The sequence below is a fragment of the Macaca fascicularis genome, chromosome 4 (assembly GCF_037993035.2).
Source record: "Macaca fascicularis isolate 582-1 chromosome 4, T2T-MFA8v1.1".
Lineage (NCBI taxonomy): Eukaryota > Metazoa > Chordata > Mammalia > Primates > Cercopithecidae > Macaca > Macaca fascicularis.
The window spans coordinates 41,681,284-41,753,372 of NC_088378.1; the positions used below are offsets into that span (position 1 = coordinate 41,681,284).

General features: G+C 39.3%; 1 long non-coding RNA gene and 1 pseudogene across 1 annotated transcript; one reads left to right on the forward strand and one right to left on the reverse strand.

Annotated features, from left to right (window-relative positions):
* Positions 1-23,628: 23,628 nt before the first annotated feature.
* Positions 23,629-32,843, forward strand: LOC135970402 (uncharacterized). The gene is made up of 4 exons (XR_010586079.1): positions 23,629-23,722; positions 30,012-30,088; positions 32,235-32,414; positions 32,677-32,843. It is a non-coding gene; the product is annotated as an uncharacterized lncRNA (long non-coding RNA).
* A 31,104-nt stretch (positions 32,844-63,947) lies between these two features.
* Positions 63,948-66,116, reverse strand: LOC102145778 (tyrosine-protein phosphatase non-receptor type 11-like; annotated as a pseudogene).
* Positions 66,117-72,089: the final 5,973 nt, after the last annotated feature.

A 72,089-nucleotide genomic window follows, 5' to 3' on the forward strand; every position in this document is an offset into this window, starting at 1 on the left:
CTGCAGATAGGTTCTCAGGCTTGGCTGAATCATTTTAAGTGTCTGTCACTGAAATTACCAAGATCCACTGGACTAATAATATATTCAAAGACTATGGGAGAGGAACAAATGTAGTTTCTTTTTGTATATTTTTTCATGCTATATGTAACCATGGCTACCTCCAACCCTTTATTTCAATTCCCAGACGATTTTCCAGCTAAAATACATTAGCACCACCAAAGTGTGGGCAAAATTTTTATCTTCTCATGTTTTTCCCGACAGCATTTATCTGAGTCCCAAACCAAATAATTCTGCCTATACATCATGTGAATAACACAAGGAGGTTTATTTTTAGGGGAAAAAATGTCTTATCATTCATGATAATCTAATATTTCTGAAATGAATATTGATACAGAATACAATACCAGAAGGTTAGAACGGAACATACATATTTCACTGGAAGAAACTGATTTCCACCTAGTGTCTGTGAAACAGCAGAAGCGAAATGAATGTCTCCTTGCATTGCTGCTGCTGTTCATGGCAATCTTGCCAATCTCGCCATCTCCTAATGAAGGGCTCTCTTGGAACAAAGCTGCCTCTTGTCTGCTTGCTCAACCAGTATCTGTGACACTAATATTCTGATTAGCTATCGCCATTCTCATTATCTTTGTCAGAGAGCTATGTGCTCATGGATGCAGCCACCTAGCCATGAGGTCAGATCTGCACTCACACACAAAAAACGTACACATAGGCATGAACGTAAAATCTAGACATATCTGCTCTGCAATATCCCATCTCCCCTTCATTTACAGAATGCAGTCCCAGTCTTTTAGGGGACTTCTTGGAGGATAAACAGTAAGCCCATGAAAGTGTAGTCCAAATTCATTAGCGTGGCATTCAAGGCTTTCTAGGCGCCACATCCCTCTTCTCACTATTCCTTTTGTCCCTTCCCCCGCTGGAACATCACTCCTTCTCCATTCTGTCCCCACCCCATGCCTTGTCCTCTAGGTATTGGCGATGGACTCTTACTATCATGCCAAACACACCCCACACCTCCACCTCTGTGTTTCCTCTACCTGAAATTCTCCTCATGCTTTTCAAATCTCCATCCCACCTTCTGGCCACCATCTAAATCCTATAAGGTCCATCTCGATCACTCCTCAATTCTCCAACACCCTAAGGCAGAAACAATGTCTTTTTTTTTTTTTTTTTTGCTGGACATTTTACGTATTCCTTTTATTATATAACTTATAAAACTTTGTCTCCACCTTTGGACATTTCATCCCACTGACTCCCCTGCTCCTGTGCCTCCCACAAGCTCTGCCATATTCCCCTGTTGAGCGTAGAGGGTCCTCAGTAAATGCTGGGGACATGAACTAAGTTGAATGGTAGGATTATAGGAATAGAAAATACTCCAGTTAATAATAAGATCATTTTTAATATAATTTTTCTCTACATTCATGAGCATATTTTCTTCTAGTCCTTGTGAGAATGAACAATGGAAATGTATTGTTCATAAGTATGTACTGTATCAGGTATTCATGAACACTGCCATGTTTGCCATTCTCTTTCAACCTGGGGGCTTAAATTTTCCTTTGCACCAGGCCACTGCCATCTAAGGCCTGCGGGATTTGGGAGCCAGATGAGTCCTTGTGTGACATCTGATACTAAGTATTTATTTTATTAACAAACAGAGGCCACAAAGAATGTGACCAGTTGGAAACAGAGTTTGGGTTCTTCACTTCTCTCCTTCACCATAGGGATTTTGTCTCTTTCATTGTAGCACTTAGCATAGAGCCCATATCCAACAAGTGTTTCAATATATTTCCTTCCTACTCTTTCATATTATCTTCATTCAATACTGAGGGTTTATAATTTTTTCTCCCTTCTTTCCTTCCTTCCTTCCTTTGGAGTTTATTGTGTTGATTTTTTTTTTTTTTTTTTTTTTTTTTGCTATTGTTGCGAACATTGGAATATGAGATGACACCCAGGCAGTGCCAGGGCCGAGCAGTGTGTTAAGTATGGCTTCTATTTTGTGAGCTCACACTGCCCTCTCCTGGTCTCTGGGCAGATCTTAAACCTTCACTCGGATTGCAGCGCAGAGCGCATTCCAGCGGGCAGAGAATGAATGATAATAAATGGGACACAAAATCCTTCCAATATTAATAATCTCATCATTTCAAATTTTAAAAACTATTTGGCTCTACTCTCTATGCTTTTGATAATTCCAAGCACTTGAAAATATCTACAAAATTCAAAATTCTTAGCATTGCCTTTCCATTTTATTATTATTATTATTATTTTTCCGATGGAAAGCTTGTTATAATATCTTAAATAAAAGGTGGTCCTGGGCAGGGCACGGTGGCTCATGTCTGAAATCTCAGCACTTTGGGAGGGCGAGGCGGGAGAATCACGAGGTCAGGAGTTCGAGACCAGCCTGGCCAACGTGGTGAAACCCTGTCTCTACTAAAAATACAAAAAATTAGCTGGGCTTGATGGTGGGTGCCTGTAATCTCAGCTACTCGGGAGGCTGAGGCAGGAGAATCTCTTGAATCCAGGAGGTGGAGATTGCAGTGCACCGAGATCGCACCACTGCACTCCAGCAGGGCAACAATGTGAGACTCTTCTCAAAAACAAAACAAAACAAAAAAAGAAGGTGGTCATGATATTTGATAAGACGTTTTGCTTACTTTCTAGTTTTATTTAAAGCTTTTGGTGGTGGTGATTTGTTTTGTTAGTAAGTGATATGAAGTCATCTCCAGGCTCTGCCACTCACTAATTAGGTGATCAGGATCTAGGACAAGTCATTTCAACCCTCAGCCTTAGTTCCTTCATCCAGATGTGGCTGTAGAAATACCTGCCCTATCTTGCTCACTAGAAATGATAGAAAGATCAAATGAAATATTATATGTAAAGGCATTTGGAAAACTCTAAGATGCCATACTCATATGCACTATGATAATTATTTCTAGATTTTACAAAAAGACAACTTAATAAAAGATACTAGATGTTATAAAGCCAGGTGAAGTGCAATTGTATTAAAAAGACTTCACTTTTAAACATTAAAAAATTTTAAAGATATATAAATCTAGAAAATATTCTTTGTTTCCTTCCCAAAAACTTCTTAAAACAATATAGAAAATGACACTTTCCTGAGGAATTTTTTGTATATTATTAGCAAAGGGCAGAATATTGGACTTAAAATCCAGAGAGCCCTATAATTCTATGTTTTAAAGCATAGGAATAATCTACCTAATGACAGTGTATAGTCTTTAAATAGGTCTTATATCTTTAAAATAAAAATAATAAAACCTCCATTAATACAAAAATAACAAAATTATACAAAAATTAACTCAAGATGGATGAAAGACTTAAATGTAAAACCCAAAACTATAGAAATTCTAGACGAAAATCTAGGCAATACCATTCAGGACATAAGCATGGGCAAAGATTTCATGACGAAAATGCCAAAAGCAATTGCAACAAAAGCAAAAATTGACAAATGAGATATAAATAAACTAAAGAGCTTCTGCACAGCAACAGAAGCTATCATCAGAGTGAACAGACAATGTACAGAAGAGGAGAAAATTTTTACAATGAATCCATCTGACAAAGGTCTAATATCCAGAGTCTACGAGGAACTTAAACAAATTTACAGCCTCGTTAAAAAGTGAGCAAAGAACATGAACAGACATTTCTCAAAAGAAGACGTTCATGTGGCCAACAAACATAAAAAAAGTTCAACATCACTAGTCATTAGAGAAATGCAAGTCAAAACTCCCGCAATGAGATACCATCTCACGGTCATCAGAATGGTGATTATTAAAAATATCCAGAAACAATAGATGCTGGTGAGGTTATGGAGAAAAAGGAACATTTTACATTGTTGGTGGGAGTGTAAATTAGTTCAACCATTGTTGAAGACAGTGTGGTGATTTCTCAGACCTGGAACCAGAAATATCATTTGACCCAACAATCCCATTACTGGGTATATACCCAAGGGAATATAAATCATTCTATTATAAAGACACATGCACACGTATGTTCATTGCAGCACTATTCACAATAGTAAAGACATGGAATCAACCCAAATGCCCATCAATGATAGACTGGATAAAGAAAATGTGGTACATATATACCATGGAATACTACGCAGGCATAAAAAGGAATGAGATCATGTCCTTTGCAGGGACATGGATGGAGATGGAAGCCATTATCCTCAGCAAACAACACTGGATGTTCTCACTTATAAGTGGTAGCTGAATGCTGAGAACACATGGACACATGGTGGGGAAAAACACACGCCGGAGCCTGTCAGAGGGCTTCGCAGGGAGGGAGAGCATCAGGAAGAAGAGCTAATGGATGCTGGGCTTAATACTCAGGTGATGGGTTGATCTGTGCCGCAAACCACCATGGCACATGTTTACCTCTGTAACAAACCTGCACATCCTGCACATGTACCCAGGAACTTAAAATAAAAATTGAAGGAAAAAAAAGAGAGATAAAAGATATTATCTTCAAAAATAAAGTAAATGACAGGGAGAAAAAAATAAATCAAAAAAGGAAATGTGTTTAATCAGCATTTTTCTATTTTATGCTCCATGAAAAAAAAAATGTCAAAGGGAAAGTGAAATCTGTAGAGGAGTTAAACAACACTTGACTTTTAAGAAATTATTCTACTTCTCTCTGTTTCAGTGTGCTAATATATTCTTGACCAAGAATTGACATGAAAAAAATTTGTACAAATGCATAGTGTACATGAGAAATTTTGTTACAGGTGTATAATATGTGGTGACTGACTCAAGGTATTCAGACAGTCCATCACCTAAGTACAATACATATCTGTTAAGCATAGTCACCCTAATCTGCTATTGAACATGGAATTTATTCGTTCTACTTTACTGTATGCTTGTTTGTTTAAACCCATTTCTCTTCATCTCCCGCCACTCACCCTTCTGAGTCCCTGTTAGCTATCTTTCCACTCTCTACCTCCAAGCAATCAAAATTTTAGTTCCCACATATAAGTGAGAACTTGTGATATTTGTCTTTTTGTGATTGGCTTAGTTCATTTAAGATAATGACCTCCAGTTCCATCTACATTGGCATGATTTCATTCTTTTTTATGGCCGAATAGTATTTCATTGTGTGTATCCATGTACCACATTTTCTTTGTCCATTTATCCATTGATGAACACTTAGGTTGATTCCATATCTTCGCTATTGTGAATAGTGCTGCAATAAACATGTGAGTACAGGTATACCTTTGATATATTGATTTTTTTTTTCCTTTTGAGTAGATACTCAATAGTGGGATTGCTGGATTAAATGGTAATTCTAGTTTTTCATTTTTTGAGAAATTGCCATACTGTTTTCCACAGTGGGTGTAGTAGTTTACATTCCCACCCATAGTGTACAAGTTTCTTTTTCTCCACATCCTCACCAGCATCTGTTACTTTTTTTTTGAGACAGAGTCTCAATCTGCCGCCCAGTCTGGAGGGCAGTGGTGCCATCTCGGCTCACTGCAAGCTCTGCCTCCTGGATTCACGCCATACTCCTGCCTCAGCCTCCCGAGTAGCTGGGACTACAGGCGCCCGCCACCACTCCCGGCTAATTTTTTGTGTTTTTAGTAGAGATGGGGTTTCACCGTGTTAGCCAGGATGGTCTCGATCTCTCGACATTGTCATAGCCCGCCTCGGCCTCCCAAAGTGTTGGGATTGCAGGCGTGAGCCACCGCGCCCTGCCTCTGTTACTTTTTGTCTTTTTAATAACAGCCATTTTGACCGGAGTAAGATGACATCGCAATGTTGCTGAATAAGAGCAAGTAGAAACCCTTCAAGTTTGACCTTTGAGCCACTGTAGAGAAACTGAGAAGGCTCTGCAGTTTGTATGTGTGCTGTGTATTGTATGTCTGCTGCGACACGGCAGGACATGCCATCCTTCAAAACGCAGTAAGGGCAGGACAGTGGAAGGTGAGAGTGAAGACTCCAACCTACTAACTGTGCAGCCCAGGGCAGCGCCCTTAACCTTTCTGTGATCCAGTCTCATCTTATGTAAGATGGGATAGTAGCATCACTTTTTTTCCATAGGGTTACTGTGGTGGTCGCATGAGTTAATACATGCAGACGGCTTAGAATGTTTCTGACACATAGTAAGTGCTATACCATCGTGTTACCCTTGTTAAAGTTATTGGCATGAGTAAAGGGTGACTGTGAGACCTGAGGTGGGTCACAGAACTATAGAGAGAGAACTGGAATGACTTGAAAGTCAAAGGGTATCTTTCTCCTTCTAAAAGTGTGTCTCTTTCTACACAGGGATATTTGTCTTTCTATCTACAGAAGTGGGCATATATCTATATCCATCTATGTTGATGTATCTGTTTGTCTGTCTGTCTGCTGAGAGATGTTACTTCTTGAGTGATAACGTCGCCACCTAGGGGCAAACAGGAGAGCACCTGCAGGAAGGAGGAAGAAGAGGAGGCGGCAGAGGGGAACAAGAAATTGGGTTTATTTCTCTTGCTGCAGTAAGGGAGAATACACACCAAAGGACCAACGGAACATCTCTGCAAGAGGGAGTTTGGGAATTCTAAGGAGGGATCCTGGAAGAGGAGGTTCTTCAGATGTGGTCCAGAAGGTGATCGTTTTGGCTGTCTCAGTGATCTTAGTTCAGGAGTCAGGAGCGAACTGGAGAATCATTGGTGAGAAAGTGGCCAGCACCTGAAAGATATCAGCCATTGTTTTTGCAGCTGTGGTATGGCCTTTGGAGAAACACTGTGTACTTGGTCTTTCCCATGTCCCATTGAAAGTGCTGCTTATGTTCTGTTAGAAACATCACGGAAGGACTGCCAATGGGGCTATTTCCTTTCTAATTAAGGGAATAGTGTGTGTGTGTGTGTGTGTGTGTGTGTGTGTGTAATTCCATGTAAAAATAGGGGCCACTTATAAAGTTTTTGCACATGCTAAGCTAAACAATTCATATACTTTAACTCTCAGCTGCCAGGCGATTCTCTCAGGAAGATAAGATCGTTTTCATTCCACAGATATAAAGGGCAAAGTCCAAGAACACACAGCTAATAGGCAGTTTTGCCCTGATTCTAAACCAGAAAGGCCACATTCTCCCCTCCTCACTCTAGTTTGGCCTCTGCCACGGTGTCTCCTTGGCCCAGGCTCAGTCACTTTTTTTTTTTTGAGACAGGGTCTCACTCTGTCACCTAGGCTGAAGTGCAGTGGTGCCATCTAGGCTCACTGCAACCTCTGCCTCCCAGGCTCAAACGATCGTCCCACCCCAGCCTCCCAAGTAGCTGAGACTCCCTGCAAGTGCCACTGCGCCTGGCACATTTTTGTATTTTTTGTAGAAATGGGGTTTTGCCAGGTTGCCCAGGCTGGTTTTGAATTCCTAGGCTCAAGAAATCCACCCATCTTGGCCTTCAATCAGTTTCGTAGGGCTCCTTTGTGGTTATTAAACTATTCTAATAACGGCTGTCTCCTTTTCTCTCTCTCTGTTCTCTCACCTTTCACATGTTTTAATAATGTGTACTCACTGGAACTGTACTCTAATATTTTTTAAAACGTGAAAAAAATTGCCATTTAAAAGTTATAAACCATTTCTGCCTAAGTTGAATTTACTTCTAGGGAAGACTCTCCCTCACCCCTTTTTATTTCCCAAGATAGCCCCACAGGATAGGTAAGTAAAATCTCACCCACTGAGTACGAGGATGGGAACCAAAATGATCACTAACTTGAACACAGGTGCCTTTGGGAAGTTACACTTCCTTACTGACGTCTCTGTGATGCCTGCCTGCCAGCCTCGGTGTTAAGCATCTTACATGTACTATATATTACTACCCTCATAGGTAACCTGTGACATTGGAATTATTATTAATCTAAATGTACAGATAAGAAAAGGGAGAAAACAGCAGTTGACTGACTTGCTCAAGGTCACTCAGCAAAAAAGAATGGAAAGGGGATTCAAACTCAGGGCCTCTTGATGCCTATCTATCTACCTATACATACGTACACACACACACACACACACACACACATAACTTAGTATCTATTATAATATATAGATATATATTATGCCTATTATCTATCTCTCTCTACCCTATTATCTATCTCTCTCTACCTATGTGTGTTCACATATGCATATATACATGTATTTATACACATATATAATTTAGTATATATAATATATAGATTATATATCTATGTGTGTATATATGTATATATACATATATAACAGTATATATTTGAATATAATATATAGATGTATATTCTATCTATCATCTATCTACCTATCTAGGTGTGTATACATATGTATATATATGTGTGTGTATATATATGCATATATAACACTATATATAATTTATATATTCAATATTCTATCTATCTATCTATCATCTCTGTCTTCTCTCTTTATCCATCTATCTTTTAGCAGAACTTTGTCTCTGCAAAGATCAGGATCAGCACTAGAGACCCTTAAGCTAACATGAAATATGTGCAAGGCTGATGGCCACTTTACCCTGCAGGATGAGAGAGTGAAAAGGAACTGGCCTTTTCAAAAGGGCAGGAGAATAGCCTGAGCCTGGCTAATTTTGGCAATCAAGCTGGTGGCAGTTTATCTATAAACATGGGGCTGTGAGGCCAACACATGTGGGTTTTTTTATTTTTATTTTTTGTCAGAAAGATGCTTAAGGAAGAAAAAGGAGAAGGAGGAGGAGAAAGAAATGAACAAATAAACAGTATTTACTAAAGCTGAACTTATGCATGGCCTATGACCTAGCAATTCTATTCCTAGGTGTTTACCCAACAGAAATAGAAACATATGATCGCCTAAAGACAGGAGTATTTATTTATAGCAGTGCTATTTGTAATTGACCTAAACTGGAAGCTTACCATCTACATTAACAGTAGAAGGAATGAAGTAATCAGAAATATTCATCAAATGGAATATGATCCAGCAATGAGAATAAACAATTTACTATTGTATGCAACAGTGTGGATAAATCTCACAATCATATTGTTGAAAAAAGAAGCAAGACACGAAAACATGTCAGCTGTCTGCGTCCATTTATACAAAGTTCAAAAACAGATCAAACAAATCTGCGCTGGGAGAAGTCCCGGTAGTGCTGACCTTCGTTGAGGGGGTGGGGAAGGTTTGAAAGACAGCAGGTAGGGAGTTGCTGGATGGTAATTGTCTATTGCTTAATCAGGTAATGAGTCAGTTGGTGAAAATTTGTTGAGTGGTATGCAACAAATATGTGCAACTTTCTGCACTTCAATAAAAAAATTTCATAAATGTAAAAAAGGACACCTCAACTGAAGATGAGAATTCCTTAGCAGGCATTATCCCCTTGTCATTGCCTGAACCCATGGACAGCAGAGCAGATTCTGGAGCCCAAAGTAGGAGGACAGGTACCTGAATGAAGCTTACTCCTTCTCTGGGTGATCACATAATGCCTTAGAAAACAAATGAAAAGGGAGATTGTCTGCATGCCACACGCAAAGTCCTGTAGGGGATAATAGGCCAAGGATGATGTGGCGTGGTGTGGGATAGCAGATAGATGGGGAGAGGAATTCTGTGGGCAAGGCTGGCACTGACCAACAGTGTGTTTTACCAGAAGGGGCCTTGTTCATCATGCTATACAACCCTCTAACCTTATATTTGGAGAGCAGAAGCCACAATCTACTGAAATAATCTGCCTGAGGCTTTATATTTACTATCTCAAGTCCTTGTATTGAGTGAAGGCCTTTCAATTATTTGGCCTGCAAAGTGACTCACCAAGACAACCAAGTATAAAGAGGTCCCCGGAGAAACTCCAACTGGCCTGCGCACTGGGAGGAGTGTGCACCGGGGTGGAGCCTCAGGAAGTTTGCACCATTTGCAGGGGTGGAGGAGCCTGGACGGCCTCACCTGATCCAGTGTGGTAACCTGGGGACTCAATCTGTGAGATGGGGGCCTGTTAACAGGAGCCTCTCTCACTTTGCTGAGTTTTTTTCCTTTTCACCAAATAAAACTCTGCCCTCCTCACCCTTCAGATTGTCTGTGAGCCTAATTTTTTGTGGTCGTGTGACAAGGACCCTGTCTTTAGCCAAACTAAGGAAAACGTCCTACAACAACTTCGGTGCCCAGAACGTAGGGCTTGAGAAGGGGCGAGTGAAATGGGGACTCAAAACCTCTCACTGTCGCTTCTGAGCCTTTTGGTCCTATGGCATTCCTCTTCTTTTTTTCAGGACATTAATGACACCCTTTTGGGTTTTTTTTGTTTTGTTTTGTTTTTTTAACAATACTGGAGGTGGTTCACACGCATCCCAATGGCCACAGGCATGTGTATGGGACAGTTGGGCAGGGCAGCTCTCTGCTCCCCGTTCTCTACTGGCTGGGGTGCATGGCTGTGTCTGCTGCGTGTGTGCATTATCCAACAGCCACACAGAATGGGAATGAGCCACAGCAGCTGCCCAAACCCCAAGGCGTCCCACGTAGCTGGCTGGTATTCCCTGCCACGTGCCCATGGAGTCTTCCACTCCCCCAGCCAGGGAGTCCAACTCCATCAGGCAGCAATTAAGCTTCTTTCCAGGGTGGAGGAACTATGTGCATAAGAATAAGAGGTTCTTCAGCAGTTAACTTTTAAATGAGTTTTTTTTTTTTTTTGGAAGACATTTTACTAGGCTAGGAATGATAAGTATCATTATCATAATTTAGTCCACCTATTTATGTGGATGAATTATGTTTATATTATCTGTAAAGTTTTAATTGTGAAAAAGGATTTGTGAGGCTGGTCTTAGTCTGTAGCTAATATGATGTGCCTTGCATGTCTGTATGGTGCATTACAAACTTTGCTGCAGGCCTCCATCTTGTTTTATGTCCTGGGGTGTGGCCTGTAATCCCATGGCAAGGCTTTGTTTAGCAATCCTGCCTAAGGAATGAGTCCTTTCTGGTCTGATATCTGCACGTTTTCCTAACCCTGTTTCTTGAAGGGCTCCACCCAGCGACCGGGTTTTCTTCTGCCTGTCTGTGTAGCTATATATGTGTTGTGTATATGATGTCTGTAAGAAGAGCTCTAATTAATTTGGCCTAAAGGAAGACAAGCACTTGAATCAAGTATTTTTTAAGGGAAGATAAAAGCTGTGGTACCTTTCAGTTCATGTGACTTTAATCTTTGAAAAATAAGACAGTCTTAAAGGTTATTGGTAAAATGCAGACGTCATCAAAATATAAATACCTAGACTAAATTATGCAGGTTAGATACTAGGGTTGCTAAATGTTTTAACGTTATAAACTGCCTTTTTGGTTTTTGAGAAAGTTTCAATTAGTCAGCTTCACATTTAGTAATGCCTGGGGACATATGGAACTAACCACACCCTTCATTATGCTGGAAGAAGTCAAACCTTGGCTGCATCTAGCACACAATTAAAACAACTTACCAGGTTTTACACTAAAGTTAAAAATTGCTAGGAGAGGAGTTACCATTATAACATGTAATCAGAACTACTGGAAATAGATTTACATGCAAGATGTGTGAGAACAGTAAAACGTGTTTTTAGTAAAAGATTATAAAAAGGCATTATATTTTTAAGGTAAATTTTTGCCTAGGGTTAAAGGATTGTTTTAAACTAGACAAGATAAAGCTAAAAGTTCAAACAAGTGGTGGAAGATTGTGGAAATTAATCTTGCAGAAGAGGTTCTCTGCATGAACATATTGACTAAATTCAAAAAAGGTATTACATGGTTTTTCTGTAAATTGAGCCTTGAAATTAAAGCACAACAAGGTATTGTTAAGGTGCTAATCTGCTCTTCAGTAAAATCTGTAAGCGTTATAAGAGGTTTTTGCTTCCTTAAAATTTCTGAGTCATCATTTTGGCAAAATAAATAATTTATGGTGATATGGATTCTATTTTATAACATCAAGTGTTTTAACCCTCTAACTTATTTAACAAGCTTTCCAAACTTCAGTTTCAAAATTGTCTTTCCCAACACCTGGCTTTTCAGACACTTCAGAGGGCCCCTGGAGTGTCCAGAAAAGGAGGTAAACATGATTATTTGACATGTTTAGATACATGGGATTGCCAAAATGATGTTCAATCTTCTTTAGGTTATATTTTTCTGAGTAATTCTAATATATGTTCCAAAATTATATGGGATTTCTAAAATTCTAATGCCTGAGTATATGCTATCAATCATAGTTAAGGTTGTTATGCTAAGTTATTGTAAATAACGGAGACAACCAAACTTCTTTGTCAATTATGTTTCTAACTGTAACTACCCTGGACATTTTGTTATTCACAGACAATTGTTGTCTTGTTTTAATCCTTTCCAAAAGATGGTTTATTATGAGCTATAGAACTTTGACAGGTCCACTCAAATACAAGTTTCTGATAACTTTGGAGATTGTAACATTGGAATAAAGGAAAAATGTGCAGGATGACTCATGAAGAGCTGAAGTGTTCACAAATATCAAGCAAAACAAGAACTAAATGTACTGAACTCAGAAAACTGAAGCAATCTTTTTAACTTTTGTTGGAATATTGCTGAACCTTGTTTTGTTTTTCAGGGTTAAGGAAACTTATTTTCAAGTAGTTACAGCCTTTAATAACTGAGTAAGCTATACTCCTGTGAACAAAATTTGGAGCATATTTGTCTCTCTCTCTCTCTCTCTCTCTCTCTCTCTCTCTCTCTCTCTCTCTCTGCCTGGTTCCCCTAGAATTTAGGAACTATCTGTGAGTATTCTTAACTTATGGCAATATAGTTGTTTGTGTCAGTGTGATACGAATCCATTTTTCTTTTGCAGCAGGATGCAATTGGAGAAACCAGTTGTTTTACCATGAGTCAAGCTCAACTTGCAGAGCTGATAAAAGCCCCACAGGAAAAACTGTCCTCATATCCTTATCTGCACAGTCCCTGTACAGGATTCCTAGCCTGTGGTCAGTAAAGAATGTCACTTTCTAACAGGCCAAGGAGCTCCAAGTTTACCTTGGGACCTTAAGAGGGGCAGATCACCCAACTCACAGGTGTTTGACAATATAAAACCATGGCTAGGTTCGGCTTTAATAGGTCTCATCTGAGATTCCTTGTGGAACAGAATTTCATCAAAGTCAATCTAAAAGGCCTATGTAGAAACAGTTATTCTTGCTGCACTTTATGCAAATAATCAGGCCAAATATAAAACTAAAGTTTATTTTTGCAAACCACTCTGTCCTACCATGATTTGTTTTTTTAACAAAAATTAGGACTGGAGAAAGAGAAATTATGTTTCAAAACTTATCATAAATTTGTCATTAATTTATAAACTAATTAGTTGTTTTTAAGTTTTTGCCTACATTTTAGACTAACCCTGCTTGTTTCTGTAAACCAATCAGCAATCTCTGACTACAGCTCAGAAAGAACAAAAGGGGATGGATAATGTAAAAGTATGGATCAATATTCTAGTTCTGAGCAATTATCCTGCAAATCCTGCCAGGCAATGGGAATAAATAGTGTGCCCTTCATCCAGAGGTTTCCTTTTTGGGAAAGTAAGACCAAGGGAGCTAACAAAACCAAGCACTATGCACGCAAATCCTAGCAGGCATAACTATAACCACCAGTTATCTGGGTATGTCACAAAATATCCTTTTCTCTCCCTTGTTGGAGGAGGATTCAAATACACAGCTTCACCTTAGCATTTGGCTTATGATAAGGAGTCCCTGCAGTGCTCCCTGAAGCACATTTTTGTCCCAAACTCAATTCCATGCTTCAGGTCAAAGCTCTAGGAAAGAAAACTGGATCTAAGGGATCTAGAGGCAGATGATAACAGAGGTTAAAAGACACAGTTCAGGTGAGCATGGCTAATTCCTGCCGATTAAGCCAAGCCTCCCATTTCACAGATAAGGACCATGCTAGTATCCATGGCATAAAAGGGATCTAGTGAACTCCAAGGTTGCTGACAGTAGGGAGAAAAGAGACATAGGTAAGAGTGGATAATTCCTATTCTCTAGGCCTTCTCTGCTTCACGGGGGGAAGCTGCTTTGGCACCAATGGGTGGCACCTGCCAAGGTTGCTGGGACTCAGGGACGCAAGGATGGAGAAGGGAAAGAGGATGTTCTTCTTTTTCTCCCTCATGTACCCCGGTATTTGCTAGGAAAAGAAGGGAACCAGGGACCCCTGCCCTGTTCTTTCTAAATGGGTAGCCATTCATCTTCAGTCTGTATCCCTTTCAAATGCATCCTGAATCCCTGGGACTCCTTTGAAAAAAATGCCTTTTTTTTTTTCCTTTTTCCTCCTCTGTCCTCTCCTCGCTGATGGGTAATTTTGTCTCTGTACTATGGGACACTCCCCTCAAATGCATTCTCCAAACTGAGGAAAGTTAATTTCCCAAACCTCAAACTGGCTGGCGTAGGACTGGGTTCAGGTGAAGGGAACCAGAAACCCAATATGCTGGCAAAAGGGGAAAGTTGTTTTCACCAGTTGGGCTTTTGGCCTCCCGCTCCCTGTGCAAACAGGTAAAAGGCCTCGGAATTTTTAAGTTATCCTTACCCCACCCCCCGGCCCCTGCCTTGTTTCATTTTGATACATATTTTCTAATAATCCGGTTTTTCTCTTCTCCCCTTCAGTCCATCAAACTCCAAACAGTCATGCAACTGGAGCCTTAGACAATGGCCCCTTCTGCCAGGCTCCCTTAGATAGGCCTCCGAGGGAGCTCTGAGGGTCATTTTCCCCAAAACAGTGTCCCTTGTCAGTAGGAAGCAGTTAAGATTGGTCTTTGACCTTATCCTTATTTTAAAGGCAGTTGGATGTACTTCTTCAGAGGGGGAATGAGACAGCCAGATGGGAGGGGGTCCCAGAAAACCTCTAATTGGTCTGCACACTAGGAGGAGTGCGCACTGGCATGGAGCTTCAGGAAGTCCATGCTGTTTGCAGGAGGGGAGCCTGGCCTCTCCTCATCCGGTGTGGTAACCTGGGGATTCAATCTGAGATGGGGGCCTGTTAATAGGAACCTCTCTTGCTTTGCTGAGTTTTTTTCCTTTTCACCCAATAAAACCCTGCCCTCCTCAAATTGTCTGCCAGCCTAATTTTTTGTGGTCATGGACTGAACTAAGGAAAAATTCCTACAACAGCACCATCCCCAAATTCCTGGGTTTGGCTGGTGATAAGAGGACATCAGAAACATAAGTGATAGTAATATAATTTTCTGGAATAAAACACTTTCCAGTACAATGAGTAGGCTTTCCCGAGTCTTTGTTATACCACAGTGGCCTATAAGGTTTCTTGTTGTTGCCCTTAGCTCCTGGAAGAACAGAATCATTCTTGTCAGCTCTGCCTGTAATTCTTTCTCATTATGTCAGTTAGAAAGACAGGTGCTGTTTTAGTCAGATGCTGGATGTGGCTGGAGACTCCTCCAGCCTGAGAATCAGCTGAGATGGTTGCAAAGAGCCCTCAACTGAAAAATCTATGCAGATGACTCATGACTCTGGTCACTCTCTAGCTTCTGGAAGAATTTGGTGGATGTGTTTCTTTGCACGTAAAACAAAGAAAGATGATACTTGCATACTTGCATACTTTCTGAGAAAGTTCTGAGAAGAGTGACTTCATAGTAAGGTATTTTGAATTTGGTATGGAGGTGGTCCACCTTTTCATAAAAGAAGAAAGACTGTACAGATAACACATTTCATCTTGATGTTGGAATTTATATCTGACTCGTTATTTAGCTTTGTATTCATAGTTTTGGTTCAAATCTTTACTTAGCATACAATTATGAGCTTAAGGTGTCAGGAAGGCTACCGCCCAGAATGAGCTAAGACTTGAAAAGGATACAAAACTCAATATTAGGAAAATATGAAGGGAAATTACAATGGGGGTTTTAAGTTTTATTTGAGCAAGAAGAACAAGGAAGCAATTTGCCTACTGCCTGGAGCAAGGGAGGTAATGTTGACAGATTTCAGAAAGAAAGCAGAACATCCCCAGTTCAGTATTTTCTGTAGAGAAGGCTGTTCAGAGAGAGAAAGGTAAGTCAATGGAAATCCAAGATTTGTTGGGAATTTTTGGAAAATACATCACTAAATGGAGCCTATCAAATGGAGTCAGTTCTCTGTGGCTCAGAAACATTAGAATGAAAACAGAGAGAGGTGGTTTCTTAACTGCTAAAAATGATCTTTTAGTAGCACACAGAGCAAGAAAAATACTCAAAAAAGGAAAAAGGAAGCACATAACATATTGATTTGGACTCTGCAGATCAACAAGACTGATATTGGTATTAGATAAAATTCTAGGGAAATGTATTGAAAGGATAGTCTGTGATGTAATGACATGGTGACCCTGGGGAGACATAGTAATTTCTGGGAGAGAGCATCTGGTTCATTAGAGCACATCCATCTGGACAGTACTCATTGCCTTGTTGATGGGTTTACTGGAGAAGTAAGAGCAGTGAATACAGATTTGGCATGGCGTTGACCTAGAGTCCCATGACATTTGGCAGACTGTGGGGAAAATATGCCCATGTTGATGGGTATGAGTTACTTGCACTGATGTAGCTCTAACATGCAGGTTAAAGGATCCTGGTTGGAGGTCTCTCATGGTCAGACTCAGCACTGAGACTCCCTCCTGTTCCACATTTTCACAACTATCTGAAAGAGATTTATATGGTACAGAGATCACATCTGTGGGTGCTGATGAAAAGCTGACATTTGTGGTAGGAAGGAGGATATACATATAGACAAAAATTTTATACCAGTGTGATAGAATCCTCAAAGGGCTTTGACAGACTAGGGTGATGGACCCAATCTAATTTGTTGTCTAGGTCTCAGTTTTCTCAGCTGTGAAATGGGGGATCATAAGATTATCATTCCCATAGGATTGCTGTGGAGATTCAATAAAATAATGGATTATATGGCAATTCATTTAGCCCCATGCATAGGCCATGGTTAGTGCTCAGCTATTATTTTATTTGATACAACTACTAATATAGTTGTATTAAGTTACATTAAGTTGTATAGTTGTATTAAGGCAATAAGTAAAACCAAACAAAAGGAAAAACCAAAAAACTCTAGACTTAGGGTCAAAAATCAGCTTCGCATATACAGAACCAGGAAGGTGTAACTTAATGGAAATTTACAGGACAAATATCTAAGTGTTTGGATTGACCTTAAGCTCCATATGAGCCAGAGTGTATCTAACTGTCACTAACATCCCATGTGTGACTTGGGTTGCCTGCCAGAATTTGTGTCTAGAACAAGGAAAGTAGTAATTTCATTTGCCCATTTGAAGCTGTCTCCAAGGGACCTCTCACCAGAGGGTCCAAGTTCAGAGTTGGGCCACGTACCTTCAGGGATTCTCAGCCCTGGCTGCAAATTAGAATCACCTGGGGAGCTTAGATGACTGCCAGTGTCTCTGAGTCCCAACCCAAAACAACTAAATCAGAATCCTGGCCACTACTTTAAATAAAATATTGACCATGAGGAGCTTTTCCTTTAGAAATACATCCAGGATAGTGATGGGATTTGAAACTCAGCTATCTAAAAAGTGATTATGCAAAGATCCGGGATTTATTTAAGAAAGGTGGATGTGTGCCATTAAACAAGTGAAGGGCTGAGATGTAGAAGCTAAGATTAATTTTTCCTGTTTTGAGAGGGCAGAACTTGGACACTGCATGAATTAAAGGAAAATAGATATGTATTAATTTAAAAATAATATTCCAAACTACTAAATTTGCTAGAAAGTTAAACAAGTTATTTTGAGAAATAATTACATTCCCATGATTGCTGGTATTCAATGTTTTCCTAACTACTTTCCAGGTATGTTATAGAAGGAAGTTGTATACATAAAAGGAGACTTTATGTTTCAATTAGTTAATACCTTTATGATTTTATTAAAAATTCTTATTCTTTTAGCTGATGAAATTTACCACATTCACTAAGCTGTCAGGAGGCAGGCATTGGTAGTTTTTAAAGGCTTGTCAGGTGCCTTGCCACCTCCCAGCAATGTTCTGGTTCCTAACTCCACCTGATTTCCAGAACCCTAGTGATAACAATGCTGTATGATTAACCAGGGGGTTGTGGAAAACAATCCTCTATGCTCCATTCAGTGTACCTGGGAAAGACTTTAAACAGTTAAGGTAACCAAACCTAGAGATCCAGACAACAGTGTGTAACACAGAATCCTGGAATCCTTGGGAATTTTCTGTCTTTCGACTATTCCAATCTCTAACAGGGCAGATTGAATTATGTTAGAAAAAAAACTTTGTGGTAAAAGTCTTCAACATATCACAAAAGATTTTTGATCCTCAGTCAATTACCCATGTATTTGAAAACAGTCAATACAATTGAATTCCAGTGAAATAAAAGGAGTTGGATAGTCCCTTGGAGGTTGTGACAATAGAGGATTAAATTTTTACTCTGGAACTCAAAGTCCAGAATACCATCTGCTTAGTCCACCTCTTTCTGTTCCTATTTTTAATGCATTGTTCTTTCTGAGTATGAATAACATTTCTGTGCTAATAAGTCTGCATTGCTGTAGGTAAATGATTATTCATCAAAAGGGAGAAAAAGCACCTTGGCAAAGAAGAGAGTTTTATTTCATCCAGGTTATTCATTAGTGATCAGAAAACAAGAGATATCCCATTAATTCTGTGAAATTCCAACTGATCTCTTTGTTTCACCGCCAAAGACTGAGAGGGAGAAGGGCCTTTCCTTTTAACCCTTAATCTCAGTCTCAAGTCAATTTGTTTTTAAATTTTAGGAAAAGCCTTTTCAGTCATTAATTGATCTAGTGAATTGGTAGGGGGTGGGGTGGGGCTCTGTTTCCACTTCATTACTCAACATCTTTGTTTTTCTGTGTGTTTTCCTTCATTCAACGTAACTGTTAAAAGAATTGACTGGTTTTGACCAATGTGGTATGCTGTAAAGAATATTAAGATATACATACCTTCATTATTTGATTTAGGTTAGATCATTTTGAATCAAAATGGGTCCAGAGAAGAGTCCTTAGACCTATAACATTTTGGGTGTTTAACACATATTTGTTGGGTTAGTGAATAATTCCCATAACATTAAACACAATATAAAAAATTACTGGAGGTAGGGTCTCACTTTGTTGCCCAGGCTGGAGTGCACCAGTACGATCATAGCTCACTGAAGACTTGAACTCCTGGGTTCAAGTGATCCTCTCACTTCAGCCTCCCAAGTAGCTAGCACTACAGGCTCACACCACCACACCTGGCTAACTTTTATATACTTTTTTTGTGGAGATAGTGTCTTGATATGTTGCCCAAGCTGTTCTCAAACCCCTGGCCTCCCAAAGGACTGGACAAAAAAATTATTATTATTATTATTTTGAGACAGTATCTCGCTCTGTCTCCAGGCTGAAGTGCAGTGGCACGATCTTGGCTCACTGTAACCTCTGCCTCCCAGGTTCCAGCGATTCTCCTGCCTCAGCCTCCCCAGCAGCTGGGACTACAGGCCTGCACCACAACACCCAGCTAATTTTTGTGTTTTTAAAACAGACGGGGTTTCACCATTTTGACCAGGATGATCTCTATCTCTTGATCTTGTTATCAACCTGCCTTGGCCTCCCAAAGCGCTGGGATTACAGGCATGAGCCACTGTGTCTCGCCAAAAAATTATTTTTATTTATTTTTATATCCACGTTTGTCTATGTGATTCACTTTATCCAAGGTGAGTTCTACAATCTTGTGGTCTATGTTGCTAGTTGCCTTCCCTCGATCCCTCGTCTCATTTCTCAGGTGCTAACAACACCCCAATTTTTTTAGGGCAGGGATGTCCCCAGGAAAACATGCTAGCCACTAGGTGGAGCCAGGAGATACAGGTCTAGCCAATGAGAAGAAAGCTTAACCTGCTGGAAGCTTCAGAGAAAGCTTTCGGATTTCCTATTAAAGGGGAATTGATAAGGCGCCACCTGTCCAATTTTTCCTGTCTTGAACCTGCAACTCAAGCATTCATGTTGTGATGTTGGGGAAAGGGCAAGCAAACTGCAGAGACATTGGCCCTGCCGTGGAAGATCTGCTCTTTAGAAAAAAAAGTCACAACCCATGATACGTGCAGCAGATATGTAGTCTCTGGTAGGCTCAAGGTACTGTTTTGTCTAGAGGCAGGTAACCAAGAAGCTGATGCTTAAATTGTGTTTTCAGACAAATGAAAGAAGAATATCCTGAATTTATACAATGACTGGGAGAAGGCTTAATGTGTTCTTAGAATTGTAACTCCTATTTGGAGAGATTGCAGAAAGGAGCACCAGGGACAGAATCCATGGAAGGGCCACAGTAATAATGAAATGAAAACCGAATGCGTGCTTCCCTTCTATGCAGCTACTGACTCTCTGCCTACAAACGTTAGTTCAAACCTAAAAGAAGTGTGATTAAACTCGAGAAAAAGAAATAATAAAAATTAAACATTTTACTTCTTTATCCTTTTTTCAATTAATAATGTATGAAGTGGCCAACTGCAGTGGCTCACACCTGCAATCCCAGCACTTTGGAAGGCTAAGGTGACCTCAGATTACCTGAGGTCAGGAGCTCAAGACCAGCCTGGCCAACATGGTGAAACCCCATCTCTACTAAAAATACAAAAATTAGCAGGGCTTGGTGCTGTGCACCTGTAACCCCAGCTACTCGGGAGGCTGAGGCAGGAGAATTGCTTGAACCCAGGAGGCGGAGGTGGCAGTGAGCCAAGATCATACACCACTGCACTCCAACCTGGGTGACAAAGTGAGACTCCATCTCAAATACTACTACTACTACTACTAATGATAATAATAACGTACGAAGCAATATTTAACTGGCAGTAAAGATTGTAGCTGGGTTCTCCTTTGGTTGACCCAATGCTTCTTTTTCTCTTGATTTCCTTTTCTATAATATTTTAGTAGGGAGATGAAATAAGTTCTTTGTTGTTGATGATTCCTTTAAAGAATCACATTTAATTTCTCTAAAGCAGCAGTGAGCAAACTTTTTCTGCAAAGGATAAGTATTTTAGGCTTTGTGGGACACAAGCTCTCGTTGCAACTATTCCACAGTATTGTGGAACTGCAGCTTTCTCAGTACCAACGTACTGAGTACTGAGAAAGCAGCTCTAGACAATGTATAAATGACTAGGTGTGGTTGTTTTAATAAAATTTTATTTACCAAAACAGGCAAAAGACTAAATTTGACTCATGGGTCTAGTTTGTTAACCCCTACTCTAACATTAACATGAAGTTCCAACAACTGTGTTGGATTAAGCTGCTTAGTCCACACTTAAGACACGAGAATCAATAGTGACAGATTCTTAAAATTTTCAAGTTGGAGGGAAACTGACTCAGTAAGGATAAGAAACACACCCTCATCGACAGCAGAGCCAGGCATGGAATCTGGGGATTTGAGAATCCCAACTGAGTTGCCTCTTCACAGCCATCATTCATTCTACTATCAAAAAAAAAAAAAAAAAAAAAAAATTGTAATGTATAGAAAAATGAGCACATGATGCCTAATTTCAAAATTCTTTAGTGCTTTTTAAGGAAATATCTTTGTTATATTACATAGTAAATATTTATGCATGATATTAATGTTAGAAGTTTCTACTGTGATTTTTGTTTTTGTGTTCTTGGAGATATAGGTTAAACACACAACGCTGTTTAATTGATGCCATCTTTCATTAGGCAGAGCTTACTACCATTTGCAAATTTAATGCTTCTTTCAGGACTGAACTGAAGCCCAAAGTTGTAAATAGTGATGTGCTCTTCACACCCAGTGCAAGGGCCAGCACAGTTCCCATCCTGTCTCCCAGAGAACCTTACATGCATCCCAAAGCCCGGGAGAGAGCAGTCACATCAAGGGTTCATTGCTCATCAGAGTCCTGGGGCCTTCTGGGCAGCTGTTAACTTGGATCTCAAAGAGAAAACTCCTATTTCCAGCAGAAAAAGAAGGCAGTATAGGTGGGTGGCTAAGCTGATGAGTGAAAGGCAAGAAAAGAATGGTATTGAACCCCTGGGCACTGAACAAAACAATGCGCCTATTTGATTCTAGGCAAAAAGAAAAAGCCAAATGACATTTATGCTCATTTTCTGCTTCCAAACTTACCATGCCTATCCTCAGTTCTCACTCCTTCAGGGCCACATCCCTTCCAAACTAACAGTTTTACGACTGCCCTCTGTTGGATAGAAACTAAATTTCATCATGATATCTTCTTCATGCCAATTTACGTAAACCAGAAAGGTTGGAACTATGCTCTAGTCCCAGTGCGCTCCCAACCACCCGTTCAAAGCCAAAGTTCTTGAGAACAACATTTTTTCCCCACATGGGCAATTGGGAACATTGACAGTTATTGTGATTCTAAAATCAGTGTGTTCTGCTTATATAATAGATGATATAAAAGCAGAGCTACGTCAGTGATTTCCAAACTTTCTTTTTTGGTAGCGAATCATATTCAAACAAAATATTGAACACGCTGTTCAGTTTGAAGTCAGGACCCATTTCAGCCCCAGAGCAGTTCCTGCAGCCTCTCCACAGAAACAAAGCGCCAAACAAAGGCCAGTGTGGAAAAACGTACTCAACGGAATCTCTGTGTTTAGAGAAACCCTAGGGAGGATGCTTTGTGAATTTCTTTTTCTGTTTAAAAACTTTTTTTTAATAAATTGATCTCCAAATCATGAAACACTTTCTGCCTCCAAATTTTCGTGTCAATTTTATTATTTCCACAGACAAAATTTCTTCCAAATTTCTGCAGCTCAGTGAGCCATAATAGTATCAGTATGTAGTGTTATGGTCATCAAAGATGACAGAACATTCTGGAAGGTGTAGAAGTTAGAGGAATATATCCTTGCCCACACAAGGTGGTCTCTGGGGCTGTCTTCTAAAGCCCACCAAGTGCTCATTCATTACTTATTTAAAGATATAGTGCTTTGACACCTGATGGGCTAAAAATTAAATGATTTTCTTGTTTCCCAATAGTGGGTCTATCTCTTGGGGGCAGATCTACTATAAGCAAGAATCAACATTTTTTAAAATTTGAAGGAATTAACTTATAATGAGAAATATAATAACCACACAGAGCATTCTCTACTATGGTAGATCTACAAGATGTCCTAGCCCATCAGGCCCATCAGCCTAGAACCGAAAGGAACAGACCTGAAGTCTGAAAAATTAAGTTTATAGAACCACTTCCAAAGAAGGAAAAAGCTGAGTTATTATAGAATTTGAAGGAAGGGTGGAATTAAAGTGAACATTAAATGAAGCAGTGCTTTGATAGGCTCAAAACAAAACAAGACTGTGAGTAGAGGATCAATATCAAGTCTAGACCATCACATGGACTTCAGGCCCTGTTTCCTTAAAAACTACAAAGTCAAGATTGATGTTGAATATAGTGTCTAGACACCCCTTATCTGAAGCTCTACAACTGACTTGGAAATGGAGGCTGCTTCACTGGGTCAAGGTGACTGAGATCCTCCGGGCAAGAATGGAGTATTTCATCCCTACTAATACTATTTCAAACGTGACATTTTGATAGTCTATGATATTAGATAAACATGTTTCTTCATGAGTAAGAAGGCAGTAATCCTTCAAAGAAGAAGGAAGGTTGGGTGACACTTTATAGCTGTGGTCCTTGGGAGAAACATTGTTTCCCATAAATGTTGCTGGCTTTATCATGTCTGTTATTTTAAACTGATGGATGACTGGAGGAATGTTTACTTTCTCAGGGGATGGCGAATGGCTCTTGCAGTTAGCTGGCTGAGCGTGTGAGCAGTACGTGTGAGCAAGATCATTGGTGTCTCCAGCAGTTAAGAGCACCAGGTGAGGACAGCAGCCACACTCACCTCCCATTGACTTTGACCCTTCCCTCTCTTCTGTGCCTCCCTTATTCCTTACACCCTTTCGTATTTTCCCTGGTGAAGAGATGGGGGACGACGGAGGTGGCAAAAAACTTTCTTTTGATACATCCCTCCTTTACATGTGCTAATATTTTCAGTCAAACTTTTCATCTTTCTGTCTTGGTCCATTTTGAATTAACTTCATAGCTCAATTCTGAGAGGGTAATGGACATCACATCATATTTCTAAATTATTAGGGGACATATCTCATAATTTCCCTTAAAAATTATTTTAAAAAACTGTATATTAGTTCAATGCGAAGAAACATAGACCAAATTATCCTTACTAGAGAATTATAGTTTTGGTTGAAGTCATCATTTGGTTGAATTGCAATTTTAGAAAGCAGTAAGATCTTTTCGTCCAACACATTTGTTTTAGAAATGACATAACGGAAGCCCAGAGAAGCATAATAATGTGTCAAATTTTGAGGGGGCCACAGAGCCTGGCCAGATATAGAACAGATGTGTTGATTTCTTTATTGTTAGTTTGAAGGTAGCTAGCCAAATGTCTAGCTTCCCCTTCAGCTGAGCTCCAATAAAATACTGAAAACAACTTCTAAGTAAAATTGACTATCTTATGTTTACTTGGTTACATGGTAGTTTGTTTATTGGGGGTTAACTCTTTGCCCAACTAAATGAAAGTGAAAATGATATTTTCAGCCCTGCAGCACTTTTTTTAAAAAAGAAAATGCTTCTACGTACACACTTTCCTTTTTAAAAATGTATAGAAAAGTTAATAAATGAGTTCACTTTCAAATCAAAGGTTTCTTGATGTGATTTCTACATAATTTTCTGAATTTTCCAAATGAGGTAGATCTGAAATCCCCAGGGCAATTTCTGTTCATGGATAAGCCGGATAAGCCTGGACTTCCCAAGTGATGTCACAGTGAGACTTGAGCTTCAATAATCAAGAACTTCAAGACCAAACCAGCATTTCAAGAGATTATCAAGAAAATAAATGTGAGAAGAGCTTGGTGAGATGTTCAACTGAAATAATATAGTCCTGTTTTCCTTAAGTACTTATAATTACAAGTTGAAAATGAACTCTAAACATTTCTTGCTATCCAGTGTCTGAATAACCTGAAAAGAACATTGTAAAAACTGTCTAGCAAGATGTTTACAGCATAATATTTTTAAGTGATGAAAACAAGTTGCAAGACAATCTAGAGACTACAATTCAAGTTTGGGTTAAAAAAAGAAAGAAAGAAAAGGAAAGAATAGAAAAAAAAAATTACCTGTGGCTTTTGTGAGTGTGTGGAAAATAATATTTTCAAGGTATCAAAAATATCTGGATAGAAATCCACCGAACTGTTAGATGTAGTCGCTTCTTGGACTATATGATTGAGAGGGCAGGAGATTTTTATTTTTTACTTTATGATCTTTTGTGTTTATATTGGTTGTACTTAGCATTGACATATTTATAATTAAAAAATTCAATTAGGAAAATGTTATTCAAGTCTGAAACCATCATATCTCACTTGATTCATGACTTCTTTAGGTTTGAGTATCATTAACATTTAGCAAGAATGTGAATGTGAATTTCTTTTAATTTCAGTAACAATGGCTTAGTAAAGCTCTTTCTGATGCATTAAGATATAAAGAAATTATACTGAACTCTATAATATTATATAATATAGAATATTATATATGATAATGCTAATATGTGATATGAGTATTAGAAGCTCTGAATTTGTCAGAAATTTAATCTATTTGTGAATTCATTGATTCATTTAATAAATGTTTAAGTACTTTCTATGCAGAAGACTGTCTGAATTAGATATTAGAAACGAACATGAAAAGTTATAGTCCTTACCCCTAAAGAGCTTGTGCTCTGTTGGAATGGACCAGCACACAGAAAATAACTGATACACCATGAGAAGTAGTATAATAGATAAGTCTCAATGGCATGTGGGGATTCATAGCATTTTCTTTGGAAAATGCTCCCAGGCACACTGAGTTGATTCCCTGGTAACTGTGCTTATATTGGGTGACACTGTTCTTACTGGTCACATTAAATTAGAACAGGTATGTCCCTTTACAACAATATTTTAAATATATACGTGTATGAAGCTATAATTTTTATATAATTGAGTGTTGGCCAAATATGAAAGACAATAGAATTGAATTCTTTTTTTTTTTTTTTTTTTTTTTTGAGATGGGTCTTGCTATGTCACCCGGCTGGAGTGCAGTGATATGATCTCAGCTCTCTGCAACCTCTGCCTCCTGGGTTTGAGTGATTCTCTTGTCTCAGCCTCCTGAGTAACTGGGATTACAGGCACATGCCACCACACCCAGGTGATTTTTGTATTTTTAGTAGAGACAGGGTTTCACCATGTTGGCTAGGATGGTCTCTATCTCTTGACTTTGTGATCCACCTGCCTCAGCCTCCCGGGAATTGAATTCTTATTATGCATGTCAAAGTTTCCAGTTGATAGGCCAGCAATATTTGGATGAATAATAAAATAATGACATGTACATTTATAAACTATCATCTATTTGTTTAATGAAATATATTTTTATTTCTTTCTAATAATATTTTAGTTGAATTAATCATTATGTCATTATGATTCAGATTTTCACCAAATTTGTATTCTGTCAATAGTAAGGCCAATTAAGCCATGTTTTTTGAATCATTATACCTCTCAGTTCTTCTTCCTTTCAGTTTGGGTCAACTTTACTCTCCTGAGGCAGCAGTGGAAATTGTCAATAAAATTCTTAAAGCAATACTTAATATTCAGAATGAACAATGAAATTTACATGCAATGTTTAATCATTGTCATGGAGCTATCTATAATAAATTGCCATGATCATAGAATCTATTATAAGCTATTTTAATTGCATATGTCACTATTACTAAACTTTCATGGTCTCTTACAGCAATATCCATACAATACTTCTAAAGTTTTTCTTCTTTCAAAAATTCAGTGCTGTAATATTATAAAAATGAAAATAGCAATAAAATATTACTCAATGTATTGAAATTTCTCTTTATTTAAGACTATATCTGGACCTATAATATGTTCAGAAAATAAACTCTATAGAAATTCCCTTAGAGATTATGGATACATGAATCCTCTCCTTCACAGATATGCAGACATTCTTATTTCCCCTTTCTTTATTGGAATGCCTGTTTGTTATGTCACCTGCTGTTTCTTTCAATTTGGAAAAAAAAAAAAAGCTCATTTTTTCTAACATTTTATTAGACTTTCAATTTTTTAAAAGTTAACCAAAAGTAATTTGAGTTTGTTGTAAGCTTTTGCTAACATAACCAGTAACAGATATCAGTTTAAACGAAATAACCAAATTCAAGATTAATTCATTTTCTGTCAAATAATGAATTTTCTCTTAATTTGGGATTTTCTACTACTTTGCTTTCTTCTAGTATATTTCATATATTTTACTTAAATAAAATTTAATTGCTATAGCAGCATTTAGTTGCCATCCTCATTGTGTTTCTGAGTATAGTGATAAAGTTATATTTGATAAGCATATTCAGAAAACATCTAATATAATAATGAATTGCTCCACAAAATGTCATCACTGTTGAACTATTGACACAGTGGAGGGTTTGTCTCATGTGACAAATCCAAATCATGTACTATATGGTACAAAGAATGCTTTTTAAATTTTAGCCCAAATTCTGTCTTGTACATTCGTTTTTAGAGCAACTATGTTGATGCCATTATCATAGCTCCGCCTAGATAACCTTTCAGTTTAATGTCTACCACTGAAAATTGTGTTTTTAAATATCCTCATTTTAATCAAAACCTAAGCTTTTACCAACATATATAAAAGAAATTAAACACTCTTAAATTTTAATTTTTGGGGGTTGGTTCAAACATTTGAATAATAAAAGTTACTTTCCAATATGAATTTTGTTTCTGGTACAATACAGTTGAACTTAGCATTTTTAGATTTTTATTTTGTGGATGATTTATTTTCTCACTTTATTACACATAAAATTTTCAAATCTTATTTCGGGTTCTTTTTAGATAGTAATCATTGGTTTCTTTCTTTTTAAAATTAAGTCAAATTTAATTTTAAGTTCTGGGCTACATATGCAGGACGTTTGCTACATACGTTTGTGCAGGTTTGTTACATGGGTAAACATGTGCCATGGTGGTTTGCTGCACCTATCAACCCATCACCTTGGTGTTAAGCCCCACATGCATTAGCTGTTTATCCTGATGCTCTCCCTCCCACAGCTCCCCCGACAGACCCCAGTGTGTGTTGTTCCCCTCCCTGTGTCCATATGTTCTCATTGTTCAGCTCCCACTTATAAGTGAGAACATGCAGTGTTTGGTTTTCTGTTCCCTTATTAGTTTGCTGAGGATAATGGCTTCCAGCTCCATCCATATCCCTGCAAAGGACGTGATCTTGTTCCTTTTATGCCCGCATAGTATTCCATGGTGTATATGCACCACATTTTCTGTATCCAGTCTATCACTGATGGGCATTTGGGTTGATTCCGTGTCTTTGCTACTGTGAATAATGCTGCAATGAACATATGCATGCATGCATCTTTATAATAAAATGATTTATATTCCTTTGGGTATATACTCAGTAATGGGATTGCTGAGTCAAATGTAATTTATGGTTCTGTAGGTCTTTGAGGAATCACCACACTGTCTTCTACAATGGTTGAACTAATTTACATTCCCATCAACAGCACAAAAGCATTCCTATTTCTCCACAGCCTCAACAGCACCTGCTGTTCCTTGACTTTTTAATAATCACCATTCTGACTGGCTTGAGATGGTATCTCATTGTGGTGGTTTTGATTTGCATTCTCTAATGATTAGTGATGTTGAGCTGTTTGCATATGTTTGTTGACCACATAAATGTCTTCTTTTGAGCAGTGGCTGTTCATGTCTTTTGCTCAATTTTTAATGGGGCTGCTTGTTTTTTTCTTGTAAATTTGTTTAAGTTCCTTGTAGATTCTGGCTATTAGATTTTCGTCAGATGGACTGATTGCAAAAATTTTCTCCCATTCTGTAGGATGTCTGTTCACTCTGGTGATAGTTTCTGTTGCTGTGCAGAAGCTCCTTAGTTTAATTGGGTCCCATTTGTCAATTTTCACTTTTGTTGCAATTGCTTTTGGTGATTTTGTCATGAAATATTTGACTGTGCCTATGTGCTGAATGGTATTGCCTAGATTTTCTTTTAGGATTTTTATACTTTGAGATTTCACATTTAAGTCTTTAATTCATCTTGAGTTGAGTTTTGTATGAGGTGAAAGGAAGGGGTCCAGTTTCAATTTTCTGCATGTGGCTTGCCAGTTTTCCCAGCACCGTTTATTAAATAGGGAATCCTTTCAATGGAGTAGAATAGAGATCTTAGAAATAAGACCACACATCTACAACTTTCTGATCTTTGACATTTGTTTCTTTATTTTTATTGGGCTTACATGTTCAAACATTATAGTATAACATTTCTCAATAATTTCTATTTAAACTAAAAAATTCCTGTTGTTTTCTGAAAATGTTTGTTGTTTGTGCTATGAAAACTTTGGGATAAATATGAAATACATAACATTTAAAAAATATATCATGCTAATATCCTATGTCTTTCTTTACAGAATGCTATCAATTTTTGCTGTTTAAATTTTTAAAAAAATATTCTAGTAATCGTACATTTTGTTTTGTGTTTGTGTATACATGCACAACTGATATATCTGTGTTCTTTGATTGAGATCCTAAGTGTGGTTAGCAACAAATACCTTCATTTTGAAGATTAGTTGTGAAGCATTTGACAGTAGTAACATAGTATTTTGTTTTTGATGTGAAAACGTAAAAGTCAGTTTTAACACTTTTCTCTCCATTTGAGAGAATTTTGATATAAAATGGAGTATAACATTTTCTGCAATGTTCAGGCAATGAAAAATCAAAATCATTTACTTGCAGCAGAGTGTATTTTGCAAGAAACATTTTCACACTGTCAAAAAGTCCACATGGACTGTTTTCTAGAATCATCATCTAATAAAGAGTAAAGTTCCAGAGATTTTGTCTTTCTCATTCAACTTATAATGCATGAATGTCATTTTTTTTTTTTTTTGCATCTTTTAAAGGGAAATGCCGAGTTGCATTTGATGTTTTTGGGTTGTGATTTTGATATAAATATCGTTTCAAATCTTTTTTGTTTTGATAAGTAATTAAATTTTCAATTGATAAGAAATATTCATATTTTAAAATGTGAATTATTGAGTTTTCTTAGTTGCAGGAATTTCATCAGAGGCATACAAGTTGTGGATTTGATGGGACAATTTTTTGTACATTTCCATTTTTTGAACAGTCAGTAAAGCCTCAGTATATATAGAATTTGTAATATCTTATTCATAACTCTTATGTAGATTATGCTTAACATACATTTGTTCAATTTAATTGTGAGTTTAAAAAAATTAAGAAAACATCCTCTTTGAAGATTCTTTATTTCTTCTTTCTATTTTGGGGTTACTTTTACATTTTCTACTTCTTTTGTGATTTTGACTTGTAGTCATTCCTAAGGATCTAAAAGATTAAAAACTTAAATGTATTTTTACTACATTTTCATTCAAAATTACAACTTAGAATATATATACAATTTTAAAAATTAAATGTAGTTTTCCAAAAGAAGTGTTTTCTTCTAAAATATTTAAAATCATTTCTTTTTCTTTTTTTTTTTTTTTTCTGAGATGGAGTTTCACTCTCGTTACCCAGGCTGGAGTGCAGTGGCATGATCTCAGCTCACTGCAACCTCCACCTCCCAGGTTCAAGCGATTCTTCTGCCTCAGCCTCCCTAGTAGCTGGGATTACAGGCATGCGCCACCATGCTAATTTTGTATTTTTAGTAAATTTTGTAGTTTTAGTAAAGACAGGGTTTCTCCATGTTGGTTAAGCTGGTCTCAAGCTCCAGACCTCAGGTAATCCACCCACCTCGGCCTCCCAAAGTGCTGGGATTATAGGCGTGAGCCAACATGCCTGGCCCTAAAATCATTTCTTAAAATTAAGCAGTAAAACACAAATTGTAATTGGTGGGTTTCATAATTTTATTCAAAATTAGTCAAATCAAGCTGAATTTTAAAATTTTTACAATTTTAATAAAATTTTGTTGTTTCATAAAAACAATACTGTTTGTAATTTTACCATTTAATGTCCAACTAGTTGACAATTAAAAGAATCTATACTATGTTTAAGTGATATTATAGACCTATATATATACAAATTTCAAAGCAATCTGAATTGCTTAACATTCCAAAATGTTTCTCAGCTGCTACATGTTAACTATTATGAATGCCATCCTAAAATCATAAGTGCCTCTGGAGCTGCAAATGGTAATAAGAAGAGAAATAAAAGAATCAATGTTCAGCGCTATTGGGAAACAGACTTTCATTATAAGGGGATCTATTCTATTTATGGTATCTGATAACATGGATTTTACAAGTTAATTTATTTGCCTTTATTCTTCTCTATGTGCAAGAGCTACACAAATCTCCCCTGCACTCTAAAGCACTGTTTGCTTCAAACATCCACAGCAGCACAATCCAGAAAGTCTCATGTAATCCAAATGTGGTTGCCTTGTCTTGTACTCAAGATCCTAAGACAAGATACATAGAGAAATGTTTCCCTGAGGATTTAGAATTACCACTTGTGTTGCACCAAGAACTACATGTAGAATCCCAGTGATAAAGAGACCCATCTGTTTTTTAATACATTTTTTTTTTTTTCATGGTTTTGTCATATCCAGGGCCCTCTGAAGTGTGGAGCCCAGGGCAGGGACCAGCCTTGCCTGAGTCTGAAAGAAAATATTGACTGGGTCATTTGGATTTTTCTTCTTACGATTTTGGAATTTAGAACTAAGGTTGTTGGGAGCTGAGCCATGTTCATAGCAGAGGAATGGAACTTCCCTTTGTGGAAGTTCCTGGATCTTCCAGAGCCTGGGGAGTTTTCCTCTTCCTTGGATTCCAGGAGATATGGTAATATTCTTTTAATAAATGCCCCTTCTGTGTAGAAATGCTTGTTTGGTTTCTGGTAGTTGTAACCTAAAGAATCTTTAGTAAGCCATTGGTCTGCTGTGGGGAGGGACAAGATGAAACTGGAGCCTTGGTTGAACCCAGATCATAAAGTCACTCCAACATCTTCATATCAGGGGTAGGAAACACAGCTTGGGAAACATACTGTCTCTTTAGCCTGTCAAATTACATTGGAATAATTGTATAAAGGTCTCTATTCAGCACTTCCCATTGTTTCACATATGATTATATGATGTCATTGGATGAGAAGGATTTTCCTTTCAATAGGCAGCTTTGGGTGTGGGCTGAGTGTCAGGGAAATAGGAGCTGTAATTGTCTCCTCTTATTGTCCTATCAGGCTCTCTCAGCTTCTAGCAGGTGAGGAAGGACTGGGATTTTAGATACTCATTTATCTCAATCTTGTTCAAATCAAGTCTTTCTTGTTTCAGAGAGGAGGAAGCTGTGCTGTGAAGGATCCTTTTTCATCATGATTATTGCATCTACAGGAGCAGTGATAAATTCTAATAGATAATGCAACTCAGTCTACTTGGATGTTCACCCCTGAGACTGGAGAAGACCTGCTGCCTTCTGCAGAGCCAAACATTCCTCACATGCTCCTTCACAATGCTGCAAGCCATATTTATTCATTTAAAAGCTAGTTCCTCGCTGTTTCTTGTACATTAATTCTTTTAAAACTTTTACAAAACAAACTAAATTTAAAGAGGAAATTATTTACTGTAGAACTAATGGCCTGAAAATAGTTGTCCAACATAGCATTGCACATAGCAACAGGAAGTAGTTTATGTACGAGGAAGTCTCTTTCAAACGTGCTTGGATATTGACAAAATTCTCTGCCTTATAAAGGAAGGAGTTCTTTTTTATATATTTTAGAGCCAATGCAGCAAGAATAGTCTTATATAGACTATAAGCTCCTGGAACACTGTGTCTACATTGCTCACTGCAGTGTCCCAACATCTAAGACCATGGTCTTAGATGTCTGGTATAGGACTGGTGCTCAGTATGCACTGAATGAATAAATGAATGAATATAGCAAAGCATTCCATGATGTTCTCATGAATTCATTTATTCTTTGAAATTTGTTTCTTTGTTTGTTTGTTTTGGTGCAGTGGTTATGTACTACTAGGAGTATGATATGTGTTCTTCAATAAATCTCTTCAAATTATAATAAAGATTTAGTGCTAACCTTCTGCTCACTATCTCCCTCTAAGTACTACAGATGGATATGATTAGCATGCAATTTATCATCTTGATGGAATTCATGTCTTACAGGCATATGGGTTTCAAATTTGAAGTATCTAGATTTATTTTATTTTGTCAACTAGAAAATGGTTTTACTCTGTTGAGATTCCTATACTTAAAAATTTATATAGACCTTAAAAAAATCCTAAAGAAGAGTTTGAAAAGTATGCTTAGGCGTTCTTCTGGCCACATAGACTACAGAGGAGAATAAGCTTAAGGAAATCATCAAGTAAAGTAAAAAACATAGTAAAACTGGTAACGCACCACCTTTCATGTAAGATAAAATCAGATGAGATTTTAAAAAGAAGCGTTTATGCTATGCTTAGGAAGCCAATCGTGTTGAAAAATGTGATATTGCAGCCATATGTGTCTGTGAATAGTTGTAACAAGTTGTAGGTAACATTTCTGAGAGCATGATACAGTGTAGGGGGACTCGATCTGTGGTCTTGGGGTCCTTGGGGAAAGGGGTATGTGAGGAGTTCTTCCAAAGTGGCCACTAAATCCACCTGTAGAGTAAACGGTGTCTGACAACTAAATAAATAACTTCCATGTGTACTTACTGCTGTGTTTTAAATGGATGCAAGGGCTGGAGCGATATCTACCATTTAATTTGTGAAAAGATTTCTAGGTTTTGTAGCATTTGCAGATTTTATGGACTTTCTCTGCAAATAAATATTGATAGTTCAGTGCTATGGTTTGAGTGTGTTTTCCAAAAGTTCATGTGTGAGAACCATGGTTCCTCAGTATAGCAGTGTTGGGAGGTGGGACCTTGTTGACGGTGTTTGGTCATGGGGGCTTTGCCCTCATGAAGAGATTAAAGCAGTTCTCATGGAACTTGGTTCGTTCTCAAAAAGCAGGTTGTAAAACAGGTTGGCACACTTTGTCTCCCCTTCCTGCTTCTCCACAATGCTATGAAGCAGCACAAGGCCCTCACCAGATATAGACCCACAATCTTGGACTTTCCAGACTCCAGAATCATGAGCTAAATCAACTACTTTCCTTTCAAGTTATCCAGTTTCAGGTCTTCTATTACAGCAATAAAATCAAAGACATTCAGCTAGCACAGAAGGGTCAGCCTGCTGAAAGGCATTGGGAGCAAATGCAATGAAACTGAAAGATGGGCAGGGAAGTCCACCTCCCTCTGGCTCCATCAGCCCACAGAATAAGCAAGAATGTTTGATACCACTAGGATAATATTTATTGGGCATGTGTAGCACATACTATTAAAAGGCTCATAATTTTGAACCTTTGAGAAAATTTGGGCAAGATCTGGGCTGAAGCTTATCTTTGCCCTCTTTATTATGTTTTGAAAATTAAACATTTGTTACCATTGAAGTAGATAATTTTGAAGTATTTAAGAAAAATAATGACTACATTACAGCATACAATTAATAACTAATTATAGGTCATTTTATTGAAGCAATATATTCTATTAGGAGGCATTTTGTTTTACTAGATCAAGTTATCATATGCACTAACTAAAAGATATATTGCAAAAATACTTTGTAAACTCTGAAGCACTAAAAATGCTGAGGTTATATACTTACAAGCAATAAAATTAGTTATATTTTAAAATACTTTAATAATTGCAAAAATAAAAAATCAATAACTTTCATATACATGAAAATAACCAGTTAGAAAATATAAAGCAAAAAACCCCATTTATAATAGCAATAAGAAAAATAAAATATTTAGGAATAAGCTTAAAAAGTGTTCAAAACCTAAATGAAGAAAATTGTAAATATTCCTGAAAGACACAAAGGTAGAGGTGACCTAATAGAAAGACTTCTTGAGGTCTTGGTTAGGATGTCTCAATGGTATTTGGATGTCAGTTTTCTCAAAGATAATTTATAAATTTGATAAAATTCCAATGAAACAGCAATCCCTTTTCTTTCTGTAGCTAGCTGAATTACTACCAAAGTTTATATGGAGAAATAAACATGGTAGGGAAATACTGAAAAGGAATAAATATAGTGTGTGGATGGGGGGAGTGAGGTGAAGTAACAGAGACCAGCCATACTCACATTAAAACATACTATAAAGTCTCTGCTTTAAAAACAGTGTGGTACTGGCACATGAACAGATAAAACAGAATAGAAAGTCCAGAAACAGACCCAACAACATATGGAAATCTACACTAGGACAGAGATGGTATTATCTCAAATCTTAGGGAACAAATGGGCTTTTAAATAAAGGTGGTGGGGCAACTGGATAGACAGTTGGGGAAAAGATAAAATTATGTTCACTTCTCACACATATAAGAGTAAATGCCAAATGGATTCAAGGTCTAAATGTAACTATGCAAGTGCCAGAATAAAACAGAAATGAATCTCTCTAAAATTTGATTGTAGGTACATTTCTAACTATACCTCAACAGGCACATGAAAGAGAAGAAATGCTTAATAGATCTGACTACAAAAAAAGCAAGTGGCAAAAACCATAAGCAAAGTTAAAAGATAAATAACAAACTGGAAGAAAATATTTGAAGTATTTATCACAGATACAGAGTTAATATCCCTATTACATAAGAATATGTAAAATTGAGGACACACTGACACTATTATCTTCAAGTGGGCCAAAAACAGGAAAAATTCCCCAAAAGAGACATAAACATGGCCCTTAAACATAGAAAAAGATGTACAATTTCACTCGTGAAATTAAAACTGAAACTACACAGAGAGTCTTCTCCCTCTCCAGATTAGCACCTATTCAAAAGCTTGATAATATATTCCACTGAAGAGATTCTAGGGAAATGTGCACTCTCATACACTGACCATGGAAATGCAAAATGGTATAGCCCCATGAAGGGGGATTTGTCAATATCTAACAAAACCACACAGACATTTACTCTTCAGTTAAGCAATCCTAATTCCAGGAATATATCATGAAGATATATTTTCAAAATACCAAAATACAGGTCAGATGTAGTGGCTCACGCCTGTAACACCAGCAATTTTGTAGATTGAGGCAGGCAGATCACTTGAGGCCATGGGTTACTTACCAGCCTGGCCAACATGGCAAAACCCCATCTCTACCAAAAATACAAAAACTAGCCAGGTGTGCTGGCACTCCCAGCTACTCAGGAGGCTGAGGCACAAGAATTGTTTGAACCTGGGAGGTGGAAGTTACAGTGAGCCAAGATTGCACCACTGCATTCCAGCCTGGAAGACAGAGACAGACTCTGTCAAAATAATAATAATAATAATAATAATAAAGGAAGTACATACATATAAGTTTCTTAACTGCAGCATTATTTGTAATAGCAAAATATTGGGAACTATCTGAATACCTTAGAGTACTTCACACAACAGAGTACTAATCAATTTCACTAAAAGGTATTTATATGAACTTCAGGAGGTAAGTTTTTTTAAAAAGCCAATTGTAGAAGAGTATCTACAATATGCTACCTTTTGTGTAAGCAAGGAGAAATAAGAAAATACACAAGTCTGCTCTTTTTTTGGAAAAAGAAACACAGGAAAAATAAACCAGAAGACAATGAAATGACTTACCTACAAAAGGTGAGGGAAAACCAGACAGAAGTGATAGAGAAGGCAGTGATACTTCTCTGCATAAATCTCTACAAAATGGATAACATTACGCAGGAGTTGCGGGGGCAAAGAACTAATTCAAGTAACTTTAAAGACAACACTTTGATAATATACTTTTACTCTAGGGAAAAAAATAAAGAACTTCAAATGTATCTTAATTTCTTTTTACTTGATTTGATTTGATATGTATGGTGATTAGTGTGTAGCAATTCTGAAATGATTTTATGTGTGTTTTAGGACTGGGAATATGAGTCAGTGTTCTGATGCTGTTGAAAGGCAGAATTCTCATTGTGGAAGAAGCGAGATTCAAAGATGGAGTGGGTGGGGGGAAGGCAACAAAGAACCTCGTGGAGTGGGATTGATATTGAAAGTATCAGTATAACTGCAGAATTTCTATGACATGTATAGACAAGCCTCTGTGTGTGTGTGTGTGTGTGTGTGTGTGTGTGTGTGTGTGTATGCATCTCTGTGTGTGTAACTTTCCTAGCTCTTTCCTCAAAAAGGGCCTGGAAGCAGACACCTCAGTAACAATTAAAACACCTAGTGCTAAGATTTTGGTTTCTAAATACCATTCCCCATGATAAGGAAAGAAGGATCCTTGGAGAAATGGCTGATTCCTGTGCTGGAGCAGGGATGCTACTTGATGGGTCTGAAATATCTTGAACCAGAAAGCAAGAAAGTGTTGGTTTAAAAAAAAATTATGGGAGCATATCCGAAGGGAGCCAGCCTAAAGGGGATCCAACTTGCTAAGCGTTTGACAGTTTGAGCATTAAAAGTATTAATAACAAAGGCCGAGTGTGGCGGCTCATGCCTGTAATCCCAGCACTTTGGGAGGCCGAGGCAGGCAGATCACAAGGTCAGGAGTTCGAGACCAGCCTGACCAATGTGGTGAAAACCTGTCTCTACTGAAAAATACAAAAATTAGCTGGGTATGGTGGAGAATGCCTGTAATCCCAGCTACTCAGGAGGCTGAGGCAGGAGAAATCACTTGAAACCAGAAGGTGGAGGTTGCAGTGAGCTGAGATAGCACCACTGCACTGCAGCCTGGGCGAAAAAGTGAAACTCGGTCTCAAAAAAAAAAGTATTAATAAGAAAAATGAATTATAACCCATGGATAAAATTGGAATCTATATATTCATACTAATAATAGAGGAGAAGGGAGAGAGGAAGAGAGGCAAAGAGGAGAGAAGAGAGAGAAGGGAAAGAAGAAAGAGGAAAGGGAGAGAGAGAGAGGAAGCGAGAGGGAGAGACATTTCTTATAGAACAAAAGAACACCTACCAATAAATGTGGAGAGAGTGGGTAACCATGTAAAATCAACAGTTTACAGCCATTATAGCAAACTCTAATTAGAGCAAGAATCAAGTTTAGGAAGAAACGTGTGATGAGCAGTAAGATATATGCATGGGCTTAAAGTGTCTTTCCACATATTGCTTACTAGTTGCAAGGGAAAAAATAGAAACTCTATAGTGAAGAAAATGAACAACAGTTTGATCAGTACATAGTGAATGAGGAACAGATGGATATTTTATGCCTGGGATACCTGAGGAGGACACAGAATCATTTATGCAGTTCTGTGGCCAGAGAGGAAGCATCAGCAAACCCAAATGGAGAAATGTTCCATAAAACTACTGGCCTTTGCCATAAAACGCAAAGGAAAAGACTAAGGAACTGTTCCAGATTAAAAGAGACTAAAGAAACAGACAACTAAATGTAATCCATGGTCCTGTACTGGCTTCTGGACTGGAAAGGGCAAAAAAGTTATAGAGGACATACTGAGATAATCGGAAAAAATACAAATAAAACTATTGCATCAAAGTGTCCTGAATTTGATAACTGTACTATGATTATGTAAGAGAATGCCCAGCTGGGCGCAGTGGCTCATGCCTGTAATCCCAGCACTTTGGGTGGCCAAAGTGGGTGGATCGTGAGGTCAGGAGTTCGAGACCAGACTGACCAACATGGTGAAACCCCATCTCTACTAAAAGTACAAAAATTAGCTGGGCGTGGTGGCACACACCTGTAATCCCAGCTACTCAGGAGGCTGAGGCAGGAGAATCACTTGAACCTGGGAGGCTGAGGTAGCAGTGAGCCAAGATCATGCCACTGTACACCAGCCTGGGTGACAGAGTGAGATTCTGTCTAAAAAGTAAAGAAATAAATAAAATAAAGAATGCCCTTAGTCTTAGGTAATAACTAGAAAATATTAAGAGGTAAAAGAAAGTGTAAAAGACTAACCCCTCAAATGATTCAAAAAATGTAAACAGTACAGACATGGGCAAACAGAGAAAAACAGTGATTTTTAAATTGTGGTTACAATGTTAAAAATTTTAGAAATCTGGGTAAAGGATATATGAACATTTTATGTATTGTTTAAAAAGATTTTGTAAGTTTGAAATCATTGTAAGAAGAAGTTTTTCTAAGCATATGATTAAAAAATTTTAAAAATTAAGCTGTTCTTCACTCAATTATATTGAATTAGTAAGAAATGACTCTAATTTGTAATACCCTGGGAGCCTGTGAAAATTTCTATAATGATACCCAGCTAGTCTCTAAGTGTAAATCACATGCCAGAAACATCTGCCCTGTGATTCTATGGAGATTTCTGACTTCTATAAATTTGAGGGAGTATATTTAAGAAGAAAAGCAGAAGTTTCCTGCTACTTAAGTCTAGAATGAAACAGATTCACAGTCTTTATATTTCAGAGCTAATCAAGTGGCAATGTCAATGGGGGAAATCCAGGTCAACTTTAATTCCCATCATGACTAAGTGGCAGAAAGACTCAGAATACAATGACCTAGAAATGACCTCAGGGAGAAATCACAGTCAAATCAGGATGGCTAATTTCCAGGATTCTTGGTAAGGTTGACTCAGCAATTCATAAATCTCAACATTTACAATAAACATAAACCTATGTCACATGTCTTTTACACTCAAATAGGTAGTACAGTACCAAGCTGTTCCTCAGGACTACACACAGCGTTTATATATTCTTTAAAAGGATAAGTTGAGATACAGAAATAGTCTACCAACTATAAAGGAAATTTATACAACCATCTTAAATGTATCAGACATTAAAAATCTAGTATGCTCATTACACACCTTGAATTTCTTAGCTCTGGAAGACAGCATATTCTTCAAAAGCTATCAGTTTCATTACCTAAGAAATAGAGACAATACTGATTTTCTTCAAATTTGTTCAATCCTTTTGTTCAAAAAGTAGTCATGTTTTCATTTGAAAGATAGAGAAATCCTAAAAATTGTGTGGTCTGATTGCTTATCCGTTGGTGTATTCTCATAGCATCTCTGGCTTCCCTGTTGATTTATAATACAGCATCATTCAAGGTAAAAAATAAATTGCTACTTTGTGAGTCAATTCATTGCAAATAACGAATACAAGTTTCAGCTCTGATGTTGATTGTATGATTTTGAGGAAATAATTTATCTCTTTTGGCCTCAGGTTTGTTTGGTTGGCTGGTTGCTTTTGTTTGTTAGTTCTTTGAGACAGGGTCTCACCCTGTCACCCAGTTTGGAGTGCAGTGGCACAATCATGGCTCACTGCAGCCTTGACCTCCTGGCCCAAGTGATTCTGCCACCTAAGCCTTCCAAGTAGCTGGGACTACAGATGCATGCCAAAATGCTTGGCTAATTTTTTTTTTTATAGAGACAGTGTTTTGCCATGTTGCCCAGGCTGATCTCAAACTGCTGGGGTCAAGTGATCCACTCACCTTGGACTCCCAAAGTCCTAGGATTACAGGTGTGAGCCATAATGCTCAGCCCAGGCCTCAGTTTTTTTAATAAAGTAAAGCTTCACAAGAAGGGCAAGCAAAACAGTGAGGGATCTAGAAACTATATGACTTAGAGGATGGTTACCAGAACTGGAGAGATGTCAAGTCTAGACTTGAGGGTTGGATTTGGCTTATGACAGCTGCCTTTCCATGGTGATGAAGGAGAAGAGACTTGGTATATGGCTCAATGGGAAGGATGAAGCTATGAGGTAGAAGTGCCAGCGAAGTGGATGGTAGAGAAAAGTTTAAAATGCTAGAGAATTTCCTAACAATTGAGCTGTGCTATACAGAGGGAACTGTTTCAGGGGTCACTAGTGGAGCCAAAGGAGACCTTAGATAATCTGGAATAGCAAAAGTTCAGCATCATGCAAGATATGGAGCTTCTAGATAACCAAAACACCCAATTCTTTATTTTTATTTATTTATTTATTTATTTATTTATTTATTTATTTATTTTACTTTAAGTTCTAGGGTACATGTGCACAATGTGCAGGTTTTTTACATATATATACATGTGCCATGTTGATTTGCTACACCCATTAACTTGTCATTTACATTACGTATTTCTCCTAAAGCTATCCCTCCCCCCTTCCCCCACCCCACACAAGCCCTGGTGTGTGATGTTCTCCGCCCTGTGTCCAAGTGTTCTCATTGTTCAATTCCCACCTATGAATGAGAACATGTGGTGTTTAGTTTACTGTCCTTGCTCTAGTTTGCTCAGAATGATGGTTTCCAGCTTCATCCATGTCCCTTCAAAGGACATGAATTCATCCTTTTTTATGGCTGCATAGTATTCCATGATGTATATGTGCCACATTTTCTTAATCCAGTCTATCATTGATGAACATTTGGGTTGGTTCCAAATTTTTGCTATTGTGAATAGTGCCACAATAAACATATGTGTGCATGTGTCTATATAGTAGCATGATTTATAATATAATCCTTTGGGTATATACCCAGTAATGGGATGGCTGGGTCAAATGGTATTTCTAGTTCTAGATCCTTGAGAAATTGCCACACTGTCTTCCACGATGGTTGAACTTGTTTACAGTCCCACCAACAGTATAAAAGTGTTCCTATTTCTCCACATCCTCTCCAGCACCTGTTGTTTCCTGACTTTTTAATGATCACCATTCTAACTGGTGTGAGACTGTATCTCATTGTGGTTTTGATTTGCATTTCTCTGATGAGCAGTGATGATGAGCATTTTTTCATGTGTCTGTTGGTTGCATAAATGTCTTCTTTTGAAAAGTGTCTGTTCATATCCTTTGCCCACTTTTTCATGAGGTTGTTAGTTTTTTTCTTGTAAATTTGTATGAGTTCTTTGTAGGTTCTGGATATTAGCCCTTTGTTAGATGCATAGATTGCAAAAATTTTCTCCCATTCTGTAGGTTGCCGGTTCACTCTGATGGTAGTTTCTTTTGCTGTGCAGAAGCTCTTTAGTTTCATTAGATCCCCTTTGTCAATTTTGACTTTTGTTGCCATTGCTTTTGGTGTTTTAGACATGAAGTCCTTACCCGTGCCTATGTCCTGAATGGTATTGCCTAGGTTTTCTTTTGGGGTTTTTGTAGTTTTAGGTTTGACATTTAAGTCTTTAATCCATCTTGAATTAATTTTTGTATAAGGTGTAAGGAAGGATTCAGTTTCAGCTTTCTACATATGGCTAGCCAGTTTCCCAGCACCATTTATTAAATAGGGAATCCTTTTGCCTTTTCTTGTTTTTGTCATGTTTGTCAAAGATCAGATGGTTGTAGATGTGTGGTATTATTTCTGAGGTCTCTGTTCTGTTCCATTGGTCTATATCTCTGTTTTGGTACCAGTACCAGGCTGCCAAAACACTCAATTCTAAGTTAAGATGATTCTTTGTCTAATTTGGCCTAAGATTGAATTAGTCTGTTTAAGAAATTAAAGCAAGCTCTTGACTCATATTCAGCTTGGGATCAGTTAAAACCCCTAGATATTTTTCACAAGAATGCCTGCCTAGTCAGACTTCCCCAAACCTGTACTTGAACAGCAAGTTCTTTATTTTTATGGGTGATGTAAATGTGGAAAGTCTCAGCATAGATAATTGTCAGCACATGAAATTTCGGCAACTGAATAGACAAATTAGATACTATGCACCAGTGAGTCAACAACTAACTGTATTTGTTAAGTTGGTAAAACATTGCGACTTCTTGAGGTGTCTAATCTAGGCTTGCATACTCTTTTAGGGGATCTTTTCAAACTGTTTCTATGCTGGTATATAATCTCAAATTCCTCCTACTATTATTTCATTAAGTATCTCATTTTATTTTTCTTTCTACATGGTTCAGCCTAGTTGTTTTTATTAAAGCCAAGATAACTTCAGTTGCTCAACAACAAGGTAAACTTGAACTGCTGAGCATGATCAGTCTCATCAAATTGGCAAATGCTTATTGAGGGTCTATCTATCACATGCTCTGCTTGATGAAGCAGGAAATACGAAATTATGGAATCGTGGCTTTAAACAATGTGTAATCTACTTGAGGGCTCTGTGAGTATAACTCACAATGCAATCAGTCTGTGATGACTTAAGTGAGTGGAGGGGATAATAAGCACTTACAGGAATCAAAAAGATACCATTTCTTGGAGTGATGTGATCAGGGAAGTTTTTGTAGAAATAGTAAAAGTTTGAAGGATGTTCAGGAAATGACAAGGCCTTACTTTGTTGTTGTTGTTTTACTTTCTCTTTCCATTATCAATCAGGGGAGATTAATTCAAGAGATAGAGGTGTGCCTTAAGAATTCCAAGAGAAGAAAGACAGCCAGACCTCAGGAAGCAATCATAATAAGGCTCAGAAAACCCCAAGCCTTTTCTTTCAATATCTCTTCTGCCTCCCTTGAGCCACCTGCTTTAGTCTGTCTCTCTCTGTACACAGATTTTTTTTCCTACTTCTTTGGTTCATGGGGATAGAATTTACATGTCATAATTTCAGCTACCTGCAGAGAGTGAACTTCGTTTAAAATTTGTTTGTGAGGACAGGTGAAACTGTTAGTTCAGGCTTATCTAAAAGATGCAATTTAGAAACGACTGTCAAAAGAAAAATAACTTAAGATTTTCAGTTCATCACTCAATGTTCACCCTGAAGATTTCTTAAAGACTGCTACCTATCTCCCTGTTTTACTTTGACTTTTTTTTTTTTTTGTAGCAAGGTTTTGAGACATTGCTATGGCAGTGTAACATAGTAGGTGAAGTATCCATTGATTAATTATATTTTATCTGCTTCCATCTGTTAGAAGATAGTTTCTCCACTAAAAGGATATGGTTCTGTAGAGCAATGACATATGCAGACAGTGATCTGTTATTCCACTATTTTCCTAAGCTATCAATGAGACCGATTAGCCAAATTTATGCTTCTAGTCTGTATTTGTGGTTATAACCATGTAACATTTGCTTTAGATTGTTTGTAGGGAAAGTTAAAGTAGGATGGTTTGTTGGTGGTAAAACGGCCTAAGAAATAAATAAAAGCATTTCAATTATGATGTACAAGAAAATTCAGAGTTGGTTTGTACAAACCCATATCCAATCAAGGTCCAAGAATTGTAGTTGATGATTAAGCCTTTTAAGTCTCTTTGATTACAGAGCAGCCCACCACTCCCCTTCCTCCCATCCCACCCTTATTACACCATGGGTTTATTAAAGATCCTAAGTCACTAAAGGTCTTATGGATGGTAGTGACTTGATAAAATATGCATTTAAGAAGGAATATTGTGGCCAAAGTGATGAGTCCATTGGAAGAAACATAAAACTAAAGATGGGGAGAGTACATGTAGGAAATAATTGCTGTATTCTGGGCAAGCAATGATGGTAATCTGAATTAGGTAATTAGAGCAGGAAATGGAGGGAGGAACTCATCTTAGGTTCAATCCAAGAGACAGTTCCAAACTCCAAAGAGCATTACAGAAGCGTTATCTAAGATCCATAGTTATCTAACAGGTGAGAGTAATATTAAATAAACTTTACTCAAATGTTTGACCAATATAATTAGATAGTGATTTCTCCAACCCAAGAAGTGTTCAAGAAAAAAACTGGATGACCAGCCACAGGCAGTTATGTAACCTTAAGGCAAGAATCTCTTATTTCCTCCTCTTCTTCAACAAGTGATTGTCCAACATGTAATTGAAGAGTAAGAGGAAACACAGCTTTGCGAGGCAGTCCAGTTTTTGACTGAGCATCTATAATTATGAAAACTGTAAGTAGCTCAAAACCTATCTAGTTGGCCCTGGTCTTCTTTCTAAGACTATATAGAAACAGCTCCATTTCTTATCATTTTCTCTTCTCCACGCCAAATGCTTTAAGTTCCTGTAACTGTTTCTAATTTCCCATCCTCGTTCCTTTTTCTCTGGCCCTGTTTCCAACTGTCACTGTCCTTTTTGGAGTGTGCAACCAGAACTGAACCCCCTTTGTGAGGTACAGTCTAACCTGAGTGCAATAGAGAGACTGTTCACTCTGCTGCTCCAGACATTTCATTAATGCAACCAAAAGTTACAATTAAGGTTTAGCAGTTCCTTCAAGCTCTTGACTCATTTTGAGTAAAAAAAGAAAATTCCCAAAGTTATTCTCTTTATATGCTACTGTTTTGACACATATACATGTGAAGCTCACCTTGAAATCTAACCGGAAAACTTCATGTTAACCATAATACATGTTGCTTTGTTGGATTCAGGTTATTGTTCAAGTTCCTTTTGAACCCTACATCAGACATCCAGGATTGCAGTCACTGTTCTCAGTCTTACATTTTCTGGAGCATTGATTAAAAAGCCAGCTCAGTCTATATTCATTAAAACAGAAAGTTTAAATTGGGTCAGACTATGATGGGAAACTCCTGCCGATCTCTTGGCTGGATGACATGGCTTCACGAGCAGCACTTCCTTAGATATGGTCCCTTACCAGTTACAAATGAACTCAGTCGATTTATTACATGCTATTCCCAAATATTCTTCTCATGTCCAAGGATATAAAAGACCTAATCTTGTCTGCGTGCAGCCTTCCACTGGTCTACCTAAAGAAGACCTCTACAGACAAAGGAGATGAGCCCAGCATGGCTTGTTTGCAGTGAATCTAAGCAGATTCCTCATCTGTTCTGGAATATGTGCGTCGAGCTTGCCAGACTGTGGTTTGTAGACTGTATCTTCCTCCCCTTTTGAAAATCAAGGTAGCATATGCCAAATTCTACTTTTTTGGAGCCTGTACCATTCTTCACTGTCACAGATTAATGCAGCCTTGTAACCTTTCTGGCAAATTCTCAGGAAGCTCATTAGTTTAGGCCAAGAGATTTAAACTCAAGGGAGTTGAGTTTTAGAGTTGGATCAAACATGGCAGGAGTTGATGAAGGCAATGGAAGCAAACTAGGAAGAGAAAAGTATAGTTTTCTCCCTGTCTCCCATTGATGTTACATGTTACACCACCAGCCCTTGGAGGATGTCTTTGCCTTCTTCGTTCTTTCTTTTTTATAATGGAGTGTTAAATCGCTCAGACAATTTATTTACTGCTGTACTGAAAGTGAAAAACAGAGTGGTTGTATGGGTACTTCAAGTATGGTTTCTATTGAATGCATATTGCTTTTGCACCATAGCAAAGTAAAAGAAAAATCACATCAAACCATAGTCAGGGACCATCTGTATAACCTTAGTTACTCATGGTTTTTTTGGGTATATACTTTTTAAACTTTTATTTTAGGTTTAGGGGTAAAAGCACAGGTTTGTTACATAGGTAAACTTATGTCATGGGGGTTTGTTGTACAGATTATTTCATCACTCAGGTGTTAAGTGTAGTACCCTTTAGTTCTACTTCCTGCTTTGAACATACTCCAAATCCCCTCACTTTTCACTTCAGCACTTTTCACAAGCCTTTGTTCCTACAGCTTTAGCATTCCAGGTCCTGGATGTAACCTCACATGCACATTACTCCTTAATTATGAGCTTTTCTACCTTTCCTGTGTGCCTTTCTAAAATCTGAGCTGAATTCCTTGAGAGCCATATGAGCATCTTTGCTGACCACTTCAGCTTTACTTAGGCTGGGTTATTTGCAGAGATCATTATTTACCCAAACATTTCAAATGCTCTCTATTTTATAGTTGAAATCATGGACTTACATCTAACTTTAACTGAACTCTTTCTGAAATGTCTCCCCAGGCCTAGTTTAAATGTCTGACACTCTTCACAAGACAGTCTTTTTGATTCAAGGTTCTCAAGGAAGCAATGTGGTAATGGAAGAGGCCTGGACTCTGAGTCAGGGCTTTGCTCTAAACCTGCACCTGCTAAAACTAGCTGAGTGACCTAAGACCAGTTACTTAATGTCTCTGAGGCTAGGTGGAGATACTGATGCATTCCCTCACAGAGTCATTGAGATGAATAAATACAATGGTATGTTTTAACTGCTGTGGGTAACATCTGATATGTGGTAGGGGCTCAGGAAGTGTCTGCACCCTTCCTCTTTGACTTTCCCTCTTTTCCCTTCAGTTCACCAACTTGCTTTCACTTGTTTTTCATAATTTATCCAGGATAAAATCTCCTCTCATGAGTTTTTGTTTCTTTTGGGAGTGTCAGCATCTAGCCAGGTAAGTTAAAAATTTATCAGACTTTCAGTGTGAATGAATTAAACTCTGTCAGCATATTAGAAATCCCCCACCATTGCCACATCATGCCTCTCTGCTGCTTTTGCGATCTAGGTCAAGACTTCAGTCATATCCTCCATCTGGTCAGATGTTGATCACTATTAACTCTAAAAATTATTTAGAAAATACTTAGGACATTTTCAGCCTTTTTTACACTTAGCTGTTCTTATGTTTAGCTTCTTATTCCAAAACATAGTAATCTTTTACATCCCAAGATGATTTTACTTGAAACTTTTCCATGAAACTTTTCTATTCAGATTCCCTACAGTTGTATGTACTTCTGCAGCGATGTTACCATTCCAAGAAAGTACAATGCAGACTCCAATTTGATGATGGATTCAGAAATAAGTTTTCAAACTTTCAAATCTAAATACGATGGATGTATACATTCTCTGATTCCAAAATAACAGTATTTAGTCTATTTTCACAATTTGATTTATATTCTTGTTGGAATGCCTGTCTCACAAGCCAGAGTGCCTTCTCCATCTTGATTCTCTCTTCATTCTCTCCTCTTTGAGTCAATTTGCAGTTTTATTCCAGAATGAACCTCCTGAGTTGTCTGGGAGTATCAACAATGGCATATTATAACACAATACACTCCCTTGCAAAATTTGGAAGGTACAGGGAGGCAAGTTGCATCAGTGGGAGATCAAAGGTCAATGCTGGATGGGATGTTTTGTTCCCAGCCTACACCAGTTGAACTTAGGTGGAAACAGATCAAAGCCTCGTGGGAAATGGGCATGGAACTCCCCACCGTCCGATGCCAAGTGGTGACCAGAACAGATGGGAGCAGAATGATAAGCACAGCATCCCACATCAATGGATACTTATTTGGAAGTAACTGAAGTGGAAAGGTCAGGATAAAATGTCAGCATCTCTGTGTGGGTGAAAATATGTCTGAGAAACTAACTTTGCTCCCAGAACTATGAAGGCAAAAGGGAATGCCTTGGAATCAAAGAGAAGACACTTTCAGTGCTTTTTTCCCAGCTGAATGTACTCTTAGACTCCTAAACATGATTAAAGTTTTCTCTTACCCTTAGTATGCAATCCTTGTTTTACCCATGTTGCTATTTGGTCAAAAAGTTGGAGAAGTTGCTGCTAGTGAAATGCTTATGGAAGAAAATGTTCTGGTAATGAAAATAACAGGAAACAATTTTCCCCTCTTGATATTTTGGTATACTTAGAAAAACTTCAGGAAAGTCATTTTGAGCTGATCACTTGATGTTCATTATTTCCTCCTCATTTAGTTTGATGTTACTCGTGAATTCACTAACATTTATCGAGTATTTGCATTGAGTCAGGTTCAAGAGAGGTTTATGATCAGTCATACACACCCTAGGGGCACTAAACTGGCAAGTTTAGTGATTTATTGAAGCAATGACTCAGGAAAGCAAAGTCTAAGAGACATTGATAGTATTAACACATATATTAGTATCAACACAGGAGTGCCCTAAAGAGCAGAAGGGAGTGGGAGGTTTGAGGAAGACTAGAAAGCTGCACAGCTTCACAGCTCTAGGCCTTATTCTCAGTTGTATAGGAACCCTTCTAGTTTGCTATGCTGTGCCCTTTGAAGGAAAACTGCAACCTTTCCTAAACATGATACGATGCACCCAGGTTTTCCAACATTAGCAATGGAGTAAGAATCTTGATGTCCAGAGGGGCAGATGGATCTTGCACCTCTGACTTGCTCCACTTTTTTAGGAATTTTATTGTTTTTTTTTCTCACTGTTGCCACCATGATGCCTCAGGCAGCACTGCTTCTTTACATCTGTGTCTACATGGAAAACAGCACCTAGTGCCTTAATGCCTTCCTAGAACAGTGCTTACAGAAGTAATGAAAGCTAGAAATGGCATAAATATAAATAATGTGATTTACAAGACGCACTTACCTTCTAGGACTCCAGGCCTCTTCCCATCTCATCTCGTATTTTTTTTTCCCCATGAGCCTGACATTATCTCACCTCCCAGATCCCATGTTTCCTACACTTATACCCAAGGGATCACACCCCAGGAAGAAATACATGTTCAACTTTTCTGTACAAGGTCATCAAGGGCGTGGTTAATTTTATGTGTCAGATTGACTGGGGATGTCCAGATAGCTGGTAAACATTATTTTGGGGTGTGTCTGTGAGGGTGTCTTCAGAAGAGATCAGCATTTTAATCAGTAGGCTAAATAAAGAAGATCTATCCTCACCAGTGTAGGCATGCATTATCCAATCTGTTAAGAGCCCAAGTAAAACAAAAAAAGTGGAGAAAGGGAGAATTTGTTCTCTGTTTCCCCTGAGCCATCATCTTCTCCTGCTCTTGGACATTGAAGCTCCTGGTTCTCAGGCCTTCAGACTTGAACTAAATAATACCACTGGCTTTCCTAATTCTCTAGTTTGCAGACAGCAGACTGTGGGACTTCTCAGCTTCTGTAATGTTGTGATCCAATTCTCATAATAAATCCTGATGGTTCTGTTTCTCTACAGAACCCTAAACCGCTCAGTCGATTCCCAGACTTGAGCCAGTTTAAAGATTCAGAACGCTCAAGTGAAGGGGAGGTTGGGTCCCCTCAAGGAAGAATCTCAGTACACTACCAAAAATGTATAGTATTAGTCTTCCTCCCAGTCTTCCCCAAAGAGACCTATGTTTTTGTTGTTGCTGTTGTTGTTTGTTTTGTCTTTATTTTTTGAGATGGAGTCTCACTCTGTCGCCAGGCTGGAGTGCAGTGGTGTGATCTCGGCTCATGGCAACCTCCACCTCCCGGGTTCAAGCTATTCTCCTGCCTCACCCTCCCGAGTAGCTGGGACTACAGGTGTGCGCCACCAGGCCCAGCTAATTGTTGTATTTTTAGTAGAGACAAGGAAGACCTATGGATTTTTACCAGTATAAATATGCATTGGAGAAAAGAAAATAATCAGATATTTTGGGGACTACAGAACACTGGGAGCAAGGTCCTGCCATCATCCACAGATAACTACTCTCCTTTTAAGAGACAGCTTTTGGCCTGCTCCTGGGCCTTGTGCAAACAGAATGCAGAACTACAGCCTCTCTCTATGGTATCCCTAAAAGACAGTGGTGAAGGGAAATCCTCCCAGTGGGCAGAACTTCAGGCAATCCACCTGGTTGTGACTTTGCAGGAGAATAAGAAAGGGCCATATGTGGATTACATACTAATTCATGGGCTGTAACAGATGGTTTGGTTGAAGGATCATGGATTTGGAAGAAACATGATTGGAAAATTGGTGACAAATGAAATTTGGAGATGTATATACACAGATTTCTTTGAATGTGCAAAAAATATAAAAATATTTGTATCCCATATAAACGCTCACCAAAGGGTGACCTCAGCAGGGGAGGATTTTAATTACTAAATAGCTAGGATGACTGTTCTGTGGGTATCAGTCGGCCGTATTGCCAGCCACCTCATGCTTGCCCAGTGGGCATATGAACAAAGTGGCCCTGATTGCAGGGATGGAGATTATGCATGGGTTCAGCAACATCAGCTTATACTCACCAAGACAAACCAGGCTACGGCCACTGCTGAGAGCCCAATGTACCAGCAACAGAGATTGACACTGATCCCCTGCTATGGCACCATTCCCTGGGGCGATCAGCCAGCTACCTGGTGGCAGATTGACTAGATTAGACAGCTCCTATCATGGAAGGGGCAACGTTTTGATCTTACTTATTCTGGATATGAATTTGCCTTCCTTACATGCAATGCTTCTGCCAAAACTACCATCCATGGACTCACAGAATGCCTTATCCTCTATCATAGTATTCCACACAGCATTGCTTCTCACCAAAAACTCACTTCACAGCTAAAGAAGTGCAGCAATGGGCCCATGCTCATGGAATTCACTAATACTACCATATCCTTCACCATCCTGAAACAGCAGCCTTGACAGAAAGATAAAACGGCTTTTTAAATTCTCAGTTACAGCACCAGCTAGGTGGCAATACATTGCAGGCTAGGGCACAGTTCTCTAGAAGGCTATATACGCTCTTAATCAGCATCCAATATATGGTACTGTTTCTTCCGTAGCCAGGATTCACAGGTCCAGGATTAAAGGGGTGGAAATGGGAGTGGCACTACTTACCATTACCCCCAGTGACATACTAGTAAAATTTTTGCTTCCTGTTCCCATGACTTCATGCTCTGCTGGCCAAGAGGTCTTAGTTCCAGTGGGAGAAATGCTACCACCACCAGTAGACATAACAATGACTCCATTGAAATGGAAGTTAAGACTGCCACTAGGCCACTTTGGCTCCTTATGTCTGAGTCAACAGGTCAAGAAGGGAGTTATAGTGTTGGCTGCATGACTGATCTGACTACTAAGGGGAAATTGGACTCCTACTCAACAATGGAGGTAAGAAATAGTCTGTTTGAAACACGAGAGATCCCTTAGAGTGTCTCTTAATATTACCACATCCTATGATTAAAGTCAATGGAAAAATACAACGACTTAATCCAGGCAGAACTACTATTAGCTCAGATACTTAAGGTGTGAAGGTTTGGGTCACTCTGCCAGGTAAAAAACCATAACCAGTTGAGATGCTTGCTGAAGGCAAAGGGCATACAGAATAGGTAGTAGAAGAAAGTAGTTATCAATACCAGCTACAATTATGTGACCAGTTATCGAAACAACAACTGTAATTTTTATGAGTTTTTTATCCTTATATTGTTACAAATGCATTTGTGTATCTAAGAACATACACTAAGGAAATATCTAGGTTTTCCTCTCTCTCTCTCTTACTTCCTTATGATGTAACATAAAGTGTATTGACTTTATACCAGGAATTAAGTATTATTAATATTACATCAGTATTTAAGTTATAGGAAATCAGGAGAGTAAACTTTACTCAAGAGCTTTACCTCTTCTTCTAGGGAAGGGATTTTTGGTTGTATACAGCATAGTTGTATCATGTTAAGTGGAATTATGACTCTGTGTCTTTATTTATAGATTAAGTATGACTTAAAAAGATCTGTGTGGGTGCCAGATTAGTAAGGGGTGGACTTGTGATAGTGAATTTTTCAATTTGACTGGGCTAAGGGATGCTTACATAGCTGATAAAACATTACTTCTCAATTTGTCTGGAGGGTGTTTTCAGATAAGATTAGCGTTTTACATAGTAAACCACATGACGAATATCTGCCCTCACCAATGTGGGCAGGCAACATTCTATTGAGGGCCTGAATAGAACAGAAACACGGAGGAAGAGAGAATCCATTCTTTCTGTATGAGCTGAGACATCCATCCTTTCCTGCCACTAGACACTGGAGTTTCTGATTCTCTGACCTTGGGACTTGAACTGAATTATAGCACTGGCTTTCCTGGTTCTTCAGCTTATAGACAGCGGTTCTTGGTAACGCCTTGTTCTGCATAATCACATGAGCCAATTCCCACAATTAATCTCCTGTTACATACATATATATCTTATTGGTTCTCTTTCTCTTGAGATACCTAATACAAAGGGTTAGTGGTTAAATTGGGCTTTGAAATTCAATAGGCTGGATGTGAACTCTCACTGGCTCCATCACTCACTAGCTGAGTCCCATAGTTTTTTGGACTATAAAATGGGGCTAAAAATTGGCTGGTTGTGAGGATTAGATGAGCTAACACAAGGAGAGCCTTTGGAGTAGGCCTGGCACATTTAAATGCTCCATACATCTTAGCTTCAAACTACACAAGAATAATCATGTCAATGAATCCAATAAACCCCTTGAGTTGCCCATGAGGCAGCATCTAGGTCATTTTCTCACAGTTTGTTTTGTAGGAAATGTCATGACCTGTAAAACCTTTTGTAGCAAGGTTCTGCTTAAGTCAGAACCTTCCATAAGCATTGAATGGGCATTTATTCTCTGTTAAAATAAACATGCTATGAACCTAAAACTGCTGTAGAAAATAAAGTTTATTTTAAAAAGAAAAATAACACTGATGAATGATGAAAGCAGAAATCTCCTTTCTTTTTCCTAAATTAGATAATTGTCTCAATCTTTGTACCACATCGATGATTGGGTCCCGGCTAATCAATATATCAAGTTTAAAATGAGAAAGTAATATGATGGAATGAAAAATAATTAATCTGGGAGTGAGCCTGGCCTTCTCCCTTTCTCCTGACTCCAAGGAGAAGCACTGATTGCTAGAACCACTTTCCCTCCTGGAGAAGATGGGGCATCTCTGCCTGGGAGAGTGGGTGGATGGAGATGCATGGGAGACTGTGGAATAGGCAGGTTGGGGGGCTGGGAGAGAAGAACCACCTGAGGGTGGAGAGATTTGGTGCACTGAGAAGAGAGGCATGTAGAGCATGTGAGAGGGGCATTTCAGAGGAAAGGGAATTGCTGTAAGAGTAGCTGTGGGTTTGTATTTTGATCCCTTTCACAATTTTATTGTTTTGTTTTATAAAAAACCCACTCAAATAAAGGATTAATGTAACTTTCAAAAATTTATTTTAGTCATTGGCCTGTAATTCTGCAAATCTGTCAGCATCTCAGAAAAGTACAAGGCCAACTCCAATTTGGCAAAGGATTCAGAAATACCCTTTTGAACTTGAAAATCCAAATGTGAGTCTACAGATCCCCCAGTCCCAAAATATCAGAGTCTATTGTGTTTTAAAATGTGTGTTTCATTCCTTTTGGAATGCCTCCCTCACAGGCCAGAGCGCCCGCCCCATTTCCAGTCCCTTTCCAGCATCTCCCCACAGTTCAGCTTCTGCCCTAGCATGAGCTCCTTTACTAAGACACAAATCTAGTTGCATTATTCACCTACCTTTGCTCCCCAGTGGCTTCCTCTCTCTAGCAGCATCCAGTTCATGCTTCTTAAATGATCCTGGCCCTCTACAGCCCCTCCTCCTAAACAAAACTCTCTACCCCACTGGAGCTGAGAACACTACAGCAGACCCCCAAACAAGCTCACTGCTGTGCACACCCAAGCCTTCACCCAGGCTGCTGCTTCTGCCTGTAACTTGCAGCCCACCCTTCCTGCCTACAGAATTTCTATGAGGACCCCCTTGAAAACCTCCTGGCTGCCTACCTGGCTGTCCCACCTCTGTCCAAAGAGAAGAAAGCTTTTCCTTTATGGCTCTCTCTGCCATGTGTAAATCCTGAATTTTGCTGTAAGCATTAACGTTTCTCCAGCAGGTCTGCAGTTCAAAGAACGTGATCTTGTCCTTCGTTCATGCTAGACACTCAGTGGTGGAGGGTAGGTTAAATGCATGAATGTGCTCATCAGCTCTGGGTTGTTTCATTGTTTTTGTTGGCTTGCTTTTTAAGGAAACCTGCAGCATCTAATGACCATATTCCCATTGTTTTTAACCTAAAGAAGTTCAAAAGTAGCCCAGAGGAACTTATTTTATTTTTCCTGTGGTTTTTTTTTTTCCATTTTTAAAATCTATGTCTCTCATTAGCTGTTAAGTCTTTAGAGACACATGAACACTTTCAGTCTCACAGTTGAAGACCATTTAATGCCATGAAGCCATATACCCACTGGGAGACCCTCTGGATTCATCTGAGCTATTCTGGAAGCCACAAAAAATATTTTTCTATTTTCATGGGAACCTATGGGTGCCTTGTACATGGTAGACATTGATTCATATTGAACTGAACCAACATCTTGAAGACAATATAATGTGGCAGAGAAAGGAAAGCACCTACCCGGGAAGAAACCCCAAACCTAGCGGAATGTAATGATCTACCCTATCCACTGCTGTTCTTGGGCTGCTGAGCACAGCTGGAGGAAAACCTCCTAGTGAATTGGTTGTTCCTCCTATAATCTCTTGGGCTCAGGCATCATCAGGCCCTTCCCACTCCCGAATTTCTCTAAAGAGCTGTTTTTCGATTTTCCACTTTCTTCAAATCACCCATCCTTTACTTTCCTAAGAGAAAACAAAAGCCATTTGATGATAATTCTAGTAAATCTGCCACTAAAACTTTGAATATTTTTAAAGAATGCTTTCCATTACAAATATTAGAAAACCTAACTCAGCTAACTGAATTAGTAAGCTGATTTTATCAGCTTACATCTCAACAAGTGTTGTAGCAGGGCCCATGAGTTTGGTTTTTCAGCAGCTCAATGATATTGTCAAGGGCCCAGGGTTTTTTTCCATCTCTCTTCTGTACCATGTCAGTTTGTTGAGAGGCTAGTTCCAGGCACTGCATCCACATGCAGCAACCTTTAGTGGAAGAAAAATTGTTCCCAGAAACATTTGCAAGCCCCATAGCAAATTTCCCTTCATATCTACTTGACCAGAACTAGATCATATGCCCACCCTTAAATCAATCCCTGGCAAGAGGAATATTTCCATGTTTAGCTTTTTCTAGATTAAACCAGGCATCACATTCTCTTTCTTAAGGGGCTGAAAACTGAAAATTGGAGAATGGACTTACCCCCAAATCCATCCCTTCTTTTCACTCACTGCTCTTTCCCTGCACATAGTACAGAGCTTGATTAATAGGTATTGAGTTGATAAGTAAAGCTTGGCTCCTTGTCTTGGCCCTGCCACAGCCATGTTAAAATACTGAATGAACTTCTTGGACCTCTGTTTCCTCTTCTGCAAAAGGAGGGATTTAATATAGCTTAAGGCCAACTATCACTGGCTCCGTCTCCATGACTTCCTAGTGAATGCAAAAGGTTCCCATACCTCATGAGTACCTAGCCTGCCCAGAGAGTGGCTGTGACTCCTTGTGGAAATTGTCAGCAATGACAGCTACTGATGACAAAAGGTGTAGTAGCCACCTTTGTCAAAGCCCAGCCATGGTTCAGCAGGCAGAAGTCCGCATGCCTTCAAACCAGCTCTAGTTTCAGCTCAAGGCAGCAAACAAGGCAGTTTCTTCCTAGGAATGCTTCCTGGCCCTGTCCATCCTGCCCAGGGAAACTTTGCAGGCCTCGCCTCTTCTCAGGGTGAGGCAGTTGAGAGTTTATCACCATAAGCCATTGTTTTCACAGCGCTGAGAGCTCTGGACTTTCCCAGGAATTCCACTGGAATGTAAACAGTCTTCAGATCCCAGGCAGAAACCAGCGGATATCCTGAGCTGTCCAAAGTCCCATGTTGGATCCCAAAGATTTGATTTCTTTTCTTTTTTTTAATCTTAAAATGTATTTTTGCTCATTAGTTAGATTTCTTTTTCTAGCTCTAAATATTTAACACACCTGATATCAGTTAATATTAATCATCTGAAATGAAAGAATAAATCAACGGAATAATAATTCTGTAATGAAGGTGTCATGCAAACAACTCTCCATGTTTCTGAACTCTATAAACTGTTAGAAACACAAGCTCAACAAATGTCCACCTTTTCGTTGTCTCAGCTGGGCATGCAATCCCACCCAGTACTTTGGGAGGCTGAGGCAGGTGGATCACCTGAGGTCGGGAGTTTGAGACCAGCCTGACCAACATGGAGAAACCTGGTCTCTACTAAAAATACAAAATTAGCTGGGCATGGTGGCACATGCCTGTAATCTCAGCTACTCGGGAGGCTGAGGCAGGAGAATCACTTGAACCTGGGAGGCAGAGGTTGCGGTGAGCTGAGATCGCGCCATTGTACTCCAGCCTGGGCAACAAGAGCGAAACTCTGTCCAAAAAAAAAAAAAAAGAATTAAAATTCTGAACTGTTGTTGTTGTTGTTGTTTAATGAAATACAAATCCCTCTCCTTCCTATACCAAAGTGCTCTGCCACCCTGCCATCCAGCACGGCCCTCAAGCAGAGGACTTGGTAGTCCACAGGAATCCTGGGACTAAAAACTTGATGTTATTCAACTTGTGTGTTGATGATGACTGTAGGGCTAATGTTTTTCTGCCTCTGTCTCTTAGATTCTCTGGACCATTTCATGGCTCAGGAACCACACCCCCCTTCCCCACTTCCTGAACGTATGGGATGGCCACGTATACTGAAGCTCAGTCTTATGGAAAGAGCACTTCAGAGGCAGGAGGATCTGGATTTGAATCCTGGCTTGATCCTGGGCTGAACAGGACCAGTTCTGCTTTCTGCCCTGGGGCAAGTTACCCAACATAGCTGAGCATCTGTTTCCTTCGCTATAAAATGAAGACAATGATACCATGTGGGACTGTTAAGAAGATAAAAGGAGAAAGCACTTGAAAAGCTTCTGAACATGACCTCTCACAAAGCAGTTCAATAACTGTTAGCTCCCTTCTCTCCTCTTTGCAGCTGCTGTTTCCTGGGATTGCAAACGTTTCTAGTTGAGCTCATGTGAGACCATCTGAAACATTCCAAGAAGTAGTCCAGATGTAAAGACAGCTTTATCCTTGACCAGGTGCAGCCTTACTAGAATGGTCCATCTTGGTAGAGAATCATCTAGACCCTTAGACAACTATGACACCAGGAACTGGATGAAACAAAAGTTCAGCTACAGGATGAGGATATATAGATAAATGTTGATGACATATTTGTTTCCTTTTTTGGTTTCCTTTTCCCTTGAAAATGCTTTCGGATCTCTGAGACACCCCATTGTCATCTTCCTCTTTTAAAACCCTTCATGTGCGCTTTTCTATGAAGGGCTGGTTGGCAGCTGCTGAGGCCCCAGGCTGGAAGGAACTCACCGGCTCATGGCTCACCAACCCCTAACTACAGCTAGGCGGGCAAAGAGGGAGGCTGCAATTTCATTCATTTCTGTATACTGATGTTTTGAAATCTTCAGAAGCCCCTGTTAAAACGGAAATGTGGAATCTGAGTAGTGTGGTCAAACTGGTATACCAGGACATTTTGGTGGCGACTCAAGTCTGACGAAGCTTTTCTAGTAATTTATGCCTTCCATTTCCTAGGAACAAGAGTGAGTGAGGGCTAAGGACACAAAACAGCAGCAGTTTCAGCCCCACTCCTATAATATTCTAAAAGCCTGTCCTTAGATCTTGGTATTCTTCTCTCAGGCAGAGGGCTTAATAATATTAGAGAAGTAATATCCTGATATTTTTGCATTTTAAGGTAAGCCACAGCCAGAAAGAACAATAGGAGGCCCAGAAGCCCACCTCCAACCACTCCAACCAGATACACCAAGGACTCTGGCTCAGATCAGATACAGCCACCTTGGTGATCCAGAGAGGCCTCCTATTGGGTGCGGTGGCTCAAGTCTGTAATCCCACCACTTTGAGAAGCCAAGGTGGGAGGATTGCTTAAAACTGGGAGTTCAAGACCAGCCTGGGCAACATAGCGAGACCTCATCTCTACAAAAGAAGAAAAGAGAGAGAGAGTGAGAGAGTCCTCCTATCAGGAATCATGCTCAAGTTCTGATTCAATTTCAATGAGAGATAACGGAGTAAACAGCAGGAAGGAGGGAGATTCCAGAAAACCCCAAGACTATGTTGTTGGGCTGTCATTGTTCATGGGAATTACTCATCCGTGGGTCTCCATCTGGTTTCACCCACAGGCCTGTGCACCATGTCTTGCTCTCTAGGAACCAGAACATCTCTATGGTTCTTTGGATGCAAGTACTCTATGTCAGTGGCTCTCAGATTTTTGTTTATTTTTAAAAAGGGATGGTGGTGGTGAATTGCCTTAGGATTACTAAAATAAAAGCATTAAGAAACTCCCCAAAACTCCAACTACATCTGGAGTCATTCTTTCCTAATAGGGACAATATTTTATTACCAAAAATGGTAGAAGGGTTAGAAGGGCCTAAGACTCAGGATAAAGGATAGTTCATTGCATTTAACTAATTTACATTCAGAAAAAAATTTTCCAAATTGATCTTATTTTTCTCATTTTGCCGTGGGTTGATAAAACTTTATCATAAATTAGAACAGAGAATTAGGAGGTCTGAGTTTAAATCCAGGCCCTGATGCTATTTACATCCCCTGGGCAAAGCAATTATTCTCTCTGACTTTTATTTTGTTATTTCCTAAAGGAAAGAATTGTATTAGTTGATTTCTTAAGCAGCTCTCACTTTCTTTGAGCTCCTCTTTCTCTGATTGTAATGTGGAAAACTGGGCTCTGTTTCATACATAAGCACACACTTCATCTAATATTTAAAACAAATATTGTTTCCCTGATTTCTCCATTTGCAGCCCAGATAACAACTCTCCTCCTAGGATTAGTGAAGGCTTGTAATACCATACAAAACCCAGTAATTTTCCCACTAATCGGGGAGTTTCCCAGAATTATCTGCCAAAGATTATTTTGGCACCTTTTTTACTTTTCTGTCATCAGTATTATCATCAACAAAAAATATTTCTTAAGTTAACAAGGAAAATAGTGAATACAGAGAATAAAGACATAATCATAGAATGGATAAAAGTTCAGCCAGTCTGTTAGAGAGCAGTACTTTTCTCATATCTTAACCACATCAAGGACCTGGGGCAGGGATGATGGTGATTGAAGCAGCAGCTTTGAGGGTCACATACTGAAGTTGTTAGTGGACACAGAAGCCAGCACCCCCTTCTCATCAATCCAAAACCATCATAGAAAAAAAACAAGATTACCTAAGAAGTTGGACTAAGGGGAGGGCAGGAGAAGTGAGACTTTATGGGGCCAGAAGTCAAGGACATTTCACAAAATAGAGCCATATGTTAGACCAATGCTGCAACTGGCTCCCAGAGACATTTAGTCATGTCTGGAAACATGTTTGATTGTCACATCTGTGAAGGAGTGCTATTGACATCTAGAGAGTAGAAGCCAGAGGTGCTGCTAAACATCCCAGAGAACACAATCACCCTATATACACAGGGCAGCCCCCACAATGAAGAATTATCCAGCCCAAAATGTCAGTGGTATTGAAGTTGAAAAATCCTGCATTGGAGTAAACTTGAGAGTGATCATGAGACTAAGAGCAAGAGAACATTTGACATCGGTGTGATAAACAAGGAAAGGGATATCTTCGAGGCAGAGAAGAGGAGAGTGAGGAGGTACATTCCTTACTAAAATCTGGACACCTCCCATCCTTTACTGAGTCTCTAGAATCAGTCCTAAGAAGTACAGAAGATCTAGCATCCAGGCAGGGCCTGTTGTCCTGAGAGCAGAAGAAGGGAGTGGGGATGAGAAGCAGAGGGAGCTACTGCCCTCTCTCATCAGTGCATTTACCATGGAAACTGCTGGTGTGAAGATGGCTGAGACCACGCTGAATGAGAAGGAATGAGAGCAAGTGACGTGAGGGCCAAGTCATCAGACCCAGAGCAAAACAAGGTGAGCAAAGTGGATCTGCTCCCTCAAGGGGTGCAAACCTAACTCCTGCACATTCCCCAGCTCAGAGCAGCTGCCCTGTTAGAACAGTGCCACACCACTGCCGGGGCTTAGCACACAAACATTCCTGACCTTAAGTGCTCTGAGTTACTAAATAATCCCAGGGTAATTAGGTAGTCCCAAGGGAATCCCACAGTTTAAAATTATGGGCTCCTGAAGGAACTGTTTGGTCCCTAAAGTCTTACTAAGATTCATTATTTCCTTAATCAATATTTCTTGAATACCTATCACTTGCCAGGCCTATCCAGCAGGTGAGAAAAAAATTGGAAGCAGAAACAGACACAGTCCTTTCATGTCTGGCACTTAGAGTCTTTCAGGAGTGAGCAAATCATCACACAAGTATTCTAGCTGAAATGCATGCTCTGAAGGCATACTTACTAGGAGGGATTATCATAGGGCGTCTGTTAGCCAGTGGGGAACGGGGCAGCCTTTCTGTGAAAATGGGGCCAGGAAGGCCTTTTAACTAAGGGGGATTTACTGGCAATGACTGTGAATTTACACTCTTGATTGTGTATCCAAGTGAGGTTGTAGGTTCAGGTGCAGTGACCCTCTGACAAGACTGAGAGAGGTTGCTAAGTCCCCCCGAAACAACCCCATATTCTGTCTTTTCAATCTCAGTGGAGGCCAACTAAGTTTTCCAGTACTCAGGCCAACAGTCTTTGGTCATCCTTGACTCTGCTGTTTCTCACATCTTACAATGAATGAATCTCTACTTAAATTTTGCTGGTTCTATGTTAAGATTATATGCAGAATCTGGCCATTTCTCATCAACTCCACTATGCCCTCAGTGCAAGCCACCAGCACCCCTCCTCTGGCTGTCTTCAGCAGTCATCTCCTAACTGATCTCCTGGCTCCTGTCCTTTCTCCACAGTCTATTCTGAAAATAGCAGCTGGCATAATTCTTGCTCCCTACAGTCTATTCTGAAAATAGCAGCTAGCATAATTCTTTTAAAATGAATGTCAGATCACACTGCTTGTTTGTTCAAAACCTTCCAGTGATTCCCCATTGCACCCAAGAGTAAAAGCCAAAGTCCTCGCTGAAACCCATAAGGAAATTCACAATCCACCTTCCCTGAATTATGTTCTAGGCCCCACTTACCTCCTTGCCTCCAGCACACTGGACTCCTCTATTATTCCAGACACACTCCTTCTTCAGGCCCATTGCATGGGCTGCTTGCTCCCCTCGCCTGGAGTGCTCCTCCTCCCCATGGCCACATGGCTCCCTCCTTCATGAAATGCAAGTCTCTACTCAGATGCCAACTTCACCATGAAGTGCACGCTGACTATCTAAGTCAAAATTACAATCTACCCCTCTGCACACATTCCCCACTGCCACTCCCTGCAGTCTGTTTTTTCCATAACACTTATTACTATTTCCCATCCTCTCTATATAACAGACTTAATTCATTTATTCATTGTTTATCTCCCCCCTATTAGAATTGTATGCTCTTAGGGGCAGAGATTTTAGCCTGCTTTGTTCACTGACATATTTGAGCATCCAGTAGAATGCTTGGCATATACATATACATAGCATAGATAGATAGATAGATAGATAAATAGATAGATAGATAGATAGACACATAGATAGATAGATGACAGATGGATAGATAATAGATAGATAGATGATAGATAGATAGATATAAAAAAAACATGGCTATTCATTCCATTGCTACATAGATTTTGGTATTAATATTTCAAATAAATCTTACAATTGTACAATAGTGAACACAATTAGATTGCATTGCACTCGTTCATAAAAATAATCATTTTTTTCAGTATAAGCTTTTTTTTTTCTTTTTTTTGAACCAAAGTCTTGCTCTATTGTCCAGTCTGGAGTGCAGTAGTGTGATCACAGCTCACTGGAGCCTTGACGTCCTAGGCTATAGCCATCCTCCTGCTTCAACCTCCTGAGTAGCTGGGACTAAAAGTGTGCACCACCACACCCAGCCAAGTTTTTGATTTTTGTAGAGGGGAGGTTTTACTTTTTGCCCATGTCTCAAACTCCTGGGCTCAAGTGATTCTCCCACCTTGGCCTCCCAAAGTGTTGGGATTACAGGCTTGAACCACTTTGACCAGCCTAGACATTTTAAATATAGAATTTCATTAATTTGATTGAAGCATGTCTTCATTTTTATTCATTTTTATTTTTATTTTTTCACGGCAAAGATACCATAGTATTTTATTAACGTTACAAAAGTCAACCAATGATCTTTTCATTGAAATATCCACGCTGAGTGATGATTCCACATATGAGGCAAAGAGAGATGTCTTTGGAGAAGGCACTTAAGGTAGAACATTAGCAAATCTTACCGGTTGGCTAAAACAAAAATAAGCTCATTCAACCTGGCTGGAGGCCTCTTAGGGCTGTTCCTTCTCACTGTGGCCAAACTAAAAACTAGTGACATTAAGAAAGCACCACATTTCCCAAGTCTGGGGGTGCCCCAGTGGGATGGTGCTGCTCTCAAAAGCCCTGTGTTCCTAAACACATCCATCCTCACAAGATCAGTTTCCCCAAGTGCTGGTTCCAAAAACAAGCTCAGGGCTGGCAGAAATTGTTCGGGAAGCTTCTTGAAGGCCCTCCCTTTATTTCTCAGTCTGACTTTCAGCTTGTCCCAGCTACTGTAATCAGCTTCAGCTTCCCAAGGTCACTAGCAACTTCTACTTTTGCTAAAATCCTTGGTTTTCCATGGCATTGGTTGTGACCATCTGTTAGACTAGTGGCCCCCCAATTAACTGCACCTCCACTTCACACCCTTTTCTTGAGTCTGAGCTGGGCTTGTGACTTGTTTAGTAAGTACAGGACATAATCCAGCTCTCTTCTGGTTAGAAAAAAAATCATCATCATCATCATCATCAATAGAGGGCAGTAGAAGGGATGCTGTGACAATTCTGGACTTAAGTCTTCAGAAGGCCCGGCCACTTCTGCTTGAGAGCTCTTGGCATGTGAGAGGTCTAGCTACCCTGCCAGCCAGGCCACTGAAAGAGACTACACAGAGAAGGAGAGACTCAGGACTTCAGGCAGAGAGAGAAGCCCAGCCACCCGTCTCTCTGCCGACCTGCTGACCACATAAGTGGCCACCTGCAGGCTGGCAGAAGAACAGCCCAGCTGAGCCCAGCTCAGGTCGAAGAACAGTTGGGGGTGGGGTTGTTTTAAGCCACTAAAGTTTTGGGGTAAGCTTGTCAGGAACATTTGACAACCCAAATCACTGGTCATTCATAGATGACTTTTTCCTAAGTACAAGACAATTACTCAAATACAAAGAAAATATGGCAAGTGTTTTCCTACCACAACCTTCTCAGTCAACAGCTGAACTGTAATTTGTCATCGTCTGAAAAAATAAAAAAACCCATACCTTTTATCTTAATTCATAAATATCCATGATTTTTTTTTCTACGACTCTTTAATGCCAATGCAAAGGTAAACCAGTCAGCTTCTGACAGTCTGAAGCACTGGCTTAATTCTCATTTAACCAAAAATAGAAGCCGTCAAAATGAATTATCCATGACTGGATACATGATGGTAAATGAGATTGTTCTCACTCTTCTAGGATGTTGTTACTTAATTTTCCCAAACCATTTCTTCTTATCATCTCCCACGATGAGAAAAAAAAATTAAACTGGTTAGGGTTATAAAAAGAAAAAAAAAGCCTATAACTAGAATTTGAACTCCCATAATCTGCAAGATATAGTGCACCATTTAACTACTTCCTCAATTTAAAGCAAAATTCTATAAAATGTAACGTTGTCTGCATTGTAGAGATGATTTCTTCTTTTCTGAGGAAATGAGTAATTGGGAAGCAGGTATTTGTTGAGTTAAAATACAGTGGTATTTAAATGGTTTCAAATTTTGCTTATCAAAAGGTAGTCAACCAAAATGCAAGCCTTCCAAATTCAAATTCTGTCTTCATATAAACTTTCTTGTGTCTGTTCTTGATCTTTTTAGGGAGAGGGTGAAAGTCCACATCTATTTCTGTGCTGAAGTTTTGGCAGGTTTTCTCATGTGAAATTTTTCTGTTGCATCAGGCCCATGTTTTCATAGACTCCAACATTGTCTTCTCTCATTTCTGCACAGGGTGGCGCTGGAGTGCAAGGCGGGAGGGGGCTCTGAGCTCCACTTGTCTGTGGTCCACTAGAGAATACTTAATATTTGTATATTCGTGCCCTTTCCTCTTGCTTTTCTGCTCTTCTTCAATCCTGTGCTGTTGTGTTTCAATATAATGCTGCACTGCCATATAGATAAATGGGTACTGTGCTTCTGTCTGGGCCATCCCTGGCCTCTGAGACTGTACCATGTGGATGGTTTTGGGAACGTCAATGTTGCTAGTCAACACCTTTCTCTCTGGTGATTTCAATAAGACTATTAATCACAGTGAACGTCCCTGTATGGCCCGTTCCAGCACTGCAGTGGACCACAACCGGGCCTGCATCCATGATGCTCTCCTGCTTATGGTGCACCTCCTCCAGGAAGTCCAGCATGCCCCCGGGGTCGCTGAGCACTCTGTGGTCCGGCCAAGTCCAAAACCAGTATTGCCACACCATTCTCTCCATATTCCCCTGGAGTAGAGCTTGTCCAACCTTCGAAAATTTAAGTTCTTTTAGCATATAGTCATGAGCGGTGCTTTCTTTGACGTTCCTAACACGCATGACCCCATATTCTTGTAGAGTATACTCATCAGACAGGTATTTGACACATTTACTCTTTCTTCTCTCCATTTCTTTCATTGTCATGACAATCACTTGGGAGTTTGCTTGGAAATCCAGCAAAAGTCGTTCACCGTGTTTTGCAGGCAACCTTGTGTGGCAATGCAACTCTTTCTGGGCTTTGAATTTTTGCACTTGGTTTCAAATTCAGGCACGATGATATTTGCATTGATGTAACCTGAAATAGGCTCACTGGGATCACCATCACGTAGAACAACCCTGGCATGATCAAAGGGCAGGATGTTTTTATACCAATTTAATTTTTGTTTTCTTGCCTTTGACCCTCTTTTCGGCTGTAGAGAAGTTTGCACTCCTGTTGTTGTAGGGTCTCAAATTCTTCCCAAAAGCCTTGTTGGACTTTATCTGTGGTCTCAGCTAATGTGCTTAGTTCTCAAACTCTGCTTTCTGTTTCAGCAACATTTATACAAGTCATGTTAAGGGGCTGCTTGAGTCATAGGACTGTACCCAGTGTTTCCAGCATAGGATTCTTCTTGTAACGTTTCACAAGATCCGTCAAAGAATCAAACCGTTCTCCTCCACCAATGTCGTATTTCAGTTCCTGACAGCGAATCGTGACGTGGGTCACTTTAGACTTGCCGTCGTCGCTCTCCCTTTTGTCATCACCGGTGCGCACAGAGAGAACAAAATCTCCAGGGTGGCTCTGGCTCTCTCGTATAAGAAAGCTACCATGTTTTCCTTTTTCAGTTAATAATTTCTCTGCTTCTTTCCTAAACAGGTGTCTGGGAAACCATCTTTCAGAGGTAGGATCTGCATAGTTCAGATGATATTTAAGCTCAATAATATCTCCATTCTTCTCTTTTAATTGCCTGTGATGTTCCATGTAATACTGGACCAACTCAGCCAAAGTTGCAAACTTCTTCCCTCTGTACGGGTCCTAGTAATCACAGTGTTCTGAATCTTGATGTGGGTGACAGCTCCATTTCTTCTAACGGAACATGTGAAGTCTCCAGGGTTACTTTTACTAGGACTTGCCAAAATACTGCCATCAACTCCTCTTGTTAACAATAAGTTTTCTGCCTCCACACCACTGATATTTGGGTGAAACCATTGTCTCCAAGCCTCAGTTTCCTCCATTCTTTTCTTTCTATAAGATAAAGATAGTAGACTGGGTGCAGTGGCGCATGCCCGTAATCCCAACACTTTGGGAGCCTGCAGCAGGAGGATCGCTTGAATTCTGGAGTTAGAGGCCAGCCTGGGCAAAAAAGCGAGACTTCATTTCTACAAAAAATACAAAAAACTAACCAGGAGTGGAGGCTGCGGCGGGAGGATCACTTGAGCCCCCGAAGTCAAGGCTGCAATGAGTCATGATCACGCCACTGCACTCCAGCCTCCTTTATTTTTATTTTTAATGAACAGGGATCTTTTTAAAATGGAAGTGGTTGGTCTTTGATGTCTGACTTCCTTTACTAATAAATAAACCCAGAGAACTATTTGCAATGGTGTAGCATTTAGAATCAACAGGCTTCAAAACAGAGAGGGTCTATTCCGTTTTGTTTTGAAGCCACCCTTTGCACAAAACATATGGTAATCTCGGGCAGCCCATGAAGCAATCGGCAAGATCTGAAGGATGAGAACAGTGTGTTCTTTGAAATCCCTCTGACAAGCAGACAGTCTCTCCTTCCCTCAAACCATCCTCAAAGGGAAGTGTGTTGGCTTGGGCAGTAATGAGACGGTGTGGGAATTCCCCTGTCCCCTTGGTTCACTTTACAGACAAACTTCATTAGGGTTAAAGATGGATCATTCCCATCCACAGATTCCTTCACTTGAAATCAAGACTTCTTGGGAAATACGAATTTGGAGAATAGGTGAAAGTGAACTATAGTTCCCCCAGAATAAATTTTTTAAAAATCAGGTGGTATTAAAAATTGCTGTTTTATGACATTACCAATAGATGGCAGCACGGGATTCATCTTCGCCCATAAGCAGCTTCACCCCTGCTTTTCCTGGCGAACATTCACTGACAAACTCGGCCTCAGTCCCTTTGACGCTCTTGGTGTCATCAGAGAACAATTTGAGGTGTGCAAGAAAATCTTTGGGTTACCCCCCGACACACACTTCTCTAGGTAACCTCAAACCGCAATCACCAATCCACTGTGGTACTGTGACCTGGAAAAACAGCAAGGAAACTAAAAACAAAACAAAACAAAACAAAAACCCATCCTGTGAGCTCTGCAAGGGAGAACAAGATCATGGCACACAGGCAATTAGCAAACTAAGTTGAAGATGAGTTCTGTTCAGAAGAGTCAAAAACCAAAGAAAACAATTTTTGTGAATTGCATTTTTAAGATCACTGCTTCCAAATACCGGAGTGTCAACATAAAGACTCCTAAGCGATGTATTCTGACTTGACCCCTGCAGTTCCTTCAAGTTCCAAAAACCTCTGATCTGTGAATAGAAGAGTTTTAGCAGATAAATTTCCAAGAGAATGAAACTATTTCTAGACACTAGTCTAGTACCTACATGTATTAAAACACAAAAATAAACAAACAAAAAGACCTTTATGCTAATCAAAATATTTTTTAACAGAAAGGAAACCAAAACCTATTGGACCCAGCCCACAAGAGCTGTTTTTCTTCCAATGCACATAGCAATAGATTCATGTTTTGGAAACCAATTATGTTTCTACACCCACTGTAGAAAGAATAGAATAGAATAGAATAGAATAGAATAGAATAGAATAGAATAGAATAGAATAGAATAGAACGGAATAGAACTGAATAGATCAGAATGATCACAGTCTGCAGGGTTGTAAGGTAAAAGTTCTTGCTCTACATCATGGGCCAAAGAAAACTTGCAAAGCTCTGCCATGGAGAACAGCATCTGTCTTCAACCTTTGTATCTTCCACAGCCCAACACCAATAAGCTCCTCACCATCAAAACATCTAACTGGGCAAATATAATTTTTGGTGGGTTTGAGTGGCACCAAGCATCAAGCTGCATTAATACTCTTCCCAATCACTGACATACAAATATGGAGAATTTGGTTATTTATCACCGTTTTCTGCATATCCATACTATTCCAAGACAATCCCAATTTCTGGCTTTTTGTTCTGCTCTTCCATAAGCAAAATCGTACTGATGATGTCATATGTCCTGCGTTTCAGTTTGGAAAATATAGTCCCTGATTAAATCAATGGGCATGGGATAAAAACTTCAATGTCTAAACGGGTTGGGTAGGTAGAATCAATGAGTGAAGCAAGCCAGAAATAACAAATGACTAAAACGTGGATTTTATAGGAGATGTATACATCTTTTAAAAGTTAATAATAACATTAAAAAAGGAAAATGACATCGTGCTGGGCAGAAGAAATTAGGTCTTCTATGGACTGAATTTTATCCCTTCAAAATTCATATATTGAAGTCCTAGCTCCCAATGTGACTATATTTGGAGACAGGTCTTTAGGAGGTAGTTAAGGTTAAATGAGGACATAAGGGTGGGGCCCTAATCCTGTATGACTGGTGGCCTTATGACCTTATTAGAGAAGGAAGAGATCTCTCTCTCTCTGTGAACATGCACCAAGGAAAGGCATGTGACCACACTGCAAGACGACAAATGTGTATAAGCCAGAAAGACAGCCCTCACCAGGGAACCAAATTAGCCAGCACCTTGATTTTTGAGTTCCCAGCCTCCAGAACTGTGAGAAATAGATTTCTGTTGTTTAAGTCACCCAGGCTTCGATCTTTTGTTACAGCAGCCTGAGCAGACTAATGTGAAGCCTTAGGCCTGAATATGCCCAGGGCCCTCCAGAGGGCAACTTCAGGTTGAATGAAGCCCTGCAGATTGAACAAAGCACAAACTCACTGGGGTAACTACCTGATGTCATTTAAGTATCAATTCTCATCAGGGCTCTGAAGTCCCTGGGCAACCTGTAACAGGATATTCATTCATTAAACAAATATTTCAAGGGTACAAGATTGAAACTAGTTTGACTGTGAGTCAAGTGGGCCAAAGAACAGCTATTTGGAGAGCACAGAAAGAAAATGTGAGCAATTCCAGAAGAATGGGTGATCTCCAGAGTTTCAGGATGAGCATCTAAGCACTCCCACACCCATGCGCCTGGGAAGAGATTGGCATCAGCAGGGCGGGGATCGTAGCATGGGCTTTCAATTTCATCTTCTCATCCTGCTCCAAGTCATTTTCTCTCCTGTTCTAGTACAATTCAATTGTTATTTGATTTAAGCCTCATGGTTTTCAGAATTTCTTTCATTTTTTTCAATAATTATATTTTTAAATACACATCTAGGTACATTGGGGAAGAAAAGAAATGAAAATTCTTGTGTTCTTGGCACTTTTCGTTAGGTAGATAATAAACAAAGTAAGTAAAAAATGTGAGATGGCAGAAGGCCATAACATGCATTGGTAATATTGTTTGAGAATATTAAATTCTGCTAAATAAGAAAGCAACTGAAATAAGTGAAACTCATGTTTAAGTATAGGAAAATCAGTTAGCAGCATGAGAAACAGGTTAGAAAGATCAAGTGGAGCATCCATACACACACAGGGACAGGAAGGAAGGGCAGCGCCAGGATACCTGGGATTCATAACACTGTAATATATGTGAGACACTCGATATTCATGAGTTCTTTATTTGGCTACGCATTTGTGAAATTTATTCTGACCTTGAGTGACCTTTGCCCCCCAAAACCAAATAGAATCTTGGCTGCTCAGCAGGTTAATTGGCAAGCACCAGCCACACCCATGTGCTGGAACCTCATACTGTTTCCATCTGCTGAGACTCCATGGTCAAAAGTTTAATGCTGAGTCGGGCACCGTGGCTCATGCCTGTAATCCCAGCACTTTGGGAGGCCGAGGTGGGCAGATCACCTGAGGTCAGGAGCTCGAGACCAGCCTGGCCAACATGGTGAAACCCTGTCTCTACTAAAAATACAAAAATTAGCTGGGCATGGTGGTGGGCACCTGTAATCCCAGGTACTTGGGAGGCTGAGGCAGGAGAATCACTTGAACCTGGGAGGAGGAGTTTGCAGTGAGCTGAGATCGCACCGGGACAGAGTAAGACTCCGTCTCAAAAAAAAAAAAAAAAAAAGTAAGCTGAGTGCTGGTCCTAGTGACTGCCAGGAAAGGCTGGTGTGGTACAGAAAGAAACAGACATCTGAACATCTTCCTGGTTAGAGTTTTTACCCATTTGTGTGCCATGTGAGGCATGTTAACTCGCCCCCACTTCTCCAGCATGAATTTTGAGTCAATTTAATAAACCATATGATTCCATCACTTTCATTTGATCTGTGATCCCTTCTGGGAGAGTTTGCCTAGTTGTGGACTCAGAGGCTGCCATTGATTGCAATGAAATAATTTCCCACATGGCAGTGATTTAAAAATGAAAAAGTATTACAGCATCCAAAATAAAGCATGGAAAGGAGATAGATGGGTTTCCATTTTAAATACAATGCTCAGGGAAGGTCTGATTGAGAAGGTTCCATTTCAGCAAAGATGTTAAGGAGGTGTGGAAGAAAGATATGTGGCTATCTTGAGGAAGATCATTCCAGACATAGGGAACCACAAATGCAGAGGTTCTCAGCCATGAGTTTACCTGAGCAGCTCCAGCAACAGGAAGGAGGCCAGTGTGGCCAAGTGGAGTGAGCAGGGTGGCAGGAACTAAGTTTGAAGTCACACAGGACCTGTCCCTACAGGCCCTATAGGTCATTGGAGTAACTTTGGCTTTTACTCTAAGATGGTTTTCCAGTGGACAGGAAAGTGGTCAAATTTATATTTTTATGTGATCAGTCTGGCTGCTGTATATCAGAAGGGAATAGAGAAAGATTGTGGAGGTCAATTATGAGACTACAGCAATGATCCAGACAAAGATGACTGTGACTCAGATCAAAATGGTAGCAGTAAACATGGTAAGAAGTGATGAGACTCTGGATATGTTCTGAAAGTGAAGCCAATGGGATTTGCTATTGGATTGGATGTAGGGGGAAACAAAGAGAGGAGTCAATGATGAATCCCAGGATTTGGGCTTTAGCAGCTGGAAAGATGGAGATGCCACAAATGCAGGAGGGAGAAATATGGGAGAAGTTAGTATCATTTTACAGAAGAAGGAACTGAAACGTAAATAACTTATCCATACTCACATAGGAAATGAATTATTCAAGCCAAGAATCAATCCAAGTCAAGCCATTTCCAAGCTCATGTGTGTGTTTTCTGTCTCTCAAGTCCCTGAGAAGAGTATCCAGGGAGTAATAGAAGTTGAGTAGATGGAGCAGTTAATTCTGCCAGCCGTAGGGCTCAAAGGTTTCACAGAGGAAAACATGCAGCTTGGCCTTGAGGGGTCTGGACCAGGTCTGGGAGAAGGGCAGGTATTCCAGACAGAAAGGAGCATGGATAGAACTGAACAATAAATAGTGTAGGGAAAATTCAGAGGTTTGAAATGTCACTTTATAATTCTGTAAAGTTGTCTTATTCATGTGAAGATAGGGTCATATTGCAGCAACTTTTCAATATGTATTCAGTGGGTAGCTAACCCAATTACTGCTAGATGTGGGAATACAATGTTTTCACTGTGTGTTTATTATGCCAATAAGCATGCACAAAGACGAGGTCTGCATTGCCCCTCTGTTGAGGAGGAGGCATTGCCCAGATGCTGTGGACAATGCACCAGAGTGATGCAACGAGGCTGGTGCAGGGACAGTAGAAAGAAGCTGGAAGGTGGAATGGGCAAAGGCTTCTGCCTGGTGAAGAGCCCCTGGCACTGCCATGCACAGGAAGCAAATAGAGAGGATGAAATCCCTTCTCCCTCCTTCTGCCTTCCACTCTCTCCTCAGCATCCTTTGGGGCAGAACCCAACAGGCAGCCGACATGGAGATAACAGGGATGTCAGAGTCCAGCCCAGCATCAGAAAATTGAGTATAAACAGCTTAGTCTGGAGCTGAGAGACACTAGGGTATCAACCACTAAAGCAGTAAAATAGGCATAATAATGCCTGCCTTAAAGGACAGATTAGATTATATGTATAAAAATACAATGTGCTTTGTATTGAAAATAACATTATTGACAAAGGCTATGGAAGGTTTATTGGGCTGGTTGTAAAGGATCAAACTGATATATAGGATGTTGACATTCTGCTTTTTAGCCACTAACTTGTATATATGTAAGCAAATAAGGTAAAATTAACTTCAACCTTGAGCCTTCGTTTTGGAAAAGTGTCAAACTGCTCTGCT